Source organism: Callithrix jacchus, chromosome X, assembly GCF_049354715.1.
Source record: "Callithrix jacchus isolate 240 chromosome X, calJac240_pri, whole genome shotgun sequence".
Lineage (NCBI taxonomy): Eukaryota > Metazoa > Chordata > Mammalia > Primates > Cebidae > Callithrix > Callithrix jacchus.
In genome coordinates, this window is record NC_133524.1 from 70,654,870 (window position 1) to 70,726,958 (window position 72,089).

Below are 72,089 nucleotides of genomic sequence, written 5' to 3' on the forward strand. Positions count from 1 at the left end.
CAACATCATTGATCATCAAACAAATGCTCGTGAGGTTGTGGAGAAAAGGAAACCTGTATATACTGCCTTATTTACCTGTTGGTGGGAATGTAAGTATTATCATAATGAAAAACAGTTTGAAGGTTACTCAAATACTAAAAATAGAGCTAGCATATGATCTAGAAATCCCACACCTAAGTGTGTACCCCAAAATAAGATCAACATTTCAAAGAGATATTTGCACTCTCATGTTTATCGCAACATTATTCACAATAGCCAAGGTTTGAAAGCAACTTAAGTGTCTATCAATAAATGAATGGATAAAGAAAATATTATACAAAGTGGAGCAGTATTCAGCCATAAAAAGAATGAGATCCTGTCATTTGCAACAACATGAACGATACTGGGATTCATTCTGCTAAGTAAAATAAACCAGGAACAGAAAGATAAATACATGTTTTCACTTATCTGTGGGAGCTAATAATCAAATCAATTTAACTCATGGAAATAGAAAATAAAGGTATGTTTAACAGAAGCTGGGAAGGGTAGTGGGAGGCCACGGGTAGGTGGTAATGGTTAATGACCACAAAATAAAACAGTAAGAAAGAATAAATAAGACATATTATTTGATAGCACAACAGTGTGATTTTAGTCAGTAATAATTTTATTGTCCCTTTAAAAATATCTAAAATAGTATAATTGTATTGTTTGTAACACAAAGGATAAATGTTTGAAGCCCAATATTAAATGTTTAATTTTTCAGGATGTGATTATTACACACTGTATGCCTGTACCAAAATATCTCATGTAGCTCATAAATATATACACCAGCCACAGCTTACCTGATGAGAGTGGTACTTGCTTCTCTCTCATGCCTCAATCCTCACAGGGTTCTCTTACCCATCTCAACCGTGGCAGTCACGGTTGAGATGGGTAAGAAATGTCTATGCAAATATTTTGCCTGTTTTTAAACCAGATTATTATTTGGTATTTGGTCATTTATGGCCAACTTCATTTAGTCTGTAACACGGCCCCAGGCCAAGGGAGACACTACCAAGCTTAATTCCAAGCCTCTCTGGCAACTCTCTTTCTGCTCAGGTCCCAAGAGGGGGTACCCAATTCCTTCACCAGTGGCTGTAGCCCACACTATATTTATTTCTCAGTTCTGATTGTGGGATCTATCCCCTTCACTACTCAAGCCCTAACTTCTTAATCCCAAGTCCAAGTCTCCAATGCCAGACTAGTGCCGCCACTAGATTTCTAGAGCATGACCAGCTTGTTCAGAGCCCAGAGTCAACAATTGCATCTTTCAGTAGTTGGCCTTGGTCTGAGGAAGAGTGTAGAACATTACATGGAGCAGTTTGTTCTCACAGTCTCCTGGCCACTCTTTAAGTTAATTTAGAAATCGGAAAGGTCAACGTACTCTTCAGCAGCCTGAATTGTACAATTCCTAAGTAGAAAAGTGGACTACAGAAAAGAACTCAGGTGCCCTCTCCATATTGTAAATTTACTCCTAGTTTTCAGCCAGTCCTAGCCACAGGGGCTGCCCATTTTCCTTCTCCTTCCAAAATTTGGGCTTTAATTTTTTATATCTCTTGAGTCTCCCACATTCCCTTTTGGATAATACATTTGAAATATAATCATCTACACATTCTTCGGTTCTTATAAGTCAATGAGATATGCTGAAAATGCTTCTGGTCAGCCACATTGGAAGAAAAGATGGAATTTTAAATTTCAGTTCCTGAAATGTCTAACTCTAGAAAATCTTTTTGATTCTTTTAAAGTAATATCTATATATTTTATATTTTATATTTAGTAAGACATTTCATTTTATTTTTTTATTAAACTTTTTTTAGTTTTTAAACATATGTACGTGGCTGATTTTAAATTTGACTACTATCTTTAATATCTGGATTCCATTGGAAACATTTTCTGTTGACTGAATATTTTACTGTATATTTGACATACTTTTATATGCATGTCTCTTAATTTTTTGTTGAAAAGTGAACATTGAGATTAATATATTTTAACAACTCTGGTATTGAATCCATTCTACCAGAGAATTTATTGTTATTTTATTTTTATTCTTTTTTTTTAACACTACTTGTTTAGTGATTTTCCTGAACAATTCTGTGGATACTGCATTTTTGCAGTGCATAGCCACTGAGTTCTTTATTAGCTGTTTTTAAATAACTGAAGAATGGATTTATAGATATCAGCCCTATTTTAGTGTAATTTAGTGGTCAATCAATAATTAGTGTAATATTAGTTATTGACTAATAATTAGTCAATAACAGTTTCCATGGTATGAGATACTTCCCACTCTTTACCAAAGTTATCCTTATTTGAAGGGATGCCTTCAAATTTTAGATAGTTTGCTTGTTAGCCTGAGCTTTCACTTCCTATTTATGCAGGTCTTCAAGGTCAATCGAGGTAAATTACTTGCGCCCTCTCTTTTCCCAGGTTTTTACGTATTTATTTATTTATTTTTGAGACAGTCTTCCTCTGTCTCCCAGGCTGGAGAGCAATGATACCATCTCAGCTCACTGCAACCTCCTCTGCTTGGGTTCAAGCGATTCTCCTGCCTCAGCGTCTTGAGTAGCAGAGATTACAGGTGCCTGACACCATGCCTGGCTAATTTTTGTATTTTTAGTATAGGCAGGGTTTCACCATGTTGGCCAGGCTGGTCTTGAACTGACCTTGTGGTCTACCTGCCTCAATCTTCCAACATGCTGAGATTACAGGCATGAGCCATCATGCCTGACCTTCCCAGGTTTTTTGTGGGCATACACTGCTCTGTGCATGTGTACAGGCTTTCAAATCTTCAAGATTATGTCAGAGCTTTTTGAAGTTCTCTTTGGTCGTTTACCTCTCTAGGTCTTCAGTGAAAACTTTGGTCCAAACTCTTTTTTGCCTTGTAAATAAAAAAGTATCTGAGACAGGTCTCAATTAATAGAGGCCTATTTTGCCAAGGTTAAACATCGTGACTGGTGACATATCCTCAGGAAATCCTGAGAACATGTGCCCAAGGTGGTTGAATTGCAGCTTTATTTTATACATTTTAAGGAGACAGAAGTTATAGGCAAAGATATAAACTAATCATGTAATTTTCCATTGGTTTGGCCTGGAAAGTAAGACATCTCCAATCAGGAGCTGGTAAAAGGGTAATTCCTGCCTAAAGAGTTGAAATCAAGATTAATTAAGGTAAGAGAGAATTGTGGAAGCTGAGGTTCTTGTCATGTAGATGAAGCCTCCAGGTAGCCACCTTCAGAAAGAATAGTTGTATTTCTTATCAGATCTTAAAAGGTGTCAAATTCTCTGAAAACACCTAGTGAGGGAAGGAGATTCTGTACAGAGTGCAAAATTTTCTGCATATGAAATAGCTTTTAATAGCCATTTAAAAATTTGTCAAAGGAATATATTTTGGGGTAAAATACTTTGATTTTCTTTTTTTTTTTTTTTTTTTTGAGACGGAGTTTCGCTTTTGTTACCCAGGCTGGAGTGCAATGGCACAATCTTGGCTCACTGCAACCTCTGCCTCCTGGGTTCAAGCAATTCTCCTGCCTCAGCCTCCCAAGTAGCTGAGACTACAGGCGTGCACCACCATGCCCAGCTAATTTTTTTATTTTTAGTAGAGACAGGGTTTTACCTTGTTGACCAGGATGGTCTCGATCTCTTGACCTCGTGATCCACCCACCTCGGCCTCCCAAAGTGCTGGGATTATAGGCGTGAGCCACCACGCTTGGCCGGCAATACTTTGATTTTCTTTAGGGTCTGCTATCTGTCATGTGATGCTATACTAGAGTCAGTTTGAAATTTGGTATCTTATTGTTACAAAGCATCTGTTCTATCTCTATTTTAATGTTAATGCTGATGAGTTGTGCCTGAACTCCAAAAAAAGGGAAGCATAATGATGCGTGTCCTACACCCTCCTTCTCTTTATGGTCTGAACTATATTTTCAGGTTTCTTTACATCCCTTTGGCCAAAAAGAGGGTTCACTCAGTTAAGGGGCTTAGAATTTTATTTTGGTTTACAGCCTCAACTGAAATTACAGCCCTATGTATCAGCTGGTTGTTATTGTTTTTTATAATGCCTTGTATATAAGGCATCTTTTTTGGTAGGTGTGTGAGTCAGATTGAATCGTGGCAATGCCCTGGGAGGTTATTTTTCAAAGAGCTCCTATTCAGATATAATCTTAACTATGATCTGAGTATGAGTTTTTAATAGAGCCCCAAAAAACAGCAGTCTTCTCTCTTTTCCAGAAGGCTATTTCTCATCACTACCATGCCACGGAGTGGAGGGGCAGGGGGTCAGAGTGGTGGGATGAGTATAGTTTGAAGGTAAACTGCTACAAATTGAAAAATCAAGTTTAGTCTAAAACTGACCCCTTACATAAGTTTGGCTTAAAGGTTTCTCTGTAAATCAAACTGTGACAAGTGGAGGTGTAAACAGATTGTAGCCTACACTTGGCCAATCATTGAATTTTTGCCAATCATATGATTGGCAAACATAGCCAACTGTTTGAACCATGTTCAAATAAGACAAATGCCAAGGTGCAACTGTTGCAGGACTTTTCCTTAGTTTAGCTAAAGATGGGGTCCTTGTGCATCTCACGGCCATGAAAATGTAGGCTTGCAGACAGTTTGAAGGGTGGGTGAATCAGGGTTTTATTGGGTGAAAAGGAAGAAAAGGGAGAAACAGGGACTTTTGCTAGGCCAGAGTTTTGCCCACAGCTCCCTGCTTGGCTGTTTGAAACCTAGATTTCACACAGGAAGATGATGGGCCAGGGGTATGTGAGGGAGTTAGGAAAGAGCATTCTATTTTGCTCTTACATCCTTGCATCCATGAGTCTCAGTGACCTTGGCAGGTATGCCATAGGTACCAAAGGGGCTTGCACCCACGAAGCAGGAGGATCTGAGGGGGGCATCATTTACTCTTATTCACATACAACCTATCTCTCTTGCTTTCAGTAGCCTTGGAGCTCCCTAGACTTCATTTATTCCATAGATACTAACATAGCCTTTATCCATGAAACAGGAAGGTTGGGTTTGGCTTAATTGGTAGGAATCGGAGGTTTTCCAACATGGCACAGTAGGAACAACTCAGGATTGCAGCTCTCAGTGAAGGCGCAGAGGGTGAGTCCTAGCTGCATTTCCAAAAGGATCTTTGTTGCCCACAGAACAAGGAAATTCCCAGGTGTAGGAGAGACACAGGAAGCCAGCACAGCCCTCCTGGCTAGCGTGAACCATTTTGGCTGGCACTGCAGCACAGCGGCACCCCACAAAAAACACACTGATCTGAGTGCCCTGTTAAACCAGCAATGTGATATTTGGGAAGGCAGATTAGCATATCCATCTGATTAAACAAGACTTAGACAGTGAGCTAGACAAGGACATTTGAGCTGGTCCAGTGGGCCACTGCATGAGAAATCACACAGATCCCAGTGCCCTATCAGCAGGCAACTAAAACACCTGGAAGAGAGTCAACCGTGCAACTTAAAAAAAAAAAAGAGGGAGAAAGGGCTCTGAGGCAGGGAGCCAGGTGATCAGGCTTGGCAGGTCCCACCCCCACAGGGACAAACAAAACGGCGATTGGAAACACTCAGGGTTGAGAGTTTCACCGTGGGCACAGCTGAATCCAGGATGGTGCAGCTCCGTGGGGGAGGGGCGTCCTCCACTACCAAGGCATTCTGCCCCTACTGAGGTACACGCCCATTGCTGATGCAGCCTGCCATTGCCAAGGCAAGCCGCCACAACAGAGAGACTCCGCCAACAGGGCGGAGCCCACAACAGCAGGGCAGAGCCCATGAGAAACAGGGTGGAGCCTAGGATGGCAGGGCGGAGTCCATAGCAGCAGGGCAAAGCCCACAAAAGCAGGGCGAAGCCCACAGCAGCAGGGACTGAAGTGGACCTCAGCAGTCATACAGCAGAGGGGCTAGACTGTTAGAAGGAAAACTAAGTAAAAGAAATACTTCAGCATCAACAATCTGGGCGTACACTCAGAGACTCAATCAAAAAGCCAGCAAGTACTCAGACGACAGGTGGATAAATCCACAAAGATGGGAAGAAACTATCACAAAAAGGAGGAAAACACCCGAAACCACAACACCTCACCTCCTACATAGGACCAAAACTCCTCACCAGCAAGTGAACAAAGCTGGACGGAGAATGAGTGTGACGAAATGACGAACATGTTATAAATCAATGCAAAGAAACTAAGAATCTTGAAAAAAGATTTGAAAAAAGATTCGAGGAAATGATAGCAAGAACGGACAACTTAGAGAGGAATATGAAAGAATTGAAGGAGCTAAAAAACATAACATGAGAACTTCACGAAGCACGCACAAGTTTCAACAGCCGAACTGACCAAGCAGAAGAAAGAATATCAGAAGTCGAAGATCAACTCAATGAAATTAAATGAGAAACCAAGATTAGAGAAAAAAGTGCAAAAAGGAATGAGCAAAGTCTCCAAGAAATATGGGACTATGTGAAGAGACCTAACCTACGTTTGATAGGTGTAACAGAATGTGATGAAGAGAATGAATCCAAGCTGGAAAATACTCTTCAGGACCTCATCCAGGAAAATTTCCCCAACCTACCAAGGCAGGCCAAGATTCAAGTCCAGGAAATAAAGAGAACACCACAAAGATATTCCACAAAAAGAGCAACCCCAAGGCACATAATTGTCAGATACACCAGGGTTGAAATAAAGGAGAAAATGCTAAGGGCAGCCAGAGAAAAAGGTCGGGTCACCCACAAAGGGAAGCCCATCAGACTCACAGCAGATTTCTCAGCAGAAACCCTACAAGACATAAGAGAGTGGGGGCCAATATTCAACATCCTTAAAGAAAAGAACTGTCAACCCAGAATTTCATATCCAGCCAAACTGAGCTTCATAAGTGAAGGAAAAATAGAATCCTTTGTAAACAAGCAAGTACTCAGAGATTTTATCACCACCAGGCCTGCTTTAAAAGAGCTCCTGAAAGAGGCACTATGCATAGAAAGGAAAACCCAGTACCAGCCATTCTAAAAGCAGACCAAATGCTAAAGAGCATCAACGAAAAGAAGAATCTGCATCAACTAATGGGCTAAACAGCCAGCTAGCATCAAAATGGCAGTATCAAATTCACACATAACAATATTAACCCTAAATGTAAATGGGCAAAATGCACCAATCAAAAGACACAGACTGGCAAATTAGATAAAAAGCCAAAACCCATCAGTGTGCTGTATCCAGGAAACCCACCTCACATGAAAGGATACACAAAGGCTCAAAATAAAGGGATGGAGGAAGATTTATCAAGCAAATGGACAGAAAAAAAAGCAGGAGTTGCAATTCTCATCTCTGATAAAATAGACTTTTAAACAATAAAGAAAAAAAGAGACAAAGAAGGTCATTACATCATGGTAAAAGGATTGATACAACAAGAAGAGCTAACAATCCTAAATATATATGGACCCAATACAGAAGCACCCAGATATATAAGGCAAGTTCTTAATGACTTATAAAGAGACTTAGACTCCCACACAGTAATAGTGGGAGACTTTAACGCTCCACTGTCAATATTAGACAGATCAACCAGACAGAAAATCAACAAGGATATCCAGGGCTTGAACTCAGACCTGGAACAAGAAAACCTGATAGACATTTACAGAACCCTCCACCCCAAAAATACAGATTATACATTCTTCTCAGCACCACATCACACCTACTCTAAAATTGACCACATAATTGAAAGTAAAGCACTCCTCAGCAAATGCAAAACAACTGAAATCATAACGAACAGTCTCTCAGACCATAGTGCAACCAAGTTAGAACTCAGAATTCAGAAACTAACTCAGAACTGCACAGCATCATGGAAACTGAACAACTGGCTCTTGAATGTTGATTGGATAAACAAAGAAATGAAGGCAGAAATAAAGAAGTTCTTGGAAACCAATGAGAACAAACACACAACATACCAGAATCTCTGGGACACATTTAAAGCAGTCTCTAGAGGAAAATATATAGCAATAAGTGCCCACATGAGAAGAGTGGAGAGATCCAAAATTGACACCCTATCATCAAAATTGAAAGAGCTAGAGGAATAAGATCAAAAACAATCAAAACCTAGCAGAAGACAAGAAATAACTAAGATCAGAGCAGAACTGAAGGAGATAGAGACACGAAAAACCCTTCAAAAAATCAACAGATCCAAAACCTGGTTTTTTGAAAAGATCAACAAAATAGACAGACCACTAGCCAGATTGATAAAAAAAAGAAAAGAGAGAACAACCAAATATATGCAATAAAAAACGATAAAGGGGAAATCGCCACAGTTTCCACAGAAGTTCAAACCATCATCAGAGAATATTACAAACAACTCTATGCACATAAACTAGTAAAGCTGGAAGAAATGGATAAATTCCTGGACACCTGTGTCCTCCCAAGCCTAAACCAGGAGGAGGCCGAAACTATGAATAGACCAATAACAAGGTCAGAAGTTGAGGCAGCTATTAAGAGCCTACCACACAAAAAAAGCCCAGGTACAGATGGTTTCACAACCAAATTCTACCAGACACATAAAGAGGAGCTGGTACCATTCGTTCTGAAACTATTCCAAATAATCCAAAAAGAGGGAATCCTTCCCAAGTCATTTTATGAGACCAACATCATCCTGTTACCAAAACCCGGCAGAGACCCAGCAAGAAAACAAAACTTCCGGCCAATATCGATGATGAACATAGATGCAAAAATTTTCAGTAGAATACTGGCAAGCCGATTGCAACAGCACATCAAAATACTTATCGATCATGATCAAGTAGGATTCATCCCGGGGATGCAAGGGTGGTTCAACATACGCAAGTCCATAAACGTAATTCACCACATAACGAGAACCAAAAACAAAAACCACATGATTATCTCAATTGATGCAGAGAAGTCATTTGACAAAATTCAACAGCCTTTTGTGCTAAAAACCCTCAATAAACTCGGTATCGATGGAACGTATCTCAAAGTAATAAAAGCTATTTATGACAAACCAACAGCCAATATCATACTGAATGGACAAAAACTGGAAGCATTCCCTTTGAAATCCAGCACTAGACAACGATGCCCTCTTTCACCACTCCTATTCAATATAGTACTGGAAGTTCTAGCCAGAGCAATCAGGCAAGAAAAAGAAACAAAGGGTATTCAAATAGGAAAGGAGGAAGCCAAATTGTCTCTATTTGCAGACGACATGATAGTATACCTAGAAGACCCCATCGTCTCAGCCCAAAAACTCCTGAAACTGATAAGCAACCACAGTAAAGTCTCAGGATATAAAATCAATGTGCAAAAATCACAAGCATTCCTCTACACCAATAACAGACTTAAAGAAAGCCAAATCAAGAACGAACTGCCATTCACAATTGCTACAAAAAGAAAAAAATACCTAGAAATACAACTTACAAAGAACGTAAGGGACCTTCTCAAGGAAAACTACAAACCACTGCTCAACGAAATAAGAGAGGACACAAACAGATGGAGAACCATGCCATGTTCATGGTTAGGAAGAATCAATATCATGAAAATGGCTGTACTGCCCAAAGTAATTTACAGAATCAATGCTATCTCCATCAAGCTACCATTGACTTTCTTCACAGAACTGGAAAAATCCACCATAAACTTCATATGGAACCAAAAGAGAGCCCACATAGCCAAGTCAATTCTAAGCAAAAAAAAAAACACAGCAGGAGGCATCACAGTACCGGACTTCAAACTATACTACAAGGCTACAGTAATCAAAACAACATGGTACTGGTACCAAAACAGAGATATAGACCAATGGAACAAAACAGAAGCATCGGAGGCAACACAACATATTTACAACCATACAATCTTTGATAAACCTGACAAAAACAAGCAATGGGGAAAGAATTCCCTGTTTAATAAATGGTGTTGGAAAAACTGGCTAGTCTTGTGCAGAAAGCACAAACTGGACCCCTTCCTGACACCTTACACTAAAATTAACTCCAGATGGATTAAAGACTTAAACATAAGACCTGGCACCATAAAAACCCCAGAAGGAAATCTAGGCAAAACTATCCAGGACATAGGAGTAGGCAAGGACTTCATGACCAAAACACCAAAAGCATTGGCAACAAAAGCCATAATAGACAAATGGGACCTAATGAAACTCCACAGCTTCTGCACGTCAAAAGAAATAGTCACTAGAGTGAATCGGCAACCAACAGAATGGGAAAAAATTTTTGCAGTTTACCCATCTGACAAAGGGCTGATATCCAGAATTTACAAAGAACTCAAACAGATTTACAGGAAAAAAACAAGCCCATTCAAAAATGGGCAAGGGATATGAACAGACACTTTACAAAAGAAGACATACATGAGGCCAACAAACATATAAAAAAAATGCTGATCATCACTGGTCATTAGAGAGATGCAAATCAAAACCACATTGAGATACCATCTCACGCCAGTTAGAATGGCAATCATTAAAAAATCTGGAGACAACAGATGCTGGAGAGGATGTGCAGAAATAGAAACACTTTTACACTGCTGGTGGGAGGGTAAATTAGTTCAACCATTGTGTAAGACAGTGTGGCGATTCCTCAAGGCCTTAGAAATAGAAATTCCATTTGACCCAGCAATCCCATTCCTGGGTATATATCCAAAGGACTATAAATCATTCTACTATAAGGACACATGCACATGAATGCTCATTGCAGCACTGTTTACAATAGCAAAGACCTGGACCTAACCCAAATGCCCATCGATGATAGACTGGACTGGGAAAATGTGACACATATACACCATGGAATACTATGCAGCAATCAAAAACGATGAGTTTGCATCCTTTCTAGGGACATGGTCGAATCTGGAGAACATCATCCTCAGCAAACTGACACAGAACAGAAAATGAAATACCACATATTCTCGCTCATTGGCAGGTGAGGAAAAATGAGAACACATGGACACAGGGAAGGGAGTACTACACATCGGGGTCTATTGGGGGGAATGGGGAGGGACAGCAGGGGGAGGAGCTGGGGAGGGATAGCCTGGGGAGAAATGCCAAATGTGGGTGAAGGGCAGGAAGGCAGCAAAACACACTGCCATGTGTGTACCTATGGAACTATTTTGCACATTCTGCACATGTACCCCAAAACCTAAAATGCAATTAAAAAAAAATTGGTCGGAATCAGCCACCCTCACCTGTGCTGTGCCTTTTAACTTCTGTTATTATTTGCCTCTAGATACCTTAGATTCATTCAGTTTTCTTTCCCTGGGCTTTGATTCAAAGCTTGGAATTGCATCTGGGACAAAAATATGTCTCTGGTGGTGGTGGGGTTTCTCATAAACTTTTTATTATAAGCAAAATGCTAAGGTGCAACTGTGGAACTGCATCCTCCTCCAACAAGAGAGAGCAAAGGATATCTTGTGACACAGCGAGATAACTGGCCGTTATACTTATGCATGCTAGAATTTGTGTGCATGTTGCTTGGCTTTGGTTAGCTCCCTTGGTCTTACTTTCCCAAAAGGGAATCTCTGGGTTATTGGCACCCTATTTATTCCCCATTTATTTTATCACCTGGCAGGATTTGCAGGCAGGAGTGGCCACAAACAAACCTCTCGAACACTGAACGGGGATGGAAGTGGTGAATTATTCCACTGGGAGCTGTGGCAGGTGAAAATACCTTAACAACCAAGCTCCTTGACAAAGAAAATCCTTGTCATTTTAAAAGCTTATAATTCTAGAAATTATGTATGAAAGAGTCTTGCTCCATGAAGTAGGCATGGGGTATGTGACTAGGTGGGGGTTTGATGGTATTTAAGCAAAAACAATTCCTTTCAAAAAGATTTTTCCATACCTTGCCTGTGATCTACAAAAGTGCGATTAAGGGTGGTGTCTGGTCTGCCAGCCTTTACTTCTCCTATTGAAATGCAATGTAGAAGTCTAGGAGGAAGGGGTCTTAGAAGCTTAGGAGCATTAACGGTCTCCTTCCTCACTGCCCCCTTTGAGAATCTCACCTATAACATTAGTGAGAATTCTCACTCTCATTCTCAATTTCCTGTTCCTCGGAAGAGACTGATTGATAATGATTCATATAATATACTTATGATTTTGTTATATGGTTAACTACAGCAATTATGAATCTTTTAATCATCTGAACGAACAGGGAGAGCAAACAAGGGAGTAGCAAACAAACACCTACTATTATTACCACACTTATGATGGGAGTCTTGAATCCTCCCAAGGATGAGAACCAACCTCCAAACAAAGACTCAGGGTTAAATCCATGCCATACCTGCACAGGCATATGTGCCAATATAGTCACGTCTCTTACAATATCCTCAACTTCTTTAACCTGGTTGTCTATGTGTAAGCAGCAGTTGGTTAGATTGAATTTTCCACAGACTCGTCCTTCAGTTGCCAGCAAATAATCTAAGGCCTACCAGTTCTGGTAAATTGCATTTCTCATTTGAGTTTCTTGTCAGGCCAAAATGGACAGAGCTTTGCCCATTTCATTAGTGAGTATTTCCAAGACAGCCTGCAACCAGATGATCCAATTGAGCATGTAAATAGGAGTCTGGTATCCCCATGAGCCATCCTGTGAGAATGTGGCCGGCCCATAATACTCAATAATTGTCTCTGGTGGCCATTCATCATCTTTCTATTTGCCTGTCTTTAGACTTCTTTTCCCCTGGATGGAGTAGACCGGATATACTCACAGCTCACCTGTCTCAACAGATAATAGGAAAAAAGAAGGCTTGATGGTGCCTATGACATAGCTGCCAGTCCAACGTTCAGGCAGTTGTACATATGCTCTATGTCCACATATCTAGTACAATCCACCTGGTGCCATCCAGTCTCTCCAATACCCAGGATGATTCCAAGCATCCTGTAATTTTGGAAATTTTAATTTTAAGTGGGGGCTTTTCTCTGTGTAATTTGAGCTCCACCAGGTTACAGTGTCCATTGTTCCATTATAGAGTTGCTGCCCTAAGCAGCTAAACTTTCCTACTGGAACAGTGAAGTCTTTTCCTTCTCTGGCCAAACAGTATTGTCCAATTATCGAAACATTTAAAACCGAGAAACTGTTGATTTGAATTCTTTGAACTGAGGTTAGGTCAGGAACAGGATCAGAGGGTACTAACTCACGGGATTCCCATGGCCACTGATAAATCACCCATAGTAGTTCCTCCACATACATAACAAGAAGTGTCATTAAGAGAATGGGCCACCTTTTCAGTAAGTTGGAGGAACAAGTTCTTTGTCTTTTCTGCAAGCTCTGGCATTGGCTCATCTAATATATCATAGAAGTCCTGGTAAATTGGCTGAGCTGAGTGTTTTTGGATTTTTCCTTGCAGCTGGTTACTGAATCCAGGATCAAGTCCTTTTCCATCAATTCCTAGCATCACACCCTCCCCTTTTCCCCATTTGGGGTCTTGGGGATTTGTGATTATTAATTCTACTTGGTTACAGTGTCCTGAGATGCAGGGTACACTACCCCATAGAATGGTGTCCCTCCCTTTTACAAGGCAAACAGGATCATTTTTATCATTTTTTCCAAGTGGCCCAGATGACCAATAAGGCACGACCAATAAAGGCATTCACTGCACCAATAGGTTTTCTGGCAGATATTCTTATGCTCTTTTGGGTAACTTTGTTCCCATCCAAAAGAACCACAGCCCCCACTGGAATAATAGGCATTGATAGCTGAACAGGCATCAAACCTTAGGGTGACCTGTTTTGGGCTTCCTTTTCCTCTGTTTTAGCTATTAACTTAGTAGGGCTGCTCCATCAATCCACTATGAGTTTAATTTCAAAACTGGTATGCATAGGGGGTTCTGATGGATCATAGCAGATATCAGGTTGTTTATTCCCCGAGTTATGCACCTTATACTGAGTACCATTATATAAACAGGTTCCCTTCTGTGTCCCTGTACATTCATAATTACTGTAGAACAAAAGAATGGCAGTAACTTTCCGTCCTACCTCAGTAACCTGGGGCACACACTGAGAGCATTCTCCAAAATTAGTTAACGTCCCTACTGTAGAAATCCAAATTAAAAGAGTTTGGCCAGTATTGCGAAGTTTGAAATTCACCGTCTACAGAAATCCATGGCTCCCAGGAACTCTCTCTACTGCCTTCTAGTTTTGGGTCCTGACAGGCTGCAAATGACTTCTTTCCTCTCTGCTCCTAGGCTGAGCTTTCCCTGCTGGATGGTGAACCCCAGATATCACACTTGTTGTTGGTAAATCTGGGCTGTCTTTTTAGACACTTTATACCCCCAGTCTTCCCAGTGCCAATATAAGGCACCTGTTTCTTTAGCACACCTGACTGCTGTGGGGTGTCCCAATAAAAGGTCATTAGCATACACTTAGGCTACCTGTATTGGAGGAACACGTAGCCTAGATCCTTAGCAGGAAACACCTGGGGGTCACTGGTTAGTGCCTTTCCAAAGATGGTGGGAGAATTCTTGAACCCCTGGTGTAGCCCAGTCCAGGTGTACTGGGTGGTCACACCTATTTCTGGATTTTCCCATTGAAAAGCATTTCTGGCTCTCTCAGGCCAGTGTAATGCTGAAGAAAGCATCCTTTAAGTCCTAGCAGGTGAACCAACTATCCTCCTCTGGCAATAATCCCAACAGCATGTACGGGTTTGGTACAGTTGGGTACCAAGCCTAACTAATCAAATGCAAATCCTGAACTGGCCTGTAGTCTTTGGTCCCTGGTTTAGGAACAGGCAAGAGGGGGCTGTTCCATGGAGATTGGCAAGGAGCTATAATTCCATAGTCCTTTAAGCATATTAGGTGGACCTGAATGCCTTCTAGGACTTCTCAGGGAACTGGATATTGCTTTTGCCAAACCAGCTGAGCCCAAGGCTTGACTTCAATGAGCACAGGGGCCAGGTTGATTGTCAGTACTGGTGGATTGTCCTCTTTCCAGACCTTAGGCCATTGTTTTGCTAGAGCAGGCGTTAGTTCTTGTCCTGGTTCAGTCAGGAAGAATCTCCACTCCTCCACCCAAGGGACTGTGAGAGCCATAATAATCCCTGCCTGAGGCAGTTTTAGCTGCAGGGGTCCCTTATCAGTGAAGGTGATAGTAGTGCTTAGTTTGCTTAGCAAGTCTCTACCCTGGAAGGGTAGGGGGCAGTCCCGCATGCTCAGGAATTGATGTATAATCACATAATCTCCCACTGAACAGGTCCATGGTAGGCAAAAAGCCTGCTTTTCTGAAGTTCCAGTTGATAAGATGTGGCCATCCTCATTCACTCCCTTATACCTATGCTCTCTTAATCCAAGGTTAGTTACAGAGAGAGAGAGCCAAGTTTGAGGGTGCCAAATCCAGCACATGTGGGTTATCAGGACACACTGTCACCTGAGGAGATACGCAAGTTTCCCAGGACCAGTCCTACTATGTTTCTGTCATCCTGACACTTCAGGCACCCATTCCCTCTCAGTGTTCAGCCACTGGGTGGATCCACACTGCGGGGACCTACCCTGCTTTTGGTCTGGCAAGGCATTCCACTGGGGCCAATGCCTACCCCAGAGGGCTCTCAGGACTCAGGTCACTTAAGTCCCCTGCAGGAATACTCCACAGGGCAAGGCAAAATATCCTGGGACACTGTCCTGGCTGCTCACCAATCGAAACTCATTTCCCACTCAGGGAACAAAAATGAAGCAGGAACAGCCACAAACAAACCTCTCGAACATCAAACAGGGAAGGAAGTCGTGATTTATTTGGCCAGGAGCTGCGAAAGGTGAAAATACCTTAACAATTGATCTTCTTGACAAAGAAAATCCCTGCCCTTTTAAAGGCTTACAATTCCAGAAATTACATGTGAAAGGGTCTTAATCCATGAAGTAGGCACGGGATTCGTGACTAGGTGGGGGTTTGATTGTGTTTAAACAAAAACTGGTGGTGCCCAGTCTGCCAGCCTTTACTTCTCCTATTTAAGTGCAATGTAGAAGTCTAGGGGGAAGGGGTCTTAGAAGCTTAGGAGGATTAATGGTCTACTTCCTAATCCCTCTTGTTTTTTCTGAACTGTAGCCAGGGATTGCTGGTTGGGTCACAGGAGCAAGCACAGTTAGACTAAAATGTACATGAAAACTTAAATACAACCAGTAAGTTTAGAGTTTAATGGCAAATGTATGATAAATTTCGGAATATAATTTCTCTGTGTCTCCAGTCTTCATTTTTGTTAAAAATTTTTAAAAAATCATCATAAGAGTTTGCAAAACAGATTTTAGTTTTATACTTAGCCTGACCATTTGCATAAAGTTCAGCAAGAATAACTATTTCTTTTTTTTTTTTGCGTAACTTTCTTATTTTTTTTTCAAATTTTTTATTGCATTTTAGGTTTGGGGGTACATGTGCAGAACATGCAAGACAGTTGCATAGGTACACACATGGCAGTGTGTTTGCTTCCTTTCTCCCCTTCACCCACATTTGGCATTTCTCCCCAGGCTATCCCTCCCCACTTCCTCCTCCCACTGGCCCCCCCATTTCCCCCCAATAGACCCCAGTGTTTCATACTCTTCTCTCTGTGTCCGTGTGATCTCATTTTTCATCACCCACCTATGAGTGAGAATATGTGGTGTTTCATTTTCTGTTCTTGTGTCAGTTTACTGAGAATGATGTTCTCCAGATTCATCCATGTCTCTACAAATGACACAAACTCATCATTTCTGATTGCTGCATAATATTCCATGATGTATATGTGCCACATTTTTCCAATCCAGTCTATTATCAATGGGCATTTGGGTTGGTTCCAAGTCTTTGCTATTGTAAACAGTGCTGCAATGAACATTCGTGTACATGTGTCCTTATAGTAGAACGACTTATAGTCTTTTGGATATATACCCAGTAAAGGGATTGCTGGGTCAAATGGAATTTCTATTTCTAAGGCCTTGAGGAATCGCCACACTGTCTTCCACAATGGTTGAACTAATTTAAACTCCCACCAACAGTGTAAAAGTGTTCCTTTTTCTCCACATCCTCTCTAGCATCTGTTTTCTCAAGATTTTTTAATGATTGCCATTCTAACTGGCGTGAGATGGTATCTCAATGTGGTTTTGATTTGCATCTCTCTGATGACCAGTGACGATGAGCATCTTTTCATATGATTGTTGACCTCGTATATGTCTTCTTTCATAAAGTCTCTGTTCATATCCTTTGCCCACCTCTGAATGGGCTTGTTTGTTTTTTTCCTGTAAATCTGTTTGAGTTCTTTGTAAATTCTGGATATCAGCCCTTTGTCAGATGGGTAAACTGCAAAAATTTTTTCCCATTCTGTTGGTTGCCGATTCACTCTAGTGACTGTTGCTTTTGCCGTGCAGAAGCTGTGGAGTTTGATTAGGTCCCATTTGTCTATTTTGGCTTTTGTTTCCAATGCTTTTGGTGTTTTGTTCATGAAGTCCTTGCCTACTCTTATGTCCTGGATAGTTTTGCCTAGATTTCCTTCTAGGGTTTTTATTGTTCCAGGTCTTATGTATAAGTCTTTAATCCATCTGGAGTTAATTTTAGTGTAAGGTGTCAGGAAGGGGTCCAGTTTGTGCTTTCTGCACATGGCTAGCCAGTTTTCCCAGCACCATTTGTTGAACAGGGAATCCTTTCCCCATTGCTTGTTTTTGACAGGTTTATCAAAGATTGTATGGTTGTAGATATGTTGTGTTGCCTCCGTTGTCTCTGTTCTGTTCCATTGGTCTATATCTCTGTTTTGGTACCAGTAACATGTTGTTTTGATTACTGTAGCCTTGTAGTATAGTTTGAAATCCGGTAGTGTGATGCCCCCCGCTGTGTTCTTTTTGCTTAGAATTGACTTGGCTATGCGGGCTCTCTTTTGGTTCCATATGAAGTTCGTGGTGGTTTTCTCCAGTTCTGTGAAGAAAGTCAATGGTAGCTTGATGGGGATAGCATTGATTCTGTAAATTACTTTGGGCAGTATAGCCATTTTTATGATATTAATTCTTCCTAACCATGAGCATGGAATGTTCCTCCATCTGTTTGTGGCCTCTCTGATTTTGTCGAGCAGTGGTTTGTAGTTTTCCTTGAAGAGGTCCCTTACATTCCTTGTGAGTTGTATTCCTAGGTATTTTATTCTTTTTGTAGCAATTGTGAATGGCAGTTCATTCTTGATTTAGCTTTCTTTAAGTCTGTTATTGGTGTAGAGAAAGGCTTGTGATTATTGCACATTGATTTTATATCCTGAGACTTTGCTGAAGTTGCTTATCAGTTTCAGGAGTTCTTGGGCTGAGGCAGTGGGGTCCTCTAGGTATACTATCATGTCGTCTGCAAATAGAGACAATTTGGCTTCCTCCTTTTTTATTTCAATACCCTTTATTCGTTTTTCTTGCCTGATTGCTATGGCCTGAACTTCCAGTACTATATTGAATAGGAGTGGTGAAAGAGGGCATCCTTGTCTAGTGCCGGATTTCAAAGGAAATGCTTCCAGTTTTTGCCCACTCAGTATGATATTGGCTGTTGGTTTGTCATAAATAGCTTTTATTACTTTGAGATAAGTTCCATCGATACCGAGTTTATTGAGGGTTTTTAGCATAAAAGGCTGTTGAATTTTGTCAAATGACTTCTCTGCATCAATTGAGATAATCATGTGGTTTTTGTTTTTGGTTCTGTTTATGTGGTGAATTACATTTATAGACTTGCGTATGTTGAACCAGCCTTGCATCCCCAGGATGAATCCTACTTGATCATGATGAATAAGTTTTTTGATTTGCTGTTGCATTTGGCTTGCCAATATTTTATTGAAGATTTTTGCATCTATGTTCATCATGGATATTGGCCTGAAATTTTCTTTTCTTGTTGGGTCTCTGCCGGGTTTTGGTATCAGGATGATATTGGTCTCATAGAATGATTTGGGAAGGATTCCTTCTTTTTGGATTATTTGGAATAGTTTCAGAAGAAATGGTACCAGGTCCTCTTTGTGTGTCTGGTAGAATTTGGCTGTGAACCCATCTGGACCTGGGCTTTTTTTGTGTGGTAGGCTCTTAATTGCTGCCTCGACTTCTGCCCTTGTTATTGGTCTATTCATAGTTTCAGCTTCCTCCTGGTTTAGGCTTGGGAGGACACAGGAGTCCAGGAATTTATCCATTTCTTCCAGGTTTGCTAGCTTATGTGCATAGAGTTGTTTGTAATATTCTCTGATGATGCTTTGAATTTCTGTGGAATCTGTGGTGATTTCCCCTTTATCATTTTTTATTGCATCTATTTGGTTGTTCTCCCTTTTATTTTTAATCAATTTAGCTAGTGGTCTGTCTATTTTGTTGATCTTTTCAAAAAACCAGCTCTTGGATTTATTGATGTTTTGGAGGGTTTTCGTGTCTCAATCGCATTCAGTTCAGCTCTGATCTTAGTTATTTCCTGTCTTCTGCTGGGTTTTGAGTTTTTTTGCTCTTGCTCCTCTAGCTCTTTTAATTTTGACGATAGGGTATCAATTTTGGATCTCTCCATTCTCCTCATATGGGCACTTATTGCTATATACTTTCCTCTAGAGACTGCTTTAAATGTGTCCCAGAGATTCTGGCATGTTTTGTCATCGTTCTCATTGGTTTTGAAGAACTTCTTTATTTCTGTCTTCATTTCATTGTTTACCCAGTCAACATTCAAGAGCCAGTTGTTCAGTTTCCATGAAGCTGTGCGGTTCTGGGTTGCTTTCTGTATTCTGAGTTCTAACTTGATTGCACTATGGTCTGAGAGGCTGTTTGTTATGATTTCAATTGTTTTGCATTTGCTGAGCAGTGCTTTACTTCCAATTATGTGATCAATTTAGAGTAGGTGTATTGTGGTGCTGAGAAGAATGTATATTCTGTGGATTTGGGGTGGAGAGTTCTGTAAATGTCTATCACGTTTGCTTGCTCCAAGTCTGAGTTCAAGCCCTGGATATCTTTGTTGATTTTCTGTCTGGTTGATCTGTCTAATATTGACAGTGGAGTGTTAAAGTCTCCCACTATTATTGTGTGGGAGTCTAAGTCTCTTTGTAAGTCATTAAGAATTTGCCTTATGTATCTGAGTGCTCCTGCGTTGGGTTCATGTATGTTCAGGATCGTTAGCTCTTCCTGTTGTATCGATACTTTTACCATTATGTAATGGCCTTCTTTGTCTCTTTTGATCTTTGTTCCTTTAAAGTCTATTTTATCAGAGATGAGAATTGCAACTCCTGCTTTTTTTGCTCTCCATTTGCTTGGTAAATCTTCCTCCATCCCTTTATTTTGAGCCTTTTTGTATCCTTGCATGTGAGATGGGTCTCCTGGATACAGCACACTGATGGGTTTTGGATTTTTATCCAATTTGCCAGTCTGTGTCTTTTGATTGGTGCATTTAGTCCATTCACATTTAGGGTTAATATTGTTATGTGTGAATTTGATACTGCCATTTAGATGCTAAGTGGCTGTTTTGCACGTTAGTTGTTGTAGATTCTTCATTATGTTGATGCTCTTTAACTTTTAGTGTGATTTTGGAATGGCTGGTACTGGTTGATCCTTTCTATGTGTAGTGCCTCTTTCAGGAGCTCTTGTAAAGCAGGCCTGGTGGTGACAAAATCTCTGAGTACTTGCTTGTTCGCAAAGGATTTTATTTTCTTTTCACTTCTGAAGCTCAGTTTGGCTGGATATGAAATTCTGGGTTGAAAGTTCTTTTCTTTAAGAATGTTGAATATTGGCCCCCACTCTCTTCTGGCTTATAGTGTTTCTGCCGAGAGATGTGCTGAGTCTGATGGGCTTCCCTTTGTGGGTGACCTGACCTTTCTCTCTGGCTGCCCTTAGTATTTTCTCCTTTATTTCAACCTTCTTGAATCTGACGATTATGTGCTTTGGGGTTGCTCTTCTTGAGGAATATTTTTGTGGTGTTCTCTGTATTTCCTGCATTTGAGTGTTGGTCTGTCTTGCTAGGTGGGGGAAATTCTCCTGGATGATGTCCTGAAGAGTATTTTCCTGCTTGGGTTCATTCTCTTCATCCTCTTCTGGTACACCTATCAAATGTAGGTTAGGTCTTTTCACATAGTCCCACATTTCTTGGAGACTTTGTTCATTCCCTTTGCGCTTTTTTCTCTAATCTTGGTTTCTCGTTTTATTTCATTGAGTTGACCTTCGACTTCTGATATTCTTTCTTCTGCTTGGGCAATTCGGCTGTTGAAACTTGTACATGCTTCACGAAGTTCTCGTATTGTGTTTTTCAGCTCCTTTAATTCATTTATATTCCTCTAACTTATCCATTCTTGTTATCATTTCCTCATATCTTTTTTCAAGTTCCTTAGTTTCTTTGCATTGATTTAATACATGTTCTTTTAGCTCACAAAAGTTTCTCATTATCCACCTTCTTATGTCTAATTCCGTCATTTCATCACAGTCATTCTCCATCCAGCTTTGTTCCGTTGCTGGTGAGGAGTTTTGGTCCTTTCTAGGAGGTGAGGTGTTCTGGTTTTGGGTGTTTTCCTCCTTTTTGTGCTGGTTTCTTCCCATCTTTGTGGATTTATCTGCTTGTCGTCTGCGTAGTTGCTGACTTTTCGATTGGGTCTCTGAGTGGACACCCAGATTGTTGGTGATGAAGTGTATCTGTTACTTGGTTTTCCTTCTACCAGTCTAGCCCCTTTGCTGTACTACTGCTGAGGTCCACTCCAGGCTCTGCTGGTCTGGGGTGCACCTCTAGCAGCTGTGGCACAGTGAGGGGTGCTACCATTTTCTTTTTCTGCTATCTTTGTCCCAGGATGATGTCTGCCAAATGTCAGTCTTTTGGATATATAGGGGTCAGGGAGCTGCTTCAGGAGACAGTCTGTGCTTTATAGGAGCTCAATTGCTGAGCTGTGAGCTCTGTTGTTCATTCAGGGCTGTTAGGCTGCCATGTTTGATTCTGCTGCAACAGAGCTCATTAAAAAAACTTTTTTTTCTCAAATGTTCTGTGTTGGGGGATTCAGTAGGAACGGGTTGCCTCGGCAATGGCTGGATGCATCAGCAGTGGGCGTGTATCTGTTGGGGCGGGTTGCCTCAGTAATGGTGGATGCCCCTTCCCCACAGAGCATCTCAAACCATCTGCACGGGGATTGTTTGAAATCACGGTTTTGTTCATCCCACTGGCTGCCCCAAACGCTCTGTCCCTGCAATCCCCTGGGCTGGCCCACTGTCCAAGTCTCATTCAGTCTCAAGTCCAGCCCTCTCAAGACTCAGGTTGCCGGTTCAACAGGGCACCCAGACAAGTGCGCCCTGTGGGGAGTGCTGGGTGGGGTCGGTCGCCGCCACCCCGGCTGCTGGCTTCACCAGGCAGAGTTACTGCCTGGTGTCCCACGTCTCCTTTATACTTGGGAGTTTCCCCGTTCTGTGGGCAACAAAGATCAGTCTGGAAATGCAACTCTGACTCACCTCTCCGTGGATTCAACGAGAGCTCCAATCCTGGGTTGTTCTCACAGTGCCATCTTGAGTCCTCCCCCCGGTCTTGATTTCTTGACCTCGTGATCCACCCTCCTCGGCCCCCCAAAGTGCTGGGATTATAGGCATGAGCCACCGCTCCTGGCCCGTTATATTTTCTTTAAATAAGAAAGTCCCATGAACTGAAAGGCACCACAAATTTTATCTTTCCTTTTAAAAAGATTAGCTCTAAGTGCTTGTCTTTAATTAGGCCAGATTAATTAGAGCTCTTTTTACAGACATTTCACACAATACACACACTGAGAGGTAGAAGAAAACCCAGTGTTTGGGTAGAGACCTTTGAGACAAGACTAGAAAAACATACAGATATTGAATCAGAGAGGGCTGATACCCTAAGGCAGAATTGCTGAACAGAGCCTTGCCAAGTAATTACCAGCTATGCCACCAGGAGATAAAACAAGATAAAGGCTTGCAGCACAATCCACACAGACATGCAAAGCACACCAGATTAGCCACAGCCCAAGGCTAAATCCACAAATCCTTTTACACAATTAAACCTTTACAGAGAATATACACAATGATAGTTTTGGGGTCTGGCCTAGTAAAACATTTTTTTAGAAAGAAAAATCTTTAAAGTTTAACTGGTTGATGGAGTATAGAAAAAGAAGAAAAAATGGTTTAAAAATGCCTGGGGAAAAACCTCTTATTCTCATGCAAGTGGTTTCTCCACCAGGGAGACAAGTGGGTCAGAGCTGGCCTCCCTGGCACTGGAGGAGGAGACTCCATGGGCACAAGGCAGAAAACGCCAGTCAGCCACCTGCAGTGCTTTGTCCCATCACTGGCAGGGAGGAGGGAGCAGCAGGGAGCTTCTGCTCCTACTGGTCCATCCTGAAATAGAAAGTAAAAGACCATGAAAAGGCCCAGGAATGACAGGAGGTTGGGGCATGGTTTCCCTCACCCTCAGAAGTATGAGGATAAAAACACTTAGGAGCAACAGTGAGAGGTTTTGAGACCTCACTTCACTCACCACTTCTTGAGCCACAAGTTGGGCACCAAAATTGTGGCAGGACTTTTTCTTAGTTCAGCTAAAGTTAGGGTCTTTTTCTGTCCCATGGACACAAAAATTTAGTCTCGCAGATGGTTTGAAGAGTGCATAAAGCAGTGTTTTATTTAGTGAAAAGAAAAGAAAAAACGGGGGTAACAGGAACTCTAGCTAGGCCAGAATCCTGTCTAGTTTCTTGCTCAGCTGTTTGAATCCCAGGTTTCACACAGGAAGCAGAGAGTCCAGGCTCCTCCTGACTGCAAAGGGTGCAAACTTCCCAAGGCTTCACCCAAGTGCACAGGCTAGTTGGAGTCTTTCCAGGGACTCTCTTCCACCTGGCTGTCTCACAACCAATCCAGCTGTTTCTGTACCTCACTCCTTTTTTCTGTGTGTCATTTTCCTTTTTCTGTCCATAAATCTTCTTTCAACACATGGCTGCACTGGAGTCTCTGAGTCTACTCTTGCATAGGAGGCTGCCCAATTCTGAGTTGTTTATTTCTCAGTTAAACTCTTTTAAATTTAATTCAGCTGAAGTTTTTCTTTTAAAAGGTGGCATCAGAGGTGGGATTTGAAGTAGACCTAATAACTTCCAGGAGGACTGAGTGACCAATCGAGGTACCTGCCAGACCCATTGTGTTCATTGCCTTCTCAGAATTGCTGGAGAAGGTAGAAAGTTCTCTTGGATTTTCAAGCTCCATGAATTTGTGTTTTGAGCTCTCTGAATTTCCTTGAGAAAATTTCTGATCCAAACTGGGTTTGGAAGTTGTGAAAGAAACTAAACTGGATCCAGGATCAAATTGGATCCAGTAATTAATTGGCTTGGATCCAGTAGGAGGCCTCTCACGTCTGACTGGGTCAGAAAGAAATCAGTAGTAAATGGCAGTATTGCAGAGTGGGGAACAATTTGGCTTTTGGAAGTTTGCAGAAATTTTTGTGTTCTATCCCTTTGTTTCTTTGTGCGTGTGTGTGTGTGCCTAGGTAAGAAAAAAAATATTGCTAGGTTGATAAAGAAACCTGAGAGCAAACCATTTTTCTTTTGAGACAGAGTTTCATTCACTCTGTCACCCAGGCTGGAGTGCAATTTTTCAATCTAGGTGGATTACTTGGTCAGAAGTTTGAGAGCAGCCTGGCCAATATGGTGAAACCCTGTCTCTACTAAAAATACAAATATTAGCCAGGTGTGGTTGTGCATGCCTGTAGTCCCAGCTACTTGGGAGACTGAGGCAAGAGAATCACCTGAACCTGAGAGACAGAGGTTGCAGTGAGCCAAGATCTCTCCATTGCACTCAAGCCTGAATGACAGAGTGAGACTGTCTCAAAAAAAGAGTAAAAATAAATAAAATAGAAACAAACAGATAATAGAGGAAATAAGCAAATACTTAAAATGGTTGATAAAGTAACATTTAAATAAAAAGCAAACTATCAAAACTGAAAAAGTGGTCATCCTGAGGGATTTTACATTTAAACATAGAATACTGTAAATAGCAGTGTGCAAACAAAATCAACATCTAAGATTAAATGGATACATTTAATGAAAAAATAACAAAAGGATACATACTAATCTGAATAGTCTTTGAATAAATTGAATTCCTTGTTATATGTCATTATGTAGAAGTAATTTCAAATCAAGATGGCTTAGCTGGCAACTTTTTAAAAATACCTTAATAATAAATATTACCAATGCTATATAAAAATTTCTAGAGAATATACATCATACAATTAGTTCCCAAATTGATTTATAAAACCAGCATAACTTTAATCTGAAAATAGGACTGTTACAACATAAGAAGACAATTTAAAGCCAATGTAGATCATGAATATAAATACAAAATTCTAAACAAAATAAAAGCTGATAGTATACAGAGATATATGAAATTTACTGTACTTCATATCCTTGTGAAATTTAGTCCAGAAATACAAGATTGCATTAAAAATTTAGTAATCAATATAATTCACATAATAAGGAAATAAAGACAGAGGAAATGTATTTGATATAACTCAATACACATGCCTACTTTTTAAACATTTTTGAAAACATTTGAGCAAAAAGGAGCTCTATTAACAGCAGGATATATTTGGAATCTTTGTAGGTAACGGAGATTCCATGAGAAAACATTAAATAAATAGATACACAGTTTTAAAACAAGAAAAGGATGTCCACTCTCACCACATTAATTCATTAGTGCAATGAAGGTCTTAAGCATTGCAATAAGCACTAAAAAACTCATAAAACGTATTATGATTGTGAAAGAAAACAAAAATCTCTCATTATTCATGTGACAAAATTGTGTACATGTAAAGTCCAAACTAATCTATGAACAGATTATGCAAATTAATGTCAAATTAGTATGATTTGTGAACCACAATTAGTATGCAAAAATCAGTGTAGAAGTTTTATTATTTTTTTTCAAGATGGCAGATTGGAGGCGGTATTAAGCATGCCTTTCCCACCTGGAAAGGCAAAATAATATATAGAGATTTACACTGTAAACTTTTTTCCAAGAAGCAATGGAAGAACTCTACAGGAAAGCTGAAAGAAGCCACAAACCTTTTGAAAGAAACAGTGGGCTGTAGCCTACACAGTAAGCCAAGCAGAAAATTTTAAGTCCTCATAGTTTGTGAGAGAGATAAACTGCCCATATAATACACATTCCCACCAGTAAACCTGTCAATCCAGGCCATGGGGGAAGACTTGAACCGTACCCACCACTGGAACTGATTTAGGGGACAGTTGGGAATATGGAAGTAGGAGCAGAGAGAAAGCCTTGCTTGCATTCCCAGTCTGTAGTGTAGATGAAGGGGGCCATTTCTGATTCTCCCTCACAGGGAACTCTGCAGAATTCTGCCAGCTAATTCAAGTGGTCATCACAGGTTGAGGGAAGCCCCCAACTGAGATTCATGTTATAATCTTGAGTGAGGATAAACTCATTTCACCAGAACTGGGAGGCAAATGTGAAGTGTACTTGCTGTAACTACAAGTGCAGGAGCTGGGTGTCCTGGCTAGATGGGGAGACCAGGATGGGTGTGGCCTGATAGCTATGATTGCTCTGTGGAAAGCCTTATGGCCTGGGGCAGTTTGGGGTTCTGAGTGCAGACTACCTGGAAATTAGCTTTCTCCTGCTAGTGGAACACTGTAAATGAGAGACCTGACTTGCCAAGTGTCTGCGAGCTGGGTGAGGCTTACTGCCACCTGCTACTCATCACCCCATGTGTGAACTCTTCTGTGCATCAAAGACCATTTTGATCCTTTCTGGAACATTACCCAAACTTCCAGAGAATTGTCAACCAATACTCACTGGGGCCACTGCCACTGTTTTCCCTACACGTGGAGAGCCAGAGTACACATTTGCCTGACCCAGCTTTGACTTGGCTTTGCTCCTCTATCTGACCTGGTAGTTTAACACAAAGGACAGAAACTTTTGGGAGCTCTATGGCCACACGCATTGCCTGATACACCACAGAACCTCCCCTGGGTAACAAGGCAAGCACAAATCCCACTGCTACCACTATGGCTGGCACTCTTTTGTAGGTGCCACCTCCTGGCTGGGGGCCAACTGACACAGTCTATTACAGCATATCCAGGTAGAATAACACAGCACCCAGGAAGGAGGAAACCTCATAGAATAGCCTCAGCTATTACCACTGCCTGCAGCACCATGACTAATCAGGAGTTATGTCTACACGACCACTTTATTACTACTACAACCAGCAATTGATAAAGCCTATACACTAAGGCTAAGTATAATCAACTAATTTCACATCAATCCCCCTGCTACACCCATCAGAGCTGGTGCTCATACCTGCTGCTGAGAAACTTGTAAAAAGGTCACATCACTGAATCCCTTGCCAACATTCTACAACACCAGCCTGGAGTGTGGCAGCGCCACTAGGCAGCTAGACCCAGGAGAGTGGCGGCATTTATAGTAGCCAGGCTCTCAGGGACTTCTACTCCTAGGGGAAGGGAGATTGCACCATACCTGTGAGACAAAATTATTTAGATAGCAGACCTTGAGTCCCATAAATTTCTGCTTGTGAAAAGTCTCTTTCAGCAGAATTACAGGTGCAGTGCTGGGCTTAGTAAGAAAAGTTGTAGCTCTACCCCAGCATTCAGGCAGCCATGGTGCTCATGAAGATTTTTGGAGAAGAAAACATTTGTTTCCCTTTGTCCACTACTGCAGGCACAGCTGGGGCTTCTCCCATGCAAGCTCAGCATGGGTACACCTACAGAAAGACTTTCTGGAGCACTTCTGAGTGACTGTATTCCCACAGACAGACTACTTTTCAGGTTCGGGCTTGCATAAAAAGTAGTCACAATACCTCTCTATTTGAAGTATCAATCTTATCACAGATGAAAAGAGGTTCCTGTCTCATTCGAACAGCCTGGACACTGGTTCAAGAGTGTGACTAGGAGGTGGACCAATTTTCTGCTGGCTTAGCAGAGGAGTTGAGGTAGCTCCCTCCTTTTACCCTGGTAAGACTTCAGTGTGTTTCACTGAGAGCTCCCCCAACCACCTCTGTCAAAGCTGGGACTTTCTGCATGTGGGAAGTCTCTTTCAGCAGAGGTACAGGTGCAGTGCTGGGCTCACTGTGAAAAGTTATGTGTCTGTACCTCAACAGTCTGACAGCTCTGGTGCTTGTGAAGGATACTGGAGAAGAGGACTTTCTTTCCCACTTGCCCACCAATGCAGACATAGCTGGGACTTCTTCCATGGGAGCTCAGCATGGGTGAACCTGTAGATGGCCTTTCTGGAACACTTCAGGGTGTCAAAATCCCCAAAGGAAGAATGTGCCTCCATGTTCAGACTTGCACTAGGAGTAGAGCCACAATCCATCTTTACACTGAACACCAGCATTCTTGCACATGAAATGAGGTACCTGTCTGACCTGAATAGATGAAACTCTGTGACAGGAGTGTAACTGGGAGGCAGATTGTTTTCCTGCTGGCTTGTTAGGAGAGCTGAAGTGGCTCCCACCTTTCCCTATGAAGGACTTCAGTGTGATTGAGAGTTCCCCCAGCCACCTGTCAGGTTGGGTCCTCTGCTCACCATTGGGTATTGCATTTACCCACCTGCTTTAGCCACCACTGGTTTCTACCTAGGAACACCATACTCATTCCTCTGAAGCCTAAACTATTCAACCTGGAAACAAAATACTGGGGAAAAAATAAATTTAAAAAAAGTGCACACTCGGAGGGAACAAGATAAGCTTCAAAAGACCTCTTCCATTTAAACTTCATAGGAGACAGCAAATTTGCTTGCACACTGAGCACATTGCTACTACAGCCAGGATCTAAGAAAGCCATGATACAAATATTTTCTACAATCAGGGAACTCATGCAGAGCCTTCACCCCTGAAAGCAAAAAAAAAAAAAAAAAAAAAAAAAGCCAAACAAGGCTGCAATAAATTATAAACATTAAAGTCACATCATCAAGGGGAAAAAAGAAAATTTAAAAGCCACACAGTCAAATAAAAAATAGATTCAAGAATAATGAGAAGAAATAGTCTACCTAAATGAGAAGCAGAAAAATAATTCTGGCCATATGACAAAATAGGGTTCTAGAATACTTGCAAAAGATCACATTGTCTCACCATCAATGAATCCAAACAAAAATAAAATCTTTTAAATACAAGATAAGGAATTCCAAATGTTGCTTATTAAGCTATTCAAAAATATACTAGAGAAAGGTGAAAACCAATATAAAGATACTTTTTTAGAAATTCAGAATATAAATAAAAATATTCTAAAAAGATAGATATTTTAAATAAAAACCATTTAGAACTTCTGGAAATAAAAATAATACATTTAGGGAATTACAAAATGAAGTGGAATGTTTCAACATTAGACTAGACCTAGTAAAAGAAAGAACTTCAGAGCTCAAAGACAATACTTTTAAAGTAACTTAATCAGACAAAAATTTAAATAAATCAAAAGAAATGAACAAAGTATCCTAGAAATATAGAATTATGTAAAGTAGCCAAACCTAAGAATAATTGGTATTTCTGAGGGAGAAGAGAATACAAAAAAATTGGAAAACTCATTTGATAGAGTAATTGCAGAAAACTTCCGTAGCCTTTCTAGAGGTTTAGATATACAAATATAAGAAGTTTAAAGAAAATCTTGGAGATTTCTGGCAAAAAGAATATCACCAAGTCATGTAGTCATCAGGCTATTTAAATCAAAGTGTAGAAAAGTATTCTAAGAGCAGTGAGACAAAAACATTAGGTAACCTATAAAGGAAATCCTGTCAGACTAACAGTAGGCTTCTCAGTAGAAATGTTACAAGTCAGAAGAGATGTGGTTACTCTTTATCCTCCTTAAACACAATAACTGTCAGTCAGGATTTTTGTATCCAGCAAACTAAGTTTTATAAATGAAGAAGAAGGAGGGAGGACTCAAGATGGTGCTGTGAGAACAACCCAGGATTGAAGCTCTCGGTCAATCCGCAGAGAGGTGAGTCAGAGCTGCATTTTCAGACTGATCTTTGTTGCCCACAGTACGGAGAAATTCCCAAGTATAAAGGAGATGCGGGACTCCAGGCAGAGGTTTTGCACGATGAAGCCTGCAGCTGGGGTGGCAGTGCCCAGCCCTAGCCAGCGCTCCCCACAGGGCGCCCTTGTCCAGGTGCCCTGTTTAACCGGCAACCTGAGACTTGAGAGGGCTGAACTTGAGACTGAACAAGACTTGGACAGTGGGGCAGCCAAAAGGATTTCAGGGACACAGCGTTTGGGGTAGCTCAGTGGGACAGACAAAACGGCGATTCCAAACGCTCCCTGGGGAGACAGTCCCTGAGACGCTCCGTGGGGGAGGGGCATCCATCATTACTGAGGCAACCCGCTCCTACTGAGATACAAGCCCACTGCTGACGCAGCCTGCCGTTGCCAAGGCAACCTGCTAAAACAGAGAGACTCCGCCACAGGGTGTAGCAGCAGAAGACGAGAGTCTGCAGCAACAGGGCGAACCTCACAAAAACAGCGTGGAGCATCGGCAGGCAAATAGTGACCAGACTGCATCCTAGCTGGGCAGGACACCTCAATGGACATCCAATATTAAAGTCCCAACACCGCAAGACAGAGCATTTGAGAAAAAAAGGGTTTGTTAATGAGCTCTGTTGCAGCAGAATCAAACATAGCAGCCTAAGAGTCCTGAATGAACAACAGAGCTCACAGCTCAGCAATCGAGTTCCTATAAAGTACAGACTGTCTCCTCAAGCAGCTCCCTGACCCCTCTATATCCAAAAGACTGACATTTGGCAGGCATCATCCTGGGACAAAGATAGCAGAAAAAGAAACTGGTAGCATTGCTCACTGTTCCACAGCAGCTATAGGTGCACCCCAAACAAGCAGGGCCTGGAGTGGACCTCAGCAGTGGTACAGTGAAGGGGCTAGACTGGTAGAAGGAAAACCAAGTAACAGATATACTTCATCACCAACAATCTGGGTGTCCACTCAGAGACCCAATCAAAAAGTCAGCAACTACACAGACGACAAGTGGATAAATCCACAAAGATGGGAAGAAATCAGCACGAAAAGAAGGAAAACACCCAAAACCAGAACACCTCGCCTCCTAGAAAGGACCAAAACTCCTCACCAGCAAGGGAACAAAGCTGGACGGAGAATGACTGTGATAAAATGACGGAATTAGACTTCAGAAGGTGGATAATGAGAAACTTTTGTGAGCTAAAAGAACATGTATTAAATCAATGCAAAGAAACTAAGATGCTTGAAAAAAGATGTGAGGGAATGACAACAAGAATGGATAACATAGAGAGGAATATGAATGAATTAAAGAAGCTGAAAAACACAATACGAGAACTTCGTGAAGCATGCACAAGTTTCAATAGCCGAATTGACCAAGCAGAAGAAAGAATATCAGAATTCGAAGATCAACTCAATGAAATAAAACGAGAAACCAAGATCAGAGAAAAAAGCACAAAAAGGAATGAACAAAGTCTCCAAGAAATGTGGGACTATGTGAAGAGACCTAACCTACATTTGATAGGTGTACCAGAAGGGGACGAAGAGAATGAATCCAAGCTGGAAAATACTCTTCAGGACCTCATCCAGGAAAATTTCCCCCACCTAGCAACACAGGCCAACACTCAAATGCAGGAAATACAGAGAACACCAAAAAAATATTCCACAAAAAGAGCAACCCCAAGGCACATAATCGTCAAATTCCACAAGGTTGAAATGAAGGAGAAAATACTATGAGCAGCCAGAGAGAAAGGTTGGGTCACCCACAAAGGGAAGCCCATCAGACTCACAGCAGATCTCTCAGCAGAAACACTACAAGCCAGAAGAGAGTGGGGGCCAATATTCAACATTCTTAAAGAAAAGAACTTTCAACCCAGAATTTCATATCCAGCCAAACTGAGCTTCAGAAGTGAAGGAAAAATAAAATTCTTTGAGAACAAGCAAGTACTCAGAGATTTTGTCACCACCAGGCCTGCTCTACAAGAGCTCCTGAAAGAGGCACTACACATAGAAAGGAACAACCAGTACCAGCCATTCCAAAATCACACTAAATGCTATAGAGCATCAACATAATGAAGAATCTACAACAACTAACGGGCAAAACAGCCACTTAGCATCTAAATGGCAGTATCAAATTCACACATAACAATATTAACCCTAAATGTAAATGGACTAAATGCACCAATCAAAAGACACAGACTGGAAAATTGGATAAAAATCCAAAACCCATCAGTGTGCTGTATCCAGAAAACCCATCTCACACGCAATGATACATAAAGGCTCAAAATGAAGGGATGGAGGAAGATTTACCAAGCAAATGGAGAGCAAAAAAAGCAGGAGTTGCAATTCTCATCTCTGATAAAATAGACTTTAAAGCAACAAAGTTCAAAAGAGACAAAGAAGGCCATTACATAATGGTAAAAGGATCGATACAACAAGAAGAGCTAACAATCCTAAACATATATGGACCCAATGCAGGAGCACCCAGATACATAAGGCAAGTTCTTAATGACTTACAAAGAGACTTAGACTCCCACACAATAATAGTGGGAGACTTTAACACTCCACTGTCAATATTAGACAGATCAACCAGACAGAAAATCAACAAGGATATCCAGGGCTTGAACTCAGACCTGGAACAAGCAAACCTGATAGACATTTACAGAACTCTCCACCCCAAATCCACAGAATATACATTCTTCTCAGCACCACATCACACCTACTCCAAAATTGACCACATAATTGGAAGCAAAGCACTGCTCAACAAATGCAAAACAACTGAAATCATAACAAACAGCCTCTCAGACCATAGTGCAATCAGGTTGGAACTCAAAATTCAGAAACTAACCCAGAACCACACAGCTTCATGGAAACTGAACAACTGTCTCCTGAATGTTGACTGGGTAAACAATGAAATGAAGGCAGAAATAAAGAAGTTCTTTGAAACCAATGAGAACGAAGACACAACTTGCCATAATCTCTGGGACACATTTAAAGCAGTCTCTAGAGGAAAGTATATAGCAATAAGTGCCCATATGAGGAGAATGGAGAGATCCAAAATTGACACCCTATCGTCAAAATTGAAAAAGCTACAGGAGCAAGATCAAAAAAACTCAAAACCCAGCAGAAGACAAGAAATAACTAAGATCAGAGCTGAACTGAAAAAGATTGAGACACGAAAAACCCTTCAAAACATCAATAAATCCAAGAGCTGGTTTTTTGAAAAGATCAACAAAATAGACAGACCACTAGCCAGATTGATTAAAAAGAAAAGAGAGAACACCCAAATAGATGCAATAAAAAATGATAAAGGGGAAATCACCACAGATTCCACAGAAATTCAAACCATCATCAGAGAATATTAGAAACAACTCTATGCACATCAACTAGCAAACCTGGAAGAAATGGATAAATTCCTGGACTCCTGTGTCCTCCTAAGCCTAAACCAGGAGGAAGCTAAAACTATGAATAGACCAATAACAAGGTCAGAAGTCGAGGCAGCAATTAAGAGCCTACCACACAAAAAAAGCCCAGGTCCAGACGGGTTCACAGCCGAATTCTACCAGACACACAAAGAGGACCTGGTACCATTCCTTCTAAAACTATTCCAAATAATCCAGAAAGAGAAAATCTTTCCCAAATCATTTTATAAGACCAACATCATCCTGATACCAAAACTCGCAGAGACCCAACAAGAAAAGAAAACTTCAGGCCAATATCCACGATGAACATAGGTGCAAAAATCTTCAATAAAATATTGGCAAGCCGATTGCAACAGAAAATCAAGAAACTTATTCATCATGATCAAGTAGGATTCATCCTGGGGTGCAAGGCTGGTTCAACATACGCAAGTCTATCAATGTAATTCACCACATAAACAGAACCAAAAACAAAAACCACATGATTATCTTAATTGACGCAGAGAAGGCATTTGACAAAATACAGCAGCCCTTTATGCTAAAAACCCTCAATAAACTCAGTATCGATGGAACATATCTCAAAGTAATAAAAGCTATTTATGACAAACCGACAGCCAATATCATACTGAATGGGCAAAAACTGGAAGCATTCCCTTTGGAAATCTGGCACTAGACAAGGATGCCCTCTTTCACCACTCCTATTCAATATAGTTCTGGAAGTTCTAGCCAGAGCAATCAGGCAAGAAAAAGAAATAAAGGGTATTCAAATAGGAAAGGTGGAAGCCAAATTGTCTCTATTTGCAGACGACATGATAGTATACCTAGAAGACCCCATCGCCTCAGCCCAAAAGCTCCTAAAACTGATAAGCAACTTCAGCAAAGTCTCAGGATATAAAGTCAATGTGCAAAAATCACAAGCATTCGTCTACACCAATAACAGACTTAAAGAAAGCCAAATCAAGAACAAACTGCCATTCACAATTGCTACAAAAAGAAAAAAATACCTTGAAATACAACTCACAAGGAACATAAGGGACCTCTCCAAGGAGAACTACAAACCACTGCTCAATGAAATCAGAGAGGACACAAACAGATGGAGAAACATTCTATGTTCATGGTTAGGAAAAATTAATATCGTGAAAATGGCTATACTGCCCAAAGTCATTTACAGAATGAACGCTCTCCCCATCAAGCTACCATTGACTTTCTTCACAGAACTGGAAAACACCACCATGAACTTCATATGGAACCAAAGGAGAGCCCGCATAGCCAAGTCAATTCTAAGCAAAAAGAACACAGCGGGGGGCATCACACTACCGGATTTCAAACTATACTACAAGGCTACAGTAATCAAAACAGCATGGTACTGGTACCAAAACAGAGATATAGACCAATGGAACAAAACAGAGGCACCGGAGGCAACACAACATATCTACAACTATACAATCTTTGATAAACCTGACAAAAACAAGCAATGGGGAGAGGATTCCCTGTTCAACAAATGGTGTTGGGAAAACTGGCTAGCCATGTGCAGAAAGCAGAAACTGGACCTTTTCCTGACACCTTACACTAAAATTAACTCCAGGTGGATTAAAGACTTAAACATAAGACCTGGCATGATAAAAAACCCTAGAAGGAAATCTAGGCAAAACTATCCAGGACATAGGAGTAGGCAAGGACTTCATGAACAAAACACCAAAAGCATTGGCAACAAAAGCCAAAATAGACAAATGGGACCTAATCAAACTCCACAGCTTCTGCACGGCAAAAGCAACAGTCACTAGAGTGAATAGGCAACCAACAGAATGGGAAAAAATTTTTGCAGTTTATCCATCTGACAAAGGACTGATAACCAGAATTTACAAAGAACTCAAACAGATTTACAGGAAAAAAACAAACAAGCCCATTCAAAAGTGGGCAAAGGATATGAACAGACGCTTTATGAAAGAAGACATATATGAGGCCAACAATCATATGAAAAAATGCTCATCGTCACTGGTCATCAGAGAGATGCAAATCAAAACCACATTGAGATACCATCTCACGCCAGTTAGAATGGCGATCATTAAAAAATCTGGAGACAACAGATGCTGGAGAGGATGTGGAGAAAAAGGAACACTTTTACACTGTTGGTGGGAGTTTAAATTAGTTCAACCATTGTAGAAGACAGTGTGGTGATTCCTCAAGGCCTTAGAAATAGAAATTTCATTTGACCCAGCAATCCCTTTACTGGGTATATATCCAAAAGACTCTAAATCGTTCTACTATAAGGACACATGTACACGAATGTTCATTGCAGCACTGTTTACAATGGCAAAGACCTGGAATCAACCCAAATGCCCATTGATAATAGACTGGATTGGAAAAATGTGGCACATATACACCATGGAATATTATGCAGCAATCAGAAATGATGAGTTTATGTCATTTGTAGGGACATGGATGAATCTGGAGAACATCATCCTCAGCAAACTGACACAAGAACAGAAAATGAAACACCGCGTATTCTCACTCATAGGCGTGTGATGAAAAATGAGAACACATGGACACAGGGAGGGGAGTACTAAACACTGGGCTCCATTGGGGGGAAAAGGGGAGGGCAAGTGGGGAGGGGAGGTGGGGAGGGATAGCCTGGGGAGAAATGCCAAATGTGGGTGAAGCGGAGAAAGGAAGCAAAACACACTGCTATGTGTGTACCTATGCAACTGTCTTGCAAGTTCTGCTCATGTACCCCAAAACCTAAAATGTAATTAAAAAAATAAAAAATAAATAAAATAAATGAAGAAGAAATAAAGCCTTTTTCATACAAACAAATGCTGAGACAGCTTGTCACTACCAGACCAGCCCCACAAGAGATGTTAAAAGGAGTGCTAAATCTTGAAACAAAAGGTTAATATGCACCAGAATACAACCTCTTGAAAGCATAAAACTCTTAGTGTCTGTAAAACTATAGCACAATAAAAAAAATGTAAAGGTAAAAATCAACGTAACAACTGGAAAAATACCTCAAATCTCAATATTAATGTTGAAAGTAAATGGCCTAAATGGATAAAAAAATTACAAACCAAGTATCTGCTGTCTTTGAAAGACTCACCTAACATCTAAGGATTCATACAAAATTAAGGTAAAGGGTTAGTGTTAGATAAAGGAGTCGAAAAAGATAATCCACACAAATGGAAACAGAAAGCAAGCAGCAGTAGTTTTTCTTATATCAGATAAAGCAGACTTTAAAGCAAAAACAATGAAACAAGACAAATAAGGTCATTTAATAAGAATAAAAAGATCAATCCAACAGGAAGATATTACAATCTAAATATATACACATCTAATTTTGGAGATCCCAGATTTATAAAACAATTAGCCCTAGATCTAAGAAATAGATAGCCAGCAACACAATAATAGCAGGGGGCTTTAAGACATAACTGACAGCACTAGATACATCATCAAGGAAGAGTGTCAGCAAGGAAAGAGTGAACTTAAGCAGCACTGTAGAACAAATAGTCCTCACAGATATTTACAGAATATTCAACCCACCAACTGCAGAATATACATTCTTCTCATCAGCACATGGAACAGTCTTCAAGATAGACCATATGGTAGGCTACAAAACATGCTTCCACAAATTTTAAAAATCAAAATTATGTGAAGTATCTTCTGAAACCACAGTGGAATAAAACTAGAAATAAACTCTAAAAGGAACACTCAAAATTATACAAATATATGGAAATTATACAATCTGCTCTGAATAGTTTTGGGTTTAACAATAAAATCAAGATAAAAATTTAAAAATTATTTAAAATGAATGATAATAGCGATGTGAGTTATCAAAACTTCTGAGATACAGCTAAAACAGTGCTAAGAGGAAACTTCATAGCAATAACTGCCTACATCAAAAAGTCTGAAAAATCACAAATTGACAACCTAATGTCACACTTCAAGGAACTAGAAAAAAGAAACCCACAAAACTAGCAGAACAAAAGAAATAACAAAGATCAGAGTACAACTAAATGAAATAGAAACAAAAAAAATCTATGAAATAAAAAATTGCCTCTTTGAAAAGAAAAACAAAATTGATAAACCATTAACTAGATTAACCGAGAAGGGAGAAGATTCAAATAAAGTCAACTAGAAATGAAAATGAAGATATACACCACAGAATATGAAAGATCATTTGAGACTTCTATGAGCACTTTATGCATACAAACTAGAAAATGTTGAGAAAATGAATAAATTCCTCAGAATATACAACCCTCTTAGATTAAATCAGGAAGAAATAGAAACCTTGAATATACCAGTAACAATCAGTGCAATTAAATCAGTAACAAAAAAATCGCCAAAAAAAATTTTTAGGACCAGATAGATTCACAGCTGAATTCCACTATACATTCAAAGAAGAATTGGTACTAATTCTACTGAAACTATTAGAAAAGATCGAGAAAGGAAATAATCCATAATTCAGTCTCTAAAGCAATATCACACTCTGATACCAAAACTAGGAAAACAGTCTTTCCTGGGTGGGGTTTGTGAAGTCGTGGCCTGTTAGCAAGAAGCCAAACAGGTGCCCCGACACTACTGAGGACCCGGTCTGAGTCCCTGGCCACCTGAATTCGAGCCGTGTGTACTGCGTGCTCAGCACTGCCTGACAGTCCTAGCTAAACTTCGCTAACTCTGCCTTTGCTGCCACTGTGCCCAAAATGATCAATGTGAGTGTGACCACCATGGATGCAAAGCTGGATATTTACAGGGTTGGAGTATTATAGGGTCTGGGGAATGAGACAGGACCTTGGCTATCTGCTCTAGGATGACAACCAACCTAGAATTTGGCCTCCCAATGTCCATCCCTTTTAGAGTTATTTGGGCTTTGTAATGATTGGAGGATAAAGAGATGTTCAGTCATTTTTTTTCTAAGTCCCAGATTGGGCCTGTTAATTACTCAGCCTCAAAAGGCCTTGCCACTGACTTTAGGGACTCAGTTTTACCCTAGGGTGAATGGGAGAAACAGTGCCTTCAAGAGGCTTCACCAAACATACTAGAAGTGTATTCACCATTCTATACTGGCAAGGCGGAGTAGAAGATCCTACCCCAATTTCTTACTGGAGTATAGACCTGTCTAAAGTGAACTCTGTGGGAAGAGCTACCCCTTACTTATTATTTCAGATATGTGGTCACTTTGTGGAATCTGTCCCTCCCAGCTTCAGCACCCAAATCCTCTCCAGCTAGAACAGTAGGGATGAGTACCCAAAAGCCCAGCCAGCCCCATCAGGACTCTTGTGAAAAGAGAGGATATGTTCACACCTGGCTTCAGTATTTTCCTTGCCAGGGGTTTTAGGTCACTTTCTTTCTCAGAGCTACTTGGGCCATAGCTCCTGCTCCACAGCTATTCTGGCCTTGGCATCTAGAGCTTGATGCTAGTAGGCTCAACTAGGGAGCAAGTGGAAGAAGCTGAGTATGGTGAGAGAAGACTGTGCCCCTGATTCCAGTTTATTCTACCCCCTAATGTGCCCCAAATCCCCTTCTTATCACTCCCCTCCAAAGTGGTGACTGGGCCCTGCCTCTGTTTGACAAACCTCTAACCCAGGTCTTGACACCAGATGTTCTGCCTCTTGGAGGTGTAAACCAGAGAGCTGCTGGGAATTCTGGCCTGGTCCCTTCCACACCCACACCCCTGCTCTCAACTCAGGAGCATCCACCTCCTTCTCTGTCTCATGTGTGCTCTTCCTCTTTTGACAATATTATGTATTCCAGTGATATCTAAATATTGATTTCTGCCTTCCTTGCTAATGCACCATTAGAAGATATTAGTCTTGGGGCAGGATCATTTTGGCCTTATTCTTTTATCACCCTTGCATGTGGAAAGGATATATTATATTACAAAATGACATTTGCCAAAAACATTAATATAAGAAGCTTTCAGTATTAGGGATGTCATCTGTCACTATAGGTCATACAATTCATTTTTAAAGTACTTCTTATTTGTTTTTATTGTTTCTGTCCCCAAGGAGCCATCCTTACCCACCATGCAGTGCCCCTAGCTTAGAGTGTTTCTCAATTCCCTCTGCCCACAAACACCACTCTGTGTCTGGCCTTGTGGAGTCTTGTGTGAATTGCTGTGAATTATATTGACACTCACCTGGTGATATGCCCTTTGTTGGCTAAATTCAAACCAGGAATTGTGGGACAATCTATTAAGAGCTGACTTAAGATTAGTAATTTACCCTGAGGGAGGCTGGGAATAAAGCTTAGATTTTGTATTCAGGGTTTTGTTTTGTGTAATTTTTGAGTTTTTAAAAAATTGCTTTTTGAGGAGCTTATGCTCAATCCATGTTCTATTTCAATGCCAATAGAGTGTAGGAAGACTTCAAAAAAATTTTAAAAAGGGAAAACATATAACAAAAAATGGAAACTACAGCTCAATATTCTGATGATTATAGATGAAAATATCTCAACAAATCACTAGCAAACTGAATCCAACAGCATATCAAAAATATAATACACCACAATCAAGTGGATTTCATCCCAGGTATGCAGGGATGATTTAACATATGAAAGTCAACAAATATGATAAATTGCATAAACAGAATTATAAACAAAAACCATATTATTATCTCAATGGATGCAGCAAAAGCATTTGATAATATCCAGCATTCTTTTATAAAAAACACATTCAACCAACATAGAAGGGACATAACTCAAAATAATAAAAGCATATGAAAAACCCACGGCCAATATCATATAAGGAAAAGTTGAAAGCATTCTTCCTGAAAACTGGAACAAGACAAGAATGCTCACACTCAGCACTTCTATTCAACATGGGACTGGAAGTCCTGGCCAGAGCAATCAGGTGAGAAAGAAAGAGAGAAGGAAAGAAAAGGAAGGAAGGAAGGAAGGAAGGAAGGAAGGAAGGAAGGAAGGAAGGAAGGAGAATGAAAGGAAGGAAGAAAGAAAGGAAAAGAAGAAAAAAGAAAGAAAGAAAGAGGAAAAAAAGAATGAAGAAAGACAGGGAATGAAATTGGAAAAGAGGAAATCAGTTTATCTCTGTTGGCCAATGATATGATTTTATGCCTAAAAATTCCTAAAATTCCTCCAAAAAACTTCTAGATTGAATAAATGAGTTCAGTAAAGTGTCAGGTTACAAAAATTGATATGTAGAAATTAGTAGTACTACTATACACCACCAACAACAAAGTTGAGAATCAAATCAAGAACTCAGTTCTTTTTCCAATAGTTGCAAAAAAAAAATACTTAGGAATATACTTAACCAAGGAGGTAAAATATCTCTATAAGAACTATAAGACACTGCTGAAAGAAATCATAGATGGCACAAACAAATAGAAACACATCTCATGCTTATGGATTAGAAGAATCAATACCATGAAAATGATCATACTGCCCAAAGCAATCTAGAGATTCAATGTAATTTCTATTAAAATACCAACATCTTTTCTCACAGAATTAGAAAAAAGTAATCCTAAAATTTGTATGGAACCATAGAAGTTCCTAAATAGCAAAAGCAATGCTGAGCAAAAAGAACTAATTTTGAGGCATCACATCACCTGACTTCAAATTACATTGCAAGGTTATAGTTATCAAAACAGCATGGTACTTGTATAAAAGTTGATACATAGACTAGTGTAACAGAATATATAAGCCAGAAATAAAACCAAATACTTACAAGCATGATCTTCAATGAAGCATACAAAAGCATAAATCAGGGAAAAGACACCTCACTTAATAAATTGTGCTGAGAAAACTGGATTTTCACATGTAGAAGAATGAATCTGGATCCTTATCTCTCATCTTACAAAAAAAAATAAACTCAAGATGTATGAAAGATTAAAATCTAAGACCCAAAACAATAAAATTTCCAGAAGAAAACCTAGGAAAAACTATTCTAGACACTGAACTAGGCAAGGAATTTATGACTAAGACCCCAAAAGCTAGTGCAAAATTAACTAAATAAATAAATGGGACCTAATTAAACTAAAAATCTTCTGCACAGCAAAAGAAATAATCAGTAGAGTAGATGGACAACCCACAGAGTTGGAGAAAATATTTGCAAGCTATACATCTGACAAGGGAATAATATTCAAACTCTACAAGAAACACAAACAAATCCTAAGTAATTTATAGATTGAGTGCTATCCCCATCAAGCTACCATTGATTTTCTTCAGAGAATTGAAAAGAAAAAACACCTCAAACTTTATATGGAACCAAAAAAGAGCCTGCATAGCCAAGACAATCATAAGCAAAACAAAACAAAACAAAACAAAAACAAAGCTGGAGGCATCACACTACCTGATTTCAAACTATACTACAAGGCTACAGTGATTGAAACAATGTGGTACTGGTACCAAAACAGAGATATAGACCATGGAACAGAACAGAGGCCTCAGAAGTAACACCACACATCTACAACCATCTGATCTTTGACAAACCTGCCAAAAACAAGCAATGGGGAAAGGATTTTCTATTTAATAAATGGTGTTGGGAAAATTGGCTAGCCATATGCAGAAAGCTGAAACTGGATCCCTTCCTTACACCTTATACAAAAATTAACTCCAGATGGATTAAAAATTTAAACATAAGACCTAACATCATGAACACCTTGGAAGAAAACCTAGGCAAAACGATTCAGGATATAGGCATGGGCAAGGACTTAGTGACTAAAACACCAAAAGCAATAGTAACAAAAGCCAAAGTATGCAAATGGGATCTAATTAAACTAAAGAGCTTCTGCACAGCAAAAGAAACTATCATTAGAGGGAATAGGCAATCAACAGAATGGGAGAAATTTTTTGCACTCTACCCATCTGACAAAGGGCTAATATCCAGAATCTGTGAAGAACTTAAAAAACATTACAAAAAAATCAAAAAATGGGCAAAGGATATGAACAGACACTTCTCAAAAGAAGACATTTATGCAGCCAACAAACATAAATAAAAGCTTATCATCACTGGTCATTAGAGAAATGCAAATCAAAACCACATTGAGATACTATCTCACACCAGTTAGAATGGTGATAATTAAAATATCAGGAGATAACAGATGCTGAAGAGGATGTAGAGAAATAGAAACACTTACACTGTTGGTGGGAGTGTAAATTACTTCAACTATTGTGAAAGACAATGTGGAATTCTTCAAGGAACTACAAATAGAAATACCATTTGACCCAGTGATCCCATTACTGAGAATACGCCCAAAGGATTATAAATCATTCTATTATAAAGACACATGCACACATGTTTATTGCAGCACTGTGCACAATAGCAAAGACTTGGAACAAACCCAAATGCCCATCAATGATCGACTGGATAAAGAAAACGTGGCACATAAAGACCATGGAATACTATGCAGCCATAAAAAAGGATGAGTTCATGTCCTTTGCAGGAACATAGGTGAAGCTGAAAACCATCATTCTCAGCAAACTGACAGAAGAACAGAAAACCAAACACCGCATGTTCTCATTCATAAGTGGGTGTTGAATAATGAGAACACATTGACACAAGGAAAGGAACATCACACACTGGGGCCTGTTGGAGGGTGGGGGTGTTAGGTGAGAAATAGCAGGGAGTGGGGGGCTAGGGGAGGGATAGCATTAGGTGAAATACCTAATGTAAATGACAGGGTGATGGATGCAGCAAACTACCATGGCACATGTATACTTATGTAACAAACCTGCACATTTTGCGCATGTACCCCAGAACTTAAAATATAATTTAAAAAAAGATTTTTGAGAAACCACAAAAAGGCAATGGGAAGGTTGATAAACTATTCTTTTAATTTACACATAGAATTTATGTCTCTAAAATAAGGCATGTTTGCTGGAAAAAAGAAAGTGGGCAAATGATATTAATAGGCATTTCTCAAAAGAAGATATACGAATGGCCAATGAACATATGAAAGAATGCTCAACATCACTAGTCATTAGGGAGATGCAAATTAAAACCACAGTGAGATACCACCTTACCCCAGAAAGAATGGCCATTATTTAAAAAGTTTCAAATCAACAAATGTTGGTGTGACTGTGGTGGAAAGGGAATAGTTATACACTGCTGGTGGGACTGTGAACTAGTATAACTTCTATGAAGGACATTGTGGAGATTCCTTAAATAACTAAAAGTAGATCTACTGTTCAATACAGCAATCCCATTACTCAGAGGAAAAAAAAATGCCATTATACCAAAAAGACAACCGTACCCATGTTTATTGTAGCACAATTCACAATCACAGAGATATGGAACCAACTTAAGTGCCCATTGACCAATGAGTGGATAAAGAAAATGTGATATATATATATACAATATGGAATACTACTCAAAAATAAAAAAATAATAAAATATGTTGAATGGAGGTGTAGGCCATTATTCTAAGTTAGGTGACTCAAGAATGGAAAATCAAATACTGTATATTCTCACTTATAAGTGGGAGCTAAACTATGCATATGTAAAGGCATACAGAGTGGTTTAATGTACTATGGAAACTTAGAAGCTGGAGGTTTAGAGGTGGATGAGGAATAAAAAGCTACATATGGAATACAATGTACACTTGTACACTACTCTGGTGATGGTGGACTTAAATCTCAGACTTTACTATTGTACAATTCATTCATGTAACCAAAAACCACTTGTAATACAAAAGCTATGAAGATTTTTTAATGTTTAAAAATAAATATGTACATACATTAACAAAAAAATTGATAATTAATTGTAGAATGTCTGCCTTGCTCCTGCTGCCACTGCCACACAGAGACTGCTGAGCCCTAGTTCATCTTCCACCACCCACTCCAGACACAAAACATCCAGTCGTGGATAAATATGAGCTGGTTCAGAAGCCCAAACTGGCAAAGGAAGCTGAGCAATATGATGACTTGGCAGCCTGCATGAAGTCTACCACTGAGCAAGGAGCTGAATTATCCAATGAGGAGAGGAATCTTCTTTCAGTTACTTATAAAATTGTTGAAGGAGTCCATAGGTCATCTTGGAGTGTCTTTTAAGTATTAAACAAACTATGGAAGGTGCTGAAAAAAAAAACACAGCAGTAGCAGTTGGTTCAAGAGTACAGAGATAAAATTGAGACTGAGCAAAGAGATATCTGCAATAAAGTTCTATCTCTTTTGGAAATGTAGTTGATCCTCACTGCTTCACAGAGAGCAAAGTCTTCTATTTGAAAATAAAATGACACTACTATTGTTATGCAGCTGAGGTTTCTGCTGGTAATGACAAGAATGAGATTGTGGATCAGTCACAACAAGCATACAGAAAAGCTTTTGAAATCAGCAAAAAGGAAATGCAACCAACACATCCTACCAGATTGGGTCTGGCCCCTAATTTTTCTGTATTCTATTATGAGATTCTGAACTCCCCAGAGTAAGTCTGCTGTCTTACAAAGACAGCTTTTGATTAAGCCATTGTTGAATTGGATGCATTTAGTGCAGAGCCATACAAAGACTGCACACTAGTATTGCAACTACTGAGAAACAGCTTGACATTGTAGACGTCAGATACCCAAAGAGATGAAGTCGAAGCAAGAGAAGGAGAAAATTAACCAGTCTGCCAAATTTTGTCAGCTTCATTCTAAAATTTATACAGTAGATCATTTTTTATTCATGCTGCCCCACAAGTAGTTTTCTTCTTTACAATTTATGACAATTTTTTAATTTAAAACTGTTACTTTTATTTAAATTCCTATATTTACCATGTGGTTTTTATGTTTAATGTTAGGGGAGTAGAGCCAGTTAATACTTAGGGAGTTATCTCTTTTAATTTTGAGGTAGACAATATACTGATGTGGAATTTTTATACAAGTTATACATGTTTGGCATGGTACTTTTTGTATACTGTGGTTTCACAAGGCAAGTGTAAAACTACTTCCATGTCTAAGCAAATAAAACTGCTTACATATCTGTTTGTCCTGGTGGGAAATCAAAGGGATAATTGCTTTCAGTTACAGGTGTAGCGATTTTGAATACTTTAAGGTTTGAATCACTTACAAGGCTGTAATAGAAACAGGTATACCATGGATATCACATGTTGAACCATGTATATCTATGACATGCTCAACCTCAATGTGCACCCCTTTGACTAGAGTTGGAGAAGTATTTCTTTCAACAAAGTTGTGACTCAGTTTACTCTGGAGAAGGAAAGAAATGTTTCACATTCTAATATTTGTAAAGTTATCTGCTTTTGCATTTATTATTTTTTGCTACACTCATTTTATTTGTATTTAAATGTTTTAGGCAGCATAAGAACAAACGTAAAATTAAAGATGCAGTGAAAGCAAATTGCTTGATATCTATTGCTATATATATATACACACACACACACTTTAATGTGACATATGTATTACATTAAAGTGTGTATATGTGTATATATACATATGTACAGGTATATATGTGTATACATATATATACACATTAAAGTGTGTGTATATATATATATATACAAACTACTATATATACTTTATAGATTGATATATGGCACAGCAGAAAAACAAAAATTCCATTGTATTTTAGATAACAGCTTTGTTTAATGTCTTATAAAATTTTCATGATCAATTCGTGTTTAGTTGTTAAGAATACATATATTGTTTGTGCAAGTATAATAAAAGTATTATGAGTAGACATTTTAACTATGGTTTCTATGTAAATTAGTCTTTTGGTTCTGAAACTTCTCTAAAAGAAATTGTATATTTTTACAAATTTATTTCTTATGAGTTGTTATTTTTTGGAAGGGAGGAAGAGATTGATTTTTAAAAGGGTAATATGTTTCATTTGAAATGTTGGTATATAGCATTTTCTAACTGAGGAAGCCACACTGTTTTTGCTCCATCATGACACTGGGTAGGATTAACTGTAAGGTGTTTTTTTTTTTTTTGATACAGAGTCTCGTTCTGTCACCACATGCCAGGCTGGAGTGCAGTGGTGCAATCTCAGCTCACTGCAACCTCTGCCTCCCGGGTTCAAGCAACTCTTCTGCCTCAGCCTACTGACTAGCTGGGATTACAGGCATGCGCCACCATGCCCAGCTAATTTTTATTTTTTAGTAGAGACGGGGGTTTCACCATGTTGGCCAAGATGGTCTTGATCTCTTGACCTCGTGATCCACCTGCCTCAGCCTCCCAAAGTGCTGGGATTACAGGCATGAGCCACCGTGCCTGGCTAACTACAAGTTTTGTGCTTCTGAATTACAGTTGTTTTTTTAAAAATTTCTTGATACTGTTAGTCTGCCTTCAATTTTGATTCTTTATTCTTTCTATGTATCAGGTGCACAAGACTACCTGCCTTTTTTAGCTCTCTGCCTTGTCACTAACCATTTCTACTTGGTGGCCATGTACTTGGAAAAAGACCACATGATTGTTCTGGCTCCACTCAATGTCTAAAATACCCTGTTTCCCTTGCTTGCATTCCACAATCTATTTTTCTCATCCTATTTATTGCAGCAAATTTCTGTTTAGTTGATGAGATTGTGTTTAAGTTCTACCTATGTTTAATGGTCTGTCATCATCTATCTTTAAAAGCGATTCTATTTTTATTCCTCTGTTTTCTAAATAATGATGGGGCTAAGTTATACTCAAAGCTCACTCTACAGAATAGCCCCTTAATACTTTTCAAAAAACAGCAAACAAAACAATGCTATTTTGAAAGATTTATTTTCTTTTAGGATGCAAGCTTCTCAAGAGCAGAGACATTTTCTATATGTTCTATAATTCCTAGAACATTCTAAATGCTCAATGTTGATGATGGGAGGCAATGTGTATCAATAACAAGGGTGAAAAACTAAGATCTCCTCCCCCTAAAAGAAAACTAATGCTATCCTCATATTCTAATAGTACGAAGAAAACTAAGTTTTAAAAAATACACTACTGGCCAGGTATGGTGACTCACACCTGTAATCCCAGCACTTTGGGAGGCTGAGGCAGGCAGATCACCTGAATTAAGGAGTTCCAGACCAGCCTGACCGACATGGAGAAAACCCATCTCTAATAAAAATACAAAATTAGCTGGGCATGGTGGCACATTCCTGTAATCCCAGCTACTAGGAAGGCTGAGGCAGGAGAATTGCTTGAACCTGGGAGGTGGAGGTTGTGGTGAGCCGAGATCATGCCATTGCACTCCAGCCTGGTCAACAAAGGCTAAACTCTCTCTCTCTCTCTAATATATATAAAAGTTTTATATATATATAGTTATATGTATATAAAATTATATATATATATATGACTGGATTCCTTTCAGGATAGAGTAATTTTTGTCTCCTTTAGGCTTCTCTCTCACAAATAAAAAATATATATATAACAAAACATTAAAAATGTTTTAATTGTGAACCATGTGAAGGATGGGAAAAAAAGAGGGTGGACTGCTGCTTAGTAATCTTGAAACATTAGTAACTTGATCTGTTCCCTGTGTTTTTTTGCCTTCCATATGTTGGACAGGGCACTGGAGAACCAACTCAGAATTACTAACAAGCATAGAAAAAAAAAAGTGGCATTAGTGGATCACAATGAAAAAAAGTTGAATTTCCACTCCCTGCTTGGTCCTGGGAGAGGGTACTTTCATTCATTCATTTGTGTTATGTTAGTGGAACCAAGCAGGAAGTTGGGTTTCCACCTCTACCTAGCAGCAAAATAAAGCAGAATGAGCAGTGAATGGCAAATCTAGTCAGCACTTTGTTTCCCCACTGTTGTGGTGTCAGTGGATCCCAATAGAAAGTTGAGATTCCAACCCTCATGAGACAGTAATGGGGTACTACAAGAAAGCACACTGATTTCTAACCCCTGGTGTCGGTAGAGCCCATTAAGAAGTTAAACGGCCACCTCCAACCCTGCTATTACAAAAGAAGATTTCAGTGGATCCCAGCAAAGAGATGAACTTACACCATCCCCAAAAGTGACGGATGACATTAGTGGGCACACTGCTTTCAGCAATGGCATAGTGAAAAGCACTTCTTCCTACCCTGAAGCAATAGGTGGTGTGAGCTGGTGTTACTCAGCACTCCACTTTCCCCATCAACATCAGCACAACCCAGGGTGGAGTGATCATTCATCCTGACCTAATGTAATGTGGTGTGAAAGAGGCAAAAATGTAGGGCTGACACCATCCAATGGGTGATGTTATTTGGTGCTACTTAGCACTTTCCTTTTCACAAGCCTCCTGTTGGTAGAGATTAGATAAAATTCAACATCATCTTCCCACAAGGAGGTGATGTGAGGCTTGCAAAGTGATGCAGGTCACCACTCTGCTTTCCCTTCCCTTGATATTAGTGGACACAGGAAGATGCTGATCTTACACTTTTAAACAGAAGCATCAAGGCAGAACGAGGTGGTATTAGGTGATTCTAGTTGGGACTAATTCTTCCACTCAAATAATATCAGCAAGGACAAGTGAGGATATAAACTCCAATAAGCAGCACTGAAAGAAACAAGTCAGTGAAATGCAATGCTAGTCAATGGTCTGTTTACCCCTCTGATGTCATTATTGCCTATAAAGAGCCAAATTTTCATGCCCATGAATCAGCAATGAGATTCAACATCAAATTTTAGCACAGCATAACAATAATTAATGAAATTGTATTACACCTAATTTACCAATTAGATATTGTCACATAGGGTTGTTCTTTTTTTAAGGACCCAGCATGTGATTACTACAAGAAAATCACTTCAAGTGTAGTTATTTAGGTAGTCTGAAAGCAAAAAGAAAGAAAAAAATATATGTACCATATAAACACTAATTTAAAAAGAGAACAGGAATGGCTGTATTAATATTACATAAAGTAAACTTTAAAGCAAATAAAATTACTAGAGACAAATAACAACATTACATTATGATGTAAATCCATAAAAAAGTAGCCATTTAAATGCCTCTATGCCAAACAAGAAAGCTTAAAAATCCATGAAGCAAATACTAATAGTACTATAGGAAAAAATTTATATTTGTAGTTAGGGACATTGACAAGTCTCTCTCAGCAATTGATAGAAAAAAAAAGAATACAATGATATAGAAAACTGAACATCATCATCAACAATATGATCTAAGTGTTCATTAATAGAACACTCTATGTAACAACAACAGAATACACATCACATTCTATTCTAACTTCCATGAGGTAATCACTGATATAGACTACATTCTGGGCCACAAAAACAAAACAAGTTTAAAGGAATTCATCCATAGTCTGTTCTCAGATTGTAATAGACTCAGTCTATAAATAAATAACATAAAAAAAGAAGAAGAATCTCCAAAGCTTTTGAAATTAAAAACGACACTTCTTTTTTTTTAAAGATTAATTAGAATTTATTTTTATTATTCATTTTTGTTAAAATTTTTATTACATTTTAGGTTTTGGGGTACATGTGAAGAACATGCAAGACAGTTGCATAGGTACACACATGGCAGTGTGTTTTGCTTCCTTTCTCCCCTTCACCCACATTTGGCATTTCTCCCCAGGCTAACCCTCCCCAGCTCCCCGCCCCCGGCTGGCCTTCCCCTTTTCCCCCCAATAGACCCCAGTGTTTAGACCCTCCCTGTGTCCATGTGTTCTCATTTTTCATCACCCACCTATGAGTGAGAATATGCGGTATTTCATTTTCTGTTCTTGTGTCAGTTTGCTGAGAATGATGTTCTCCAGATTCATCCATGTCCTTAAAAACAACATGAACTCATCATTTCTGATTGCTGCATAATATTCCATGGTGTATATGTGCCACATTTTTCCAATCCAGTCTATCATCAATGGGCATTTGGGTTGGTTCCAGGTCTTTGCTCTTGTAAACAGTGCTGCAATGAACATTCATGTGCATGTGTCCTTATAGTAGAACTATTTATAGTTCTTTGGATATATACCCAGTAATGGGATTGCTGGGTCAAATGGAATTTCTATTTCTAAGGCCTTGAGGAATCGCCACACTGTCTTCCACAATGGTTGAACTAATTTACACTCCCACCAACAGTGTAAAAGTGTTCCTTTTTCTCCACATCCTCTCCAGCATCTGTTGTCTCCAGATTTTTTAATGATCGCCATTCTAATTGGCGTGCGATGGTATCTCAATGTGGTAAAAACCACACTTCTAAGTAATTAATGGGTCAAAACAATAATTCTCAAAAAATACGTATAATTGAATGAAAGAGAAAATACAACACATCAAATTGTATGCAATAAAGCTAAACCAATGTTGAAGGTTAAATTTATGGAACTTCATCTGATATTAATATAGCCACTTTTGTTCTATTTCAAATTAGGGTTTGCATGCTATACATATTTTTCTTTCCTTTTACTTTTAACCTATCTACATAATTGTATTAGAAGTGATTTTTCTAGTAGCAAGAATACAGTGTCTTTTTCAGCTGGGCTCGGTGGCTCATGTCTGTAATCCCAGCACTCTGGGAGGCTGAGGCAGACAGATCATGAGGTTGGGAGTTTGAGACCAGCCTGACCAACATGGCGAAATCCCATGTTTACTAAAAATACAAAAAATTAGCCTGGCATGGTGGCACGTGCCTGTAATCCCAACCACCCAAGAGGCTAAAGCAGGAGAATTGCTTGAACCCAGGAGGCAGATGTCGCAGTGAACTGAGTGCCATTGCACTCCAGCCTGGGTGAAGGAGTGAGACTCTGTCTCAAAAAAAAAAGTACTGTGTCTTTTTCAAAGATCCAGTCTTCTTGTATTAGAAAATAGAAATAATCTCAAATTAATACTAATTTGAGCTCATATTAAGACACTACGAAAAGAAGAAACCATAAATTTGATGCAAGAAGAAAGCAAATAAGAATGATATAAAAAATTAATGAATCTAAAAATCAAAAACAGTAAAAAAAATCAAAGTAATAGAATGCTGACTTTTGCAGAGATTGACAGATTAATAAACTCATGAGACTGACAAAGATATAAAGAGAAAGGACACAAAATAGCAATATTTTAAATGGAATAGATCATATAAATAAAGATCCTAAAGCACTTTAAATGAGTGGTTTCAAACCTTTTTGGCACCTGAGACAAGTTTTGTGGAAGACAATTTTTCCATGGATTAGGAGAGAGTTGGAAAGGGAATGGTTTCAGGAAGAAACTGTTCCACCTCAGATCACCAGGCATCAGTTAGATTCTCATAAAGAGCACATAACCTAGATCCCTCGCATGCATAATTTACAATAGGGTTTACAAGCCTATGGGATTTTTTTTTAAAGATGGTGTTTCACCATGATGGCCAGGCTGGTCTTGAACTCTTGACCTCAGGTGATCCACCCACCTCGGCCTCCCAAAGTGCTAGGATTACAGGCATCAGCCACCATGCCTGGCTCCTATGGGATTTTAAAACTGCCACTGATTTGACAGGAGGCAGAACTCAGGTGGTAATTCTCACTCACTCACTGCTCACCTCCTGCTATGTGGCCCAATTCCTAACAGACTATGGATCAGTACTGGTCTGCAGCCCAGGGTTTGGAAACCCCTGCTCCCTACTTTAAATAATAAATGCATAATACTATGAACAGTTTTACACACACCAAAATAAAAAGTCATGTAATTTTCAGGCACTTAGAGCAATAAAACAGAATTGAAAACCCAGAAATAAAGCTGAATACTTACAGCCAACTGATCTTTAACAAAGCATTCAGCTACTAGGGAGGATGAGGAAAGATACACTATTCAATAAATGATTTGGGAAAACTGACAAGCCATGTGTAGAATAATGAAACTACATGCCCGTCTCTCACCTTATACAAAAATCAACTCAAGATGGATCAAAGACTTAAATCTAAAAAAGACCTGAAACTATAGAAATTCTAGAAGATAACATTAAAAATACTTTTCTGGAGATTGACTTAGGCAAAGAATTCATAACTATGACACCGGCAGCAAATTCGATAGAAAAAAAGTAAGTAAATGAGAACTAATTAAACTAAAAAACTTCTGCATAGCAAAAGAAATAATTTGCAGAGTAAACAGATAACCCACGGAGTGGGAGAAAATATTTTTAAACTACACATCTAACAAATGACTAGTATCTAGAATCTGTGAAGAACTGAAACAAATCATCAAGAAAAAAAATCCCATCAAAAGTGGGTAAAAAACATAAATAAATGTTTCTCAATAGAAAATATGCAAATAGCCATGAGACATATGAAAAATACTCAACATCACTAATCATCAGGGAAATGCAAATTAAAACCACAATGAGATACTCCTGCAAGAATAGCCATAACTAAAAAGTCAAGACAATAGATGTTGGTAAAAAGGGAACATTTTTATACTACTGGTAGGAATGTGAATTAGTAAAACCGTTCTGGAAAACAGTGTGGAGATTCCTTTAGGAACTAAAAGTAGATCTACCATTTGATCCAGCAATCCCACTGGGTATCTACTCAAACAGAAAGAAGTCATTATATGAAAAATACATAGCATATGCATGTTTATAGCAGCACAATTAACAGTTGCAAAAATACAGAACCAACTTAAGTGCTCATTAACCAAAAGATGGATAAAAATAAATATGGTATATATACACCATTGAATACTACTCAGCCATAAAAAATAAACAAAATAATGTTGTTGGGCTTTTGTTTTGTTTTGTTTTTGAGAACACAAAAATATACACAATGATATAATGGACTTTGGGGACTCTTGGCAGGGGTTGGGAAAATGACGATAGATAAAAGACTACATATTGGATACAGTGTATATTGCTTGGGTTACAGGTGCACTAAAATCTCAGAATTTACTGCTAAATAACTCATGCATGTCTCTATGAGCAAATTTTGCTTTCCTTGTCCCACCAGCATGTGGAAGTGCAGTCTACCTCCTAGCCCCCTGTCAAATGCCATCACAGATGGAGACTTTGTAGGCACAAAGAAAGCCAGCCTTACGCCTACCAGTAACTCACCTTTGCATTAACATTGCAGCAGAGTGAGTTGTAGAGAGCAGCAGATCTTCGCCCACACTGAGTGAACATTCTTGCTTGCAGGGCAGAGAGAAGGAACCCAGACCAGCATCCCCTAGTGCCTCAAACCTGAACCAACACCACCTCCAGCATGATCATGCACACGATCACCAGCAGGGGCCCCCCATCTATCACTGTTGTGAGCAGAGAGGCAGAAACCTTGGCACCTGCTAGAACTCTGACATAGCTGCCACTACTGCTATTGCTGGCATGTGTAAATGAGAATGGATCACGCGGTTACTGCACTATGAAATGCTCTGGCTGACAGCACCTATCAAGGGTAGTGAACAGTGGTTTGAACAAACCTCAGCCTCCCAGTGCAGTGTATTTCTAACCACAATAAGCTAGAGAACAAAGTCAGGACCTAATACAAGTCCCTCAAGGTTAGAGTATGCAGTCCAGGAGTTTGGAGCTAAGTGTTGGCACCCTAAAATCTTGCAGAAATGAAGTGAGCCAGCTGAATCCACCTTATACTACAATCAAACTCTCAAGATTATCAAATAAGATTAAAAGAAAGAAATCCATATAATTATCCCAGTACTATTTGTTAAATAGGGTGTTCTTACTCACTTTATGTTTCTGTTGACTTTGTTGAAAATCAGTTAGTTGTAAATATTTGGCTTTATTTATGAGTTCTTTATTCTGTTCCACTGGTTTATGTGTCTATTTTTATACCAGGACCATGGTGTTTGGGTGACTAAGGCCTTACAGCACAGTTTGAAGTTTATGTGTGATGCCTCCAGATTTGTTCTTTTTGTAGTCTTGTTCCATATTAGTTTTAAGATTGTTTTCTCCTGATGGTATTTTAATGGGAATTGCATTAAATTAGTAAATTCCTTTTGGCAGTATGGCCATTTCCACAATATTGATTCTACCCATCCATGTGCATGAGATGTGTTTTCATTTGTTTGTGTCATCTATTTCTTTCAGCAGTGTTTTGTAGTTTTTCTATTAGAGGTCTCTTACCTCCTTGGTTAGGTATACTTGACAAGCCACAAATAGAATAAAGCTGAATTCTCATTTCTCACATTATACAAAAATCAACTCAAAATGCATCAAGGATTTAAACCTAAGATGTGCAATCTAGAAATTCTAGAAGATAACGTCACTGAAACCCTTCTAGACATTGGCTTTGGCAAAGACTTTATGACAAAAAATCCAAAAGCAAATGCTACAAAAACAAAGATAAATAGATGAGAATTAATTAAGCTAAAAAGTTACTGCACAGTGAAAGAAATAATCAGCAGAGAAATTTCTGCCAAGATGACCAAATAGAAAAAGCTCTGGTCCAGAGTTCCCAGTGAGAGCGAGCCAGAAGTTGAGTGGTCTCTACATTTCCAACTGAGATACCAGGTTCATCTCATTGGGACTGGTTAGACAGTGGGTGTAGCCCAAGGATAGCAAACCAAAGCAGGGTGCACTGTTGCCTCGCCCAGGAAGCGCAAGAAGGGGTCAGAGAACTCCCTCTCCTAGCCAAAGGAAGATATTAGGGACTTTTCTGGAAACTCTGGCACTCTGGCTTGGATACTACACTTTTCCCATGGTCTTCACAACCTGCAGACCAGGAGATTCCCTCCAGTGCCTACAGCACCAGTGCCCTGGGTTTCCAGCACAAAACTGGGCAGCCCTTTTAGCTGCAGCAGTTTTTTTTTTCTCATACTCCAGTGATGCCTGGAATGTCAGTGAGAGAGAACCTCTCATTCCCCTGAAAAAAAAAGGGGCTGAAGCCAGGGAGCCAAGTGATCTGGCTCAGTGGATCCCACCCCTACAGAGACCAGCAAGCTAAGATCCACTGGCTTGAAATTCTCACAGCCAGCACAGCCATCCGAGCTCAACCTGGGATGGTCTAGCATGGTGGTGGGTAGGGTGTCCATCATTTTCGAGGCTCGGGTAGGCTGTTTTAGCCATGCCTGTGTAAACAAAGTCTCTGGGAAGTTTACACAGCAACTGCGTGGAGCCCACAGCAGGTCAGCAAGGCCTCTGCAGGCAGACTGTACCTAGATTATCTTCTTGATGGGCAGGCATCTCTGACAAAAATCAGCAGCCTGTCAGGAACTTATGGATAAAGCACTCACCTTCCTGGAGCAGCTCATCTAGGAAAAGGGGCAGTTGTGGATTCTGCTTCAACAAACTAAAACGTCCCTGCCTGGCAGCTCTGAAGAAAGCAATAGATCTCCCAGAAGAGCACCTGAGCTCTGATAAGGGACAGACTGCCTCCTCAAGTGGTTCCAGGACCCCCATTTAACCTAAGAGACACCTCAAACAGGAGAGCTCTGGCTGACATCTGGTGGGTACGCTTCGGGGATGAAGCTACCAGAGGAAGGAATAGGCAGCAACTTTTGCTGTTCTGCAGCCCCCATGGGTGATTCCTAGCAAGCAGGGTCTGGAGTGGACCTCCAGCAGATCTGCAGCAGAGGGGCCAGACTGTTAAAGGGAAAACTAACAAACAGAAAGAAATAGCTTCAACATCAACAGGAAGGATGTCCACTCAGAGACCCCATGCAAAAGTCACCAAAGTCAAAGACCAAAAGTAGATAAATCCATGGAGATCAAAAGAAACCAGTGCAAAAAGGCTGAAATCACCAAAACCCAGAACACCTCTGCTCCAAGGAATCACAATCCCTCACCAGTAAGAGAAGAAAATTGGAGGGAGAGTGTGTTTGACAAGTTAACAGAAGTAGTCTTCAAAAGGTGAGTAATAAAAAACTTCTCTGAACTAAAGGAGCATATTCTAACCCAATGTAAAGAAGGTAAGAACCTTGAAAAAATTTTAAACAAAATGATAACTGGAATAACCATTGTAGAGAACATAAATAACTAGATGGAGCTGAAAAATACAGCATGAGAACTTCCTGAAGCATACACAAGTTTCAATAGCTGAAGTGATCAAGCAAGAAAGGATATCAGAGATTGAAGATCAGCTTAATGAAATAAAGCAAGAAGGCAACATTAGAGAAAAAAGAGTTATAAGAAATGAACAAAGTCTCCAAGAAATATGGGATTATGTGAAAAGACAAAATCTACGTTTGATCGGTGTACCTGAAAGTGAAGGGGAGAATGAAACCAAGTTGGAAAACACTCTTCAGGATATTATCCAGGAGAACTTTCCCAACCTAGCAAGGCAGGCCAATATTCAAATTTAGGAAATACAGAAAACACCACAAAGACATTCCCCTGAAGGGCAACCCTAAGGCACATAATAGTTAGATTCATCAGGGTTGAAATGAGAAAAAAAATGCTAAGGGGATCCAGAGAGAAAGTTCAGATTACCCACAAAGGGAAGTCCATCAGACTCACAGTGGATCTCTTGGCAGAAGAACTACAACCAGAAAAGAGTGGGGGCCAATATTCAACATTATTAAAGAAAAGAATTTTCAACCCAAAATTTCATATCCAGCAAAACAAAGCTTCATAAGTAAAGGAGAAATAAAATTGTTTATAGCCAAGAAAATGCTGAGAGATTTTGTGACCACGAGGCCTGCCTTTCAAGAGCTCCTGAAAAAAGTATTAAACATGGAAAGGAACAACAAATACCAGCCAATACAAAAATATACCAAATGGTAAAGACCATTGACATTATGAAGAAACTGCATTAACTAATGGGTAAAACAACCAGCTAGCATTGAAATGGCAGAATCAAATTCACACATAACAATATTAACCTTGCCCGCATAGCCAAGTCAATTCTAAGCAAAAAGAACACAGCGGGGGGCATCACACTACCAGATTTCAAACTATACTACAAGGCTACAGTAATCAAAACAGCATGGTACTGGTACCAAAACAGAGATATAGACCAATGGAACAAAACAGAGGCATCGGAGGCAACACAACATATCTACAACTATACAATCTTTGATAAACCTGACAAAAACAAGCAAGGGGGAAAGAATTCCCTGTTTAACAAATGGTGTTGGGAAAACTGGCTAGCCATGTGCAGAAAGCAGAAACTGGACCCCTTCCTGACACCTTACACTAAAATTAACTCCAGATGGATTAAAGACTTAAACATAAGACCTGGCACCATAAAAACCCTAGAAGGAAATCTAGGCAAAACTATCCAGGACATAGGAGTAGGCAAGGACTTTATGAACAAAACACCAAAAGCATTGGCAACAAAAGCCAAAATAGACAAATGGGACCTAATGAAACTCCACAGCTTCTTCAAGGCAAAAGAAACAGTCACTAGAGTGGATCAGCAACCAACAGAATGGGAAAAAATTTTTGCAGTTTACCCATCTGACAAAGGGCCGATATCCAGAATTTACAAAGAACACAAACGGATTTACAGGAAAAAAACAAACAAGCCCATTCAAAAGTGGGCAAAGGATATGAACAGACACTTTACAAAAGAAGACATATATGAGGCCAATAATCATATGAAAAAATGCTCATCGTCACTGGTCATCAGAGAGATGCAAATCAAAACCACATTGAGATACCATCTCACGCCAGTTAGAATGGCGATCATTAAAAAATCTGGAGACAACAGATGCTGGAGAGGATGTGGAGAAAAAGGAACACTTTTACACTGTTGGTGGGAGTGTAAATTAGTTCAACCATTGTGGAAGACAGTGTGGCGATTCCTCAAGGCCTTAGAAATAGAAATTCCACTTTACCCAGCAATCCCATTACTGGGTATATATCCAAAAGACTATAAATCGTTCTACTATAAGGACACATGTACACGAATGTTCATTGCAGCACTGTTTACAATAGCAAAGACCTGGAATCAACCCAAATGCCCATTGATAATAGACTGGATTGGAAAAATGTGGCACATATACACCATGGAATATTATGCAGCAATCAGAAATGATGAGTTTGTGTCGTTTGTAGGGACATGGATGAATCTGCAGAACGTCATCCTCAGCAAACTGACACAAGAACAGAAAATGAAACACCACATATTCTCACTCATAGGCAGGTGATGAAAAATGAGAACACATGGACACAGAAAGGGGAGTACTAAACACTGGGGTCTATTGGGGGGAAAAGGGGAGGGCCAGTGGGAGGGGGTGGTGGGGAGGGATAGCCTGGGGAGAAATGCCAAATGTGGGTGAAGGGGAGAAGGAAAGCAAAGCACACTGCCATGTGTGTTCCTACGCAACTGTCTTACATGCTCTGCTCATGTACCCCAAAACCTAAAATCCAATAAAAATTTAAAAAAAAAAAGAAAAAAAAAACAATATTAACCTTAAATGTAAATGGGCTAAATGTCCCAATCAAAAGACAGAGTGGAAAATTGGATAGAGTCAAGACCCATTGGTGTGTTGTATTCAGGAGACCCATCTCAAGTGCAAAGAAACACATAGGCTCCAAATGAAAGGATGTAGAAATGTTTGCCAAGCAAATGGAAAGCAAAAAGAATCAGGGATGCAATTCTAGTCTCTGATAAAGCAGATTTTAAACCAACAAAGATCAAAAGAGACAAAGAAGGGCATTACATAATGGTAAAGGGATCAATGCAACAGGAAGAGTGAACTATCCTACGTATATATGCACTCAATACAGGAGCACCCAGAAACATAGAGCAAGTTTTTAATGACCTACAAAGAGACTTAGACTCCCACACAATAACAGTGGGAGACTTTAACACCCCATTGTCAATATTAGACAGATCAAAACAGAAAATTAACAAGAATATCCAGGACTTGAACTCAGATCTGGGACACTGGGACTTAATAGACATCTACAGAACTCTCCACTCCAAATCCACTGAAGGTACATTCTCCTCAGCACCACATCATGCTTACTCTAAAATTGACTACATAATTGGAAGTAAATCACTCCTCAGCAAAACAAAATAACGTAAATTATAACAAACGGTCTCTCAGACCACAGGTCTCTCAGATCAAATTAGAACTCAGGATTAAGAAACTTATTCAAAATTGCACAATTACATGGAAACTGAACAACCTGCTCCTGCGTGACTACTGGACAAAAATGAAATGAAAGCAGAAATAAAGATGTTCTTTGAAACCAATGAGACTGAAGACACAGTGTACCAGAATCTCTGAGATACATTTAAAGCAGTGTCGAGAGAAAAATTTATAGCTGTAAATGCCCACATAAGAATCATGGAAAGATCTAAAATTGACATCCTAACATCACAATTAAAAGATCTAGAGGAGCAAAATCAAACAAATTCAAAAGCTAGTAGAAGACAAGGAATAACTAAGATCAGAGCAGAACCAAGGGAGACAAAGACAAAAAAAAAAACCCTTCAAAAAATCAATAAATCCGGGAGCTGGGTTTTTGAAAAGATCAAAAAATTGATAGACCCCTAGCCAGACTAATGAAAAAGAAACAGAGAAGAATCAAATAGATGCAAAAAAAATTATAAAGGGTATATCACCACTGATCTCACAGCAATACAAAATACCATCAGAGAGTACTACAAACCCATCTAGGCACATAAACCAGTAAATCTAGAAGAAATGGGTAAATTCCTGGAAACATACACACTCCCAAGACTAAACCAGTAAGAAGTTCAATACCTGAACAGACCAATAACAAAGTCTGAAATTGAGGCAGTAATTAAGAGCCTACCAACTAATAAAAGTCCAGCACCTGACTGTTTCATAGCCGAATTCTACCAGAGGTACAAATAGGAGTTGGTACCATTCCTTCTGAAATTATTCCAAACAATAGAAAATGAGGGAATCCTCCCTAACTCATTTTATGAGACCAACATCATCCTGGTACCAAAACCTGGCAGAGACACAATTAAAAAAGAAAATTTCAGGCCAATATCTGTGATAAACACTGATGTGAAAATCTGCAATAAAATTCTGGCAAACTGAATCCAACAGCATATCAAAAAGCTTATTCATCACGATCAAGTCGGCTTCATCCCTGTTATGCAAGGCTGGTTCAACATATGCAAATCTATCAACATACTCCATCACATAAACAGAAAGACAAAACCCACATGATTATCTCAATAGATGCAGAGAAAGCCTTTGATGAAATTCAACAACCTTTATGCTAAAAACTCTCAATAAACTAGGTATCGATGGAACATCTCAAAATAACAAGAGCTATTTATGACAAACCCACAGCCAATATCATACTGAATGGGCAAAAACTGGAAGAATTCTCTTTGAAAACTGGAACAAGAAAAGGATGCCCTATCTCGACACTCATATTCAACATAGTATTAGAAGTTCTGGCCAGGGCAATCAGGCAAGAAAAAGAAATGAAGGTATTCAATTAGGAAAAGAGGAAGTCAAACTGTCTCTATTTGCAGTTGACATAATTGTATATTTAGAAGACCCCATCGTCTCAGCCTCAAATCTCTTTAAGCTGATAATCAACTTCAGCAATGTCTCAGGATACAAAATCAATGTGCAAAAGTCACAAGCATTCCTGTACAGTAATAACAGACAAACAGAGAGCCAAATCATGAGTGAACTCCCATTTACAATTGCTACAAAGAGAATAAAATACCTAGAAATACAACTTACAAGGAATGTGAAGGACGTCTTCAAGGAGAACTACAAACCATTGCTCAAGGAAATAACAGAGGACACAAACAGATGAAAAAAGCATTTCATGCTCAGTCAATATTGTGAAAATGGCCATACTGCTGAAAGTAATGTATGGATTCAATGCTATCTCCATCAAGCTACCATTGACTTGCTTCACAGAATTGGAAAAAACAAACACTTTAAACTTTATATGGAACCAAAAAAGAGCCTGGATAGCCAAGACAATTCTAAGCAAAAAAACAAAAACAAAACAAAACAAAAAACAAAAACAAAACAAAACAAAAACCCAAACCAAACCAAAAGAAAACAAACAAACAAAAATAATAAACAAACAAAGGTGGAGGCATCACACTACCTGACTTCAAACTATACTACAGGGCTATAGTAATCAAAACACAATGGTACTGGTACCAAAACAGAGATATAGACCAATGGAACAGAACAGAGGCCTCAGAAGTAAAGCCACACATCTACAACCATCTGATCTTTGACAAACCTGACAAAAACAAGCAATGGGGAAAGGTGTTGATAGAACATATCTGAAAGTAACAAGAGCTATTTATGACAAATCCAAAGCCAATATTATACTGAATGGCCATAAGCTGGAAGCATTTCTTTTGAAAAGTAGAACAAGATAAGGATGCCCTCTCTCACCACTGTTATTCAACATAGTACTGGAAATTGTGGCCAGGGCAATCAGGCAAGAGGAAGAAATAAAGCGCATTCAAATAGGAAGACAGGAAGTCAAATTGTCACTATTTACAGATGATATAATTGTATATTTAGAGAACCCCATTGTCTCAGTCTAAAAACTCCTAAAGCTGATAAGCAAATTGAGGAAAGGCTGTGTGTCGACTGTTTGCTCTATTGATAGCTTCTTTTGTTGTTTAGAAGAAACTATTGACAGAGTGAGCAGTCAATGCACAGAAACTCTTTAGTTAAATTAGTTCCCATTTGTCAGTTTTTGTTTTTGTTATCATTGCTTTAGGCATCTTCATTGTGAAATCATGTCCAGATTGATATTTTCCAGTTTTCTTCAAGAGTTTTTATAATGTTGTTTTACATTTAAGACATTAATCCATCTTGAGTTGATTTCTGTATATGATGTAAAGAAAGAACCCCATTTCAGTCTTCTGCATATGACTAGCTAATCATCCCAGCACTATTTATTGAATAGAGAGTCCTTTCCCAATGGCTCATTTTCGTCAATATTGCTTGTGTCCTCTCTCGTTTTGTTTTCAGAATTTTTTGGTAATTCTCTTTATAGAGCTCTTTTACCTCCCTGGTTAGCTGTATTTCTAGATATTTTATGCTTTTTGTGGTTATTGTGAATGGGATTGCATTCCTGATTTGACACTGAGCTAGGAGGTTGTCAGAGGTATAGAATCACAAAATCTGCAAACAGAGAGAATTTGACTTTCTCTCTTCCTATTTGGATGCCTTTTATTTGCTTTTCTTGCCTGATTGCTCTGACTAGGACTTCCAGTATTATGTTAAATAGGAGTGGTGAAGTTGGGCATCCTTGTTGTATTCCAGTTCTCAAGAGTTATGTTTCCAACGTTTGCCCATTTAGTATGATGTTGGCAGTGGGTTTATCATAGATGGCAGTTACCCTCATGCTGCTCCTCTCATGATAGTAAGTGATTTCTCATGAGATCTGATGGTTTCATAAGGGACATTTCCCCCGTTTGCTTAGCACTTCTCCTTCCTGCCATCATGTGAAGAAGGATATGTTTTCTTCCCCTTATGCCATAATTGTAAGTTTCCTGAGGCCACCCAAGCCATATGGAACTGTGAGTGAATTAAACCATTTTCCTTTATAATGTACCATCTTGGGTACTAATACAATAAATTGGCACCAGGTTGGTGCCAATAAATTGGCAAAGTAGTGTTGCTTTAAAGATACCCAAAAATGTAAAAATGACTTTGGAACTGGATACCAAACAGAGGTTGGAACAATTGGGAAGGCTCAGAAGAAAACAGAAAGATATATAAAAGTTTGGAACTTTCTAGAGACTTGTTAAATGACTTTAACCAAGATGCTGATAGTAATGTAGACAAGGAAGTCTGGGCTGAGGTGGTCTCAGATGGAGACAAGGAACTTTTTGGGAACTGGAATAAAGGTGAATTTTTCTATGTTTTAGCAAAATGTCTGGTGGCATTTTGCCCCACCCTAGAGACCCGTGGAATCTTTAACTTGAAAGAGATGATTTGTAGTATCTGATGGAAGAAAGTTCTTAGCAGCAAAGTGTTCACGATGTGACTTGGGTGTTGTTAAAAGCATTCAGCTTTATGTATTCACAAAGATACAGTTTGGAAATGGAATTTATGTTTAAAAAGGAAGCAGAGCATAAAAGTTTGAAAAATTTGCAGCCTGATGAAATGATAGAAAAGAAAACCCCATTTTCTGGGGAGAAATTCAAGCCAGTTGCAGAAAGTTACATTAGTAATAAAAAGACAAATGTTAATTGCCAAGACAATGGGGAAAATATCTCCAGAGCATGTCAGAATACTTCATAGCAGCCCCTCCCATCACAGGCCCATAGGCCCCCATCCCCAAAAAAATTCTTTCATGGGACAGGCCCAGGGCTCTGCCACATTATGCAGCCTTGGAACTCAGTGCCTTGCATCCAAGCTCTGGCTAAACTGGCCGAGGTACAGCTTGGGGTATGGCTTAAGAGAGTGCAAGCCCCAGGCCTTGGAAACTTCCACATAGTGTTAAGCCTGTGATGCACAGAAGTTAAGAATTGAGGTTTGGGAACCTCCACCCCAAATTCAGAGGATATATGGAAATGCCTGGATGTCCAGGCAGAATTTTGCTGCAGGGATGGAGTCCTCATGGAGAACCTCTGCTACAGCAGTGTAGAGGGAAATGTGGGGTTGGAGCCCCCTCATAGTGTAACCACTGGGGCACTGCCTAGTGGAGTTGTGAGAAGAGGTTATCATCCTCCTGACTCCAGAATGATAGATCCACCAACATCTTGCACCGTGCACCTGGAAGAGCTGCAGATACTCAATGGCAGCCAATGAAACAGCTGGGAGTGAGGCTGTACCCTGCATAGCCACGAGGGCAGAGCTATCCAAGACCATGGGAACCCACTTCTTGCATCAGTATGACTTGGATGTAGACATGGAGTCAATGGAGATCACTTAGAAGCTTTAAGATTTCACTGCCTCACACAATTGTAGCCTTGCTTGGAGCCTATAGACTCCTCATTTTGGCCAATTTCTCCCATTTGAAATGGGTATATTTACCCAATACCTGTACCCACATTGTATCTAGGAAGTAACTAACTTGCTTTGATTTTACAGGCTCATAGGTGAGACTTGCACTGTCTCAGATGAGACTTTGTACTATGGACTTCTGAGTTAATGGCGAAATGAGTTAAGACTTTGGGGGACTGTTGGAAGGCGTGATTGGTTTTGAAATGTGAATATCTGAGATTTGGGAGAAGCCAGGCTTGAGATAATATAATTTTTTGTGTCTCCACCAAAAACTCATCTTGAATTGTATCTCCCATAATCCCCATATGTTGCAGGAGGGGTCCAGTGGGAGGCAATTGAATTATTGGGGTGGATACTCTTATGTTGCTGTTCTTGTGACAGTGAGTGGGTTCCCATGAAATCTGATGGTTTTATAAGAAACTTTTCTCCCTTTGCTAGGTATTTCTATTTCCTGCCATCATATGAAGAGGATGTGTTTTCTTCCCATTCCACCATAATTGTAAGTTTGCTGAGGCTCCCCAGTCATGCAGAACTGTGAGTCAATTAAACCTCTTTCTTTAATAGATTACCCAGTATAGAGCAGTCTTTTTTAGAAGCATGAGAGCAGACTGATACATGCATGTGTTGAGATTATCATATGGTTTTTGTTTTTAGTTTTTTTATGTGATGAATAACATTTATTGATTTGGTTATATAAAAACAACCTTACGTCTTAGGAATTAAGACCACTTAATTGAGCTGATTTAGCTTTTTCATGTACTGCTGAATTTGGTTAGCTAACATTTTGTTGAGGATTCTTGCAACTATGTTCATCAATGATATTGTTCTGAAGTTTTCTTCTGGCTCTGCCAGGTTTTGCTATAAGAATATTGTTGACTTCATAGAATGAGTTAGAGAGGAATCCTTCCATTTAATTTTTTGGAATAATTTTAGTATAAATGGTATCAACTCTTGTTTACATATCTAATAGAGTTTATCTGAGCATCCATGTCATCCTGGGTTTTTCTTACAGGTAGGCTTTTTATTACTGGTTCAATTTTGAAACATGTTATTGGTCTGTTTTGGTTATCAATTGCTTCCTGGTTCAATCTTGGGTGGTTGTATATTTTCAGAAATTTATCTATTTTTTTTAAATTTTTTACTGCATTTTAGGTTTTGGGGTACATGTGCAGAACATGCAAGACAGTTACATAGGTACAGACATGGCAGTGTGTTTTGCTTCCTTTCTCCCCTTCAACCACATTTGGCACTTCTCCCCAGGCTATCCCTCCTCAGCTCCCCCACCCACTGGCCCTCCTCTTTCCCCCCCAATAGTACCCAGTGTTTAGTACTCCCCTCCCTGTGTCCATGTGTTCTCATTTTTCATCTCCCGCCTATGAGTGAGAATATGCGGTGTTTCATTTTCTGTTCTTGTGTCAGTTTGCTGAGAATGATGTTCTCCAGATTCATCCATGTTCCTACAAATGACACAAACTCATCATTTCTGATGCTGCATAATATTCCACGGTGCATATGTGCCACATTTTCCCAATCCAGTCTATCATCAATGGGCATTTGTGTTGATTCCAGGTCTTTGCTATTGTAAACAGTGCTGCAATGAATATTCGTGTGCATGTGTCCTTATAGTAGAACAATTTACACTCCTTTGGATATATACCCAGTAATGGGATTGCTGTGTCAAATGGAATTTCTATTTCTAAGGCCTTACGGAATCACCACACTGTCTTCCACAATGGTTGAACTAATTTACACTCCCACAAACAGCGTAGAAGTGTTCCTTTTTCTCCACATCCTCTCCAGCATCTGTTGTCTCCAGATTTTTTAATGATCGCCATTCTAACTGGCGTGAGATGGTATCTCAATGTGGTTTTGATTTGCATCTCTCTGATGACCAGTGACGATGAGCATTTTTTCATATGATTGTTGGCCTCATATATGTCTTCTTTTGTAAAGTGTCTGTTCATATTCTTTGTCCATTTTTGAATGGGCTTGTTTGTTTTCTTTCTGTAAATCTGTTTGAGTTCTTTGTAAATTCTGGATATCAGCTCTTTGTCAGATGGGTAGACTGCGAAAATTTTTTCCCATTCTGTTGGTTGCCAATTCACTCTAGTGACTGTTTCTTTTGCCATGCAGAAGCTGTGGAGTTTCATTAGGTCCCATTTGTCCATTTTGGCTTTTGTTGCCAATGCTTTTGGTGTTTTGTTCATGAAGTCCTTGCCTACTCCTATGTCCAGGATGGTTTTCCCTAGATTTCCTTCTAGGGATTTTACGGTACCAGGTCTTATGTTTAAGTCTTTAATCCATCTGGAGTTAATTTTAGTGTAAGGTGTCAGGAAGGGGTCCAGTTTCTGCTTTCTGCACATGGCTAGCCAGTTTTCCCAACAACATTGGTTAAACAGAAAATCCTTTCCCCATTGCTTATTTTTGCCAGGTTTATCAAATATTGTACGGTTGTAGATATGTTGTGTTGCCTCTGATGCCTCTGTTCTGTTCCATTGGTCTATATCTCTGTATTGGTACCAGTACCATGCTGTTTTGATTACTGTAGCCTTATAGTATAGTTTGAAATCCCGTAGTGTGATGCCCCCAGCTGTGTTCTTTTTGCTTAGAATCGACTTGCCTATGCGGGCTCTTTTTTGGTTCCATATGAAGTTCATGGTGGTTTTTTTCAGTTCTGTGAAGAAAGTCAATGGTAGCTTGACGGGAATAACATTGATTCTGTAAATTACTTTGGGCAGTATAGCCATTTTCACGATATTAATTCTTTCTAACCATGAAAATGGAATGTTTCTTCGTCTGTTTGTGTCCTCTCTTATTTCGTTGAGCAGTGGTTTGTAGTTTTCCTTGAAGAGATCCCTTACATTCCTTGTGAGTTGTGTTCCTAGGTATTTTATTCTTTTTGTAGCAATTGTGAATAGCAGTTCGTTCTTGATTTGGCTTTCTTTAAGTCTGTTATTGGTGTAGAAAAACGCTTGTGATTTTTGCACATTGATTTTATATCCTGAGACTTTGCTGAAGTTGCTTATCAGTTTCAGGAGTTATTGGGCTGAGGCGATGGGGTCTTCTAGGTATACTATCATGTCGTCTGCGAATAGAGACAATTTGGCTTCCACCTTTCCTATTTGAATACCCTTTATTTCTTTTTCTTGCCTGATTGCTCTGGCTAGAACTTCCAGTACTATATGAATAGGATTGGTGAAAGAGGGCATCATTGTCTAGTGCCAGATTTCAAAGGGAATGCTTCCAGTTTTTGCCCATTCAGTATGATATTGGCTGTTGGTTTGTCATAAATAGCTTTTATTACTTTGAGATACGTTCCATCGATACCGAGTTTATTGAGGGTTTTTAGCATAAAGGGCTGTTGAATTTTGTCGAATGTCTTCTCTGCGTCAATTGAGATAATCATGAGGTTTTTGTTTTTGGTTCTGCTTATGTGGTGAATTACATTTATCAACTTGAGTATTTTGAACCAGCCTTGCATCCCCGGGATGAATCCTACTTGATCATGATGAATAAGTTTTTTGATTTGCTGTTGCAATCGGCTTGCCAATATTTTATTGAAGATTTTTGCATCTATGTTCATCATGGATATTGGCCTGAAGTTTTCTTTTCTTGTTGGGTCTCTGCCGGGTTTTGGTATCAGGATGATGTTGGTCTCATAAAATGATTTGGGAATGATTCCCTCTTTGTGGATTATTTGGAATAGTTTCAGAAGAAATGGTACCAGCTCCTCTTTTTGTGTCTGGTAGAACTCGGCTGTGAACCCGTCTGGACCTGGGCTTTTATTGTGTGGTAGGCTCTTAATTGCTGCCTCGACCTCTGTCCTTGATATTGGTCTATTCATAGTTTCAGCTTCCTCTTTGTTTAGGCTTGGGAGGACACAGGAGTCCAGAAATTTATTCATTTCTTCCAGGTTTACTAGTTGATGTGCATAGAGTTGTTTGTAATATTCTCTGATGATGGTTTGAATTTCTGTGGAATCTGTGGTGATTTCCCCTTTATCATTTTTTATTGCATCTATTTGGTTGTTCTCTCTTTTCTTTTTAATCAATCTGCCTAGTGGTCTGTCTATTTTGTTGATCTTTTCAAAAACCAGCTCTTGGATTTATTGATTTTCTGAAGGGTTTTTTGTGCCTCAATCTCTTTTAGTTCAGCTTTGATCTTAGTTATTTCTTGTCTTCTGCTGTGTTTTGAGGTTTTTTTTTTTATCTTGCTCCTCTGCTCTTTCGATTTTGACGATAGGGTGTCAATTTTGGATCTCTCCATTCTCCTCATATGGGCACTTATTGCTATGTATTTTCCTCTAGAGACTGCTTTAAATGTGTCCCAGAGATTCTGGCATGTTGTGTCTTCATTCTCATTGATTTCGAAGAACTTCTTTGTTTCTGCCTTCATTTCATTGTTTATCCAGTCAACATTCAAGAGCCAGTTGTTCAGTTTCCATGAAGCTGTGAGGTTCTGGGTTGGTTTCTGAATTCTGAGTTCTAACTTGATTGCACTATGGTCTGAGGGACTGTTTGTTATGATTTCAGTTGTTTTGCATTTGCTGAGGAGTGCTTTACTTTTAATTATATGGTCAATTTTAGAGTAGGTGTGATGTGGTGCTGAGAAGAATGTATATTCTGTGGATTTGGGGTGGAGAGTTCTGTAAATGTCTATCAGGTTTGCTTGCCCCATGTCTGAGTTCAAGCCCTGGATATCCTTGTTGTTTTTCTGTCTGGTTGATCTAATATTGACAGTGGAGTGTTAAAGTCTCCCACTATTATTGTGTGGGAGTCTAAGTCCCTTTGTAAGTCATTAAGAACTTGCCTTATTTATCTGGGTGCTCCTGTTTAGGATTGTTATCTCTTCTTGCTGTATTGATCTTTTAACCATTATGTAATGGCCTTCTTTGTCTCTTTTGATCTTTGTTGCTTTAAAGTCTATTTTATCAGAGATGAGAATTGCAACTCCTGCTTTTTTCACTCTCCATTTGCTTGGCAAATCTTCCTCCATCCCTTTATTTTGAGCCTTTGTGTATCCTTGCATGTGAGATGGGTTTCCTGGATACAGCACACTGATGGGTTTTGGATTTTTATCCAATTTGCCAGTCTGTGTCTTTTGATTGGTGCATTTAGTTTATTTACATTTAGGGTTAATATTGTTATGTGTGAATTTGATACTGCCATTTTGATCCTAGCTGGCCGATTTCCCGTTAGTTGTTGTAGATTCTTCATTATGTTGATGCTCTTTAGCATTTAGTGTGATTTTGGAATGGCTGGTACTGGTTGTTCCTTTCTATTTGTAGTGCCTCTTTCAGCAGGTCTTGTAAAGCAGGCCTGGTGGTGACAAAATCTCTGAGTACTTGCTTGTTTGCAGAGGATTTTATTTTTCCTTCACTTATAAAGCTCAGTTTGGCTGGATATGAAATTCTGGGTTGAAAGTTCTTTTCTTGAAGAATGTTGAATATTGGCCCCCACTCTCTTCTGGCTGGTAGTGTTTCTGCCGAGAGATCTGCTGTGAGTCTGATGGGCTTCCCTTTGTGGGTGACCTGACCTTTCTCTCTGGCTGCCCTTAGTATTTTCTTCTTCATTTCAACCTTGTTGAATCTGACGATTATGTGCCTGGGGGTTGCTCTTCTTGTGGAATATGTTTGTGGTGTTCTCTGTATTTCCTGCATTTGAGTGTTGGCCTGTCTTGCTAGGTGGGGGAAATTTTCCTGAGTAATCTCCTGAAGAGTATTTTCCAGCTTGGATTCATTCTCTTTGTCACATTCTGGTACACCTATCAAACGTAGGTTAGGTCTCTTCACATAGTTCCACATCTTGGAGACTTTGCTCATTCCTTTTTGCACTTTTTTCTCTGATCTTGGTTTCTCGTTTTATTTCATTGAGTTGATCTTCGACTTCAGATATTCTTTCTTCTGCTTGGTCAATTCGGCTGTTGAAACTTGTGCAAGCTTCATGAAGTTTTCATATTGTGTTTTTCAGCTCCTTCAATTCATTCATATTCCTCTCTAAGTTATCCATTCTTGTTATCATTTCCTCAAATCTTTTTTCAAGGTTCTTAGTTTCTTTGCATTGATTTAAAACATGTTTTTTTAGCTCACAAAAGTTTCTCATTATCCACCTTCTGAAGTCTAATTCCGTCATTTTTTCACAGTCATTCTCCATCCAGCTTTGTTCCCTTGCTGGTGAGGAGTTTTGGTCCTTTCTAGGGGGCGAGATGTTCTGGTTTAGGCTGTTTTTCTCCTTTTTGCGATGGTTTCTTCCCATCTTTTATGATTTTTTTCACCTGTCGCCTGTGTAGTTGCTGACTTTTCGATTGGGTCTCTGAGTGGATGCCCAGATTGTTGATGATGAAGTATTTCTTTTTTTTTTTTTTTTTTTTAATTTTTTATTGGATTATAGGTTTTGGGGTAAATGAGCAGAGCATGCAAGACAGTTGCGTAGGTACACACATGGCAGTGTGCTTTGCTTTTCTTCTCCCCTTCACCCACATTTGGCATTTCTCCCAGGCTATCCCTGCCCACCTCCCCCTCCCACTGGCCCTCCCCTTTTCCCCCCAATAGACCCCAGTGTTTAGTACTCACCTTTCTGTGTCCATGTGTTCTCATTTTTCATCACCCACCTATGAGTGAGAATATGCGGTGTTTCATTTTCTGTTCTTGTGACATTTTGCTGAGGATGATGTTTTCCAGATTCATCCATGTCCCTACAAACGACACGAACTCATCATTTCTGATTGCTGCATAATATTCCATGGTGTATATGTGCCACATTTTTCCAATCCAGTCTATTAACAATGGGCATTTGGGTTGATTCCAGGTCTTTGCTATTGTAAACAGTGCTGCAATGAACATTCGTGTACATGTGTCCTTATAGTAGAACGATTTATAGTCTTTTGGATATATACCCAGTAATGGGATTGCTGGGTCAAATGGAATTTCTATTTCTAAGGCCTTGAGGAATCGCCACACTGTCTTCCACAATGGTTGAACTAATTTACACTCCCACCAACAGTGTAAAAGTGTTCCTTTTTCTCCACATCCTCTCCAGCATCTGTTGTCTCCAGATTTTTTAATGATCGCCATTCTAACTGGCGTGAGATGGTATCTCAATGTGGTTTTGATTTGCATCTCTCTGATGACCAGTGACGATGAGCATTTTTTCATATGATTGTTGGCCTCATATATGTCTTCTTTTGTAAAGTGTCTGTTCATATCCTTTGCCCACTTTTGAATGGGCTTGTTTGTTTTTTTCCTGTAAATCTGTTTGAGTTCTTTGTAAATTCTGGATATCAGCCCTTTGTCAGATGTGTAGACTGCGAAAATTTTTTCCCATTCTGTTGGTTGCCGATCCACTCAAGTGACTGTTTCTTTTGCCGTGCAGAAGCTGTGGAGTTTCATTAGGTCCCATTTGTCTATTTTGGCTTTTGTTGCCAATGCTCTTGGTGTTTTGTTCATGAAGTCCTTGCCTACTCCTATGTCCTGGATAGTTTTGCCTAGATTTCCTTCTAGGGTTTTTATGGTGCCAGGTCTTATGTTTAAGTCTTTAATCCATCTGGAGTTAATTTTAGTGTAAGGTGTCAGGAAGGGGTCCAGTTTCTGCTTTCTGCACATGGCTAGCCAGTTTTCCCAACACCATTTGTTAAACATGGAAACCTTGCCCCATTGCTTGTTTTTGTCAGGTTTATCAAAGATTGTATAGTTGTATGTATGTTGTGTTGCCTCCGGTGCCTCTGTTTTGTTCCATTGGTCTATATCTCTGTTTTGGTACCAGTACCATGCTTTTTTGATTACTGTAGCCTTGTAGTATAGTTTGAAATCCGGTAGTGTGATGCCCCCCGCTGTGTTCTTTTTGCTTAGAATTGACTTGGCTATGCGGGCTCTCTTTTGGTTCCATATGAAGTTCATGGTGGTTTTTTCCAGTTCTGTGAAGAAAGTCAATGGTAGCTTGATGGGGATAGCGTTGATTCTGTAAATTACTTTGGGCAGTATAGCCATTTTCACGATATTAATTCTTCCTAACCATGAACATGGAATGTTTCTCCATCTGTTTGTGTCCTCTCTGATTTCGTTGAGCAGTGGTTTGTAGTTCTCCTTGAAGAGGTCCCTTACGTTCCTTGTGAGTTGTATTCCAAGGTATTTTATTCTTTTTGTAGCAATTGCGAATGGCAGTTCGCTCTTG

The 72,089-nt window shown here is 39.5% G+C and overlaps 1 pseudogene; it reads left to right on the top strand.

The window, feature by feature from the left end:
* Nucleotides 1-15,502: 15,502 nt before the first annotated feature.
* LOC100400872 (14-3-3 protein zeta/delta pseudogene) lies at nucleotides 15,503-44,823 on the top strand (annotated as a pseudogene).
* Nucleotides 44,824-72,089: the final 27,266 nt, after the last annotated feature.